The sequence below is a fragment of the Panicum virgatum genome, chromosome 1N, assembly GCF_016808335.1.
Source record: "Panicum virgatum strain AP13 chromosome 1N, P.virgatum_v5, whole genome shotgun sequence".
In the NCBI taxonomy this organism is placed as follows: domain Eukaryota; kingdom Viridiplantae; phylum Streptophyta; class Magnoliopsida; order Poales; family Poaceae; genus Panicum; species Panicum virgatum.
The window spans coordinates 46,949,974-47,004,033 of record NC_053145.1 but is presented as its reverse complement, the minus strand read 5'-3'; the positions used below and the strand labels follow the sequence as shown (position 1 = coordinate 47,004,033).

Below are 54,060 nucleotides of genomic sequence, written 5' to 3'. Positions count from 1 at the left end.
GACAGGGTTCCTGGGTGTCTTAGCCCCGTTCATGTCGATTAAGGACCGGTCGTTGTCGGCAGTGCTGATCGGGGATTGAACTGTACTAACCGCATACCGGGAATATGAGGTAGTCGAAACCGGTAAGCCGAGTACTGCTTTGCTTCGAAAGTACAGGAACCCGCACACAACTCCTGGGGTAGTCGAGTAGTCGCGGAGAATTGGGGATGCACATGTTTACTTTTGGTGGTCTCATGTTGAGCTCGGCTGACCATATGTCGTTGGGCTGGTTCCTGTAGTTCGAGGCGAGGAGGGGAAAGATTGGTGCGTGGGGTCCGACGGGGCTTTTGCGTGTCGTGTTGGTTAGGTCCACCTTGCAAGGTTAAATCGGATCGATTCGCCGTGTCTCGCGGATATGAGGGCCTTGATCTCTTTGTCGCCTCGTAGAAAAGTGAGTTAGAATATTAGTGATATATGATGGATACTACTTTGAATCATTATTGAATGCTCCAACATGGTTGCTTTAGATATGCAAACATTAGTGGATAGTCTTCCTATATAAAATATGCGGCTAAAATATTGAAAATAAGGATCCATCTATAGATGCATTTCTGCAAAATAAACCACCAGCCAGAAAAGCTTTGCATGTCTAGATATATACCCAATAGTCGGGTAAACCTTGCTGAGTATTAGTATACTCAGGGTTTGTTGCCACAATCATTTCAGGCCACCCGGATGTTGACTTCTGCTCCTGCCCCTGCTGTGTCAAGTTCATCCGCTGAGATACAGAGGGGTGGGAAGTGGTGGAACGAGACCCCTAGGCTAGGGAGTTGTCGGGTTGCACCCTTGAGTGCTGTGTGTGCAACTCCTCTGTTTTGCGAGGACCGGTCTGACCGGTCAGTGTGACCGGTCTGACCGGTGGTGTGGATCAGGCAGTGGCAACCGGACTGACCGGTTGAAGGAACCGATCTGACCGGTTGGGTGCAAGCAGGATAGGGTGGAGTAAAGTTTAGGTGTAGAAATTGTTCCTTTGAACATTGGCTACCCTTGTAATATTTTATAAAATTATTTCGTTTATATAACCTTTATGTATATTTGGAACTCGGCTTGTAAAATAAGTGTTTCATATTGTTTTCATTCCTATATTTTCAAGTATTATGTCGTGCTTGTACAATCTGTGCCCACCTTCACGTGGGACTACCGGTGTTGTTTCGATCGGGCCGTGGGTTAAGAAAGGATCGCCAAATTAAGCCATTAAACTAATGCGTCCGATGTGTTCAAATGACGGCCATTACGATTTATTAGAATTTTAATTTGGCGGTTCCGTCACACCGGCTTTCTTCCCGGTTGACAGCTTATCTGTTATCACCAGCAAATATAATGTATACATGCCACTAGGCCATTTCTGGTACCGAGCGCGTACGGTGAACCCTGACTGGACCTCCATGAGTCGGAGATCATTCTTTAATCTCTGTTTCTGGCTACCTCAACACAAGGTTTTTGTGGCCACCTGATGAGTAGAGTACTCCCACACGGCACACACCAGAAAAACGAAAACTTTTTGGGTCTGGATCGTTGCGAGATCAATTCAGTGGCCTGAGTGTTTCAACCGCTGCTGGCGCTGCTTGTTTGGATCGAGAGCTAACAGCTAGCCAGAGTAGGATATATAGATTTCTCTGTTATTAGCTACCTCCAATCATACGACTTCCATCAGTGGAGGATTTTTTATTGCTTGAAGAGCAACTTGACTTGCTAATAATAGGTCAAATCACGGTTTCATCAGCGACTTCTTTTAATCTGGAACCAAGTAAACATGGTGTAACAAGTTGCATTAGCTAGGTCGCAGGACTAAATAATAATAAACTGCGCTGCAAATAGCTAGCTACTAGCCCCACGGTTTCTATAATAGGAAACGGCACGCTTCAACTTTCAGGGAAGGCTTAGCTCAGGTCGCTCGTCTCGTCGTCTATCATCGTGCTAGCTAAGCTGCTGGCCCCTCTGAGAATTGAACCTACCTAGCTGCTGCAAAAGCAAACTGACGAACACATGCTACTGTGCAGCTACAGTACATGGAGGGCCGTCACTGGCATGCTGTCATCACCTCGAGCTGCAGCATTATGCGCTTGATTAATCGGCAAGCTAGCTACTTAATTGCACTCTCATGCAGCGCCATCGGGGACGATGGATTCTTCTTCCAGATTCAAAAGGACAAGATCGCCATAAACAATCCTTGGAGCAGCAATAAGATAGCACCTACTTGGCGAGGCAGTGACGCAAGCCGCAACCATTGGACGAGTACAAAAGTTTTCCTGAATATATAAGCTAGCTAGCTGCTGCCCAACCATCAACGGATGCAACCACTTGGCGCCCTTTTTATAACCTTGGACGCCATTTCAAGCAAGATTGTAAGAACCTGTGTCCAGGTCTCCTTCTCCTTCCGGCTCTCGCACCTCCACTGACGGCCCGGCCTTGGAGATTCCATGCGCCACTGGACCCACCTGTCAGCGAGACTACCTAAGCAGGAGCTCGGTACATGACACTTGGCTAACACAAGGCAGGTGTGTTCGCGTAGGGCATGTTACCCTGCGGGAAACCGCTGGAATCGGTGGTTTTGGTGGCCACACACTTAAAAATTGGGGATGATGGGGAGTGACGTGTTTTGGGCGATTAGCTAGGCATTATCGGTCGCTGGTATTTTTTACAATTGCAGTCCACGTAACGGAGCACCGTTGAAGAAACGAAAAAAAAAACCCGACCAGCCAGGTCCCACGTAATGAGTAATTTTAGTTGGCGATTAAAAACGCATTTCCGAGCAGCTGCAAACCTAACAGCGGACATCACGTACGCCAAGTAGCTCCTGGACTTAGCTTGTACGTACGTTGGGCAGTGCCGGCAGCCGCCGCGTACGTCAAAAACTTGCCTTTTCTCGAGTGCAAAAGGGTAGAGCGTGCTCTTTGCTGCGTTAAAGAGGTTGTTTTTAGATCTAGCTTAGTTTTGTTTTCTTGCGAGTGGCTTATCATGGTGCTTATGAGGCAGGGTGCTAGCTAGATTTCCTGCTCCTGGTCGATTATAACACACCATATATATATATATATATATATATATATATATATATATGGCACCATCATATGTTATAGTGACAGGCAATTATGGAGCTCTAGGATATTGTTCATGTGGTTGGTTTCTTCCATGCATGCTTTTTATTCGCAAGTTGAGGACGACTAATTTCTTGCTTGTGGATCATCGGATAACCTTTCATGTTTCGCAAAGAGTACCAGCAGGTGTGAAGCTGCGCGTAGTGTGTTTTACTCAAGACACATTTTCGCAATCTTATAGCGCCGCGTCGCACTATATATATATATATATATATATATATATATATATATATATATATATATATATATATATATATATAGTTTTTATTTTTAAAAACATTTGCCACAAGCGCCACGACACCGCTTCCATGGCAGTCTTTAGGTAGCCTTTCACATATGGGAAAGGGGATTTATGGCAAAGGAATGAAATTATTTTTTTTAGGGAAGCAGCTATTTAGTGGCTGCTGGAAAGCCACGTCAAGCTGCTCCAAAGTCTTTTTCACATTTGCTACTAGGGCCAACCAGCAATATGCTTCGCCACCTGACGTTGTCGTGAGTGAAGTTTGAAATTTAAGGGTTTTAATTGGAAAACCAAAAGCTATGCTTTCACCGTTTCATAAAAACTGTCATTTTGGGTTTGTGCTAAGTCAAACATTTGTACCTTCGCTCCACAATTAATTTCTAAAAAATGTGTAGCTTCTCATATATCTTTTAAGATTCATCATGAGAAATACTGTCATAGTATATAATTTTCATGTTGTTAAACTGTGCCAACTTTTAAGAATTAACTATCAAAATAAAAATATTTGACTTAGGACGAATTGGAACGAACTATTCTGAATAGGAGGGAATAGATTCCAACTCATATTTTTCTTTTGAACATAGATCTGTACTTTGCAATCTAGCTTTGAGTTTCGATTTCAGGTTTCAACAAAAGTTCTATTTTGGTTTTAATTGAAATGTTCACATTTTCCATCGCCAATTTTTTTGTTTAAACAAAAACCTTAGACCCTTCTTGTTGCATATAGTCATACGGAGTTACGCACACTAGGAGAACCGAGGAAAACATCAAAGCAACAGTAAAGACAGGTAAATCCTTCACATCCCAATATTCCAGTATAGTCGCCGGCCGGAGCAAATTAAGCAAAGAACATCTGGATCTCGATATCATCACCAGGTCAGGCATGATAGCTAGCTGCAACAGTACCTCAGGATCCGAAGTTTAATTTGGGCGCTCCTCAGCAATGCAACCTAAATAATAATCCGGCTATACCATTGCCATCTGCATCATGGACAGATCCTAATAAAGTAAGTACTCACGAACCCCCACGACGATTGGCCGGCGTTTGCAGCGAAACGTCCAAGATCACCGGCACGCCACCCTGAATAAAAACCGAGAGCAGCAGCGAATAGCATGTTAGCGCCGGGTCAAATTCAGTTTTGTATATGGGACGGGAGATTCCTGCTCCCGGGCCGTCGACTAGAATCCAGCCTCCATTAAAGTACGGAAGCAATGCAACTTGGCACTTGTTTATTTATCCCCAGCCCGCAGCGAGCGTTTTAAGGTTTGTGGCGGAGGCGTTATCTGCTGATGAGGGTGGGTTTGCAATCGCCATGGCCATGCTGCGCCTGTTTATTTCAGACGAATGATTCATGATGGTGTACTCTCCTCTATGTATGTGCAAGAGCCCTGGATGCATGGGTCTTCTAGAAGAACAGAATACCGAAGAAATAATCAAATTTCGGCTTGTCTCGGCTTATCTCCTCTCATATAATACTATTCATTCTACCAGCCGAATACTATTCAGGATCAGCCGAACAGCCCCAATGCTGGATTGCTGCCTTGTGGCTCTGGCTGTCTGGCTGTGTGTATCTTCCTTCCAAGAAACAAATAAACGACTGGCAACGCAAGGTTCGAAAATGATACACGGATACGGGGCCTCCAAGGGTCGTACGTACATCCCTTGAAATGGTGGCCCAGTATGACGCTCAGCCAAAACTATCCCCAACCGGCCCAACCCAAAAAAATCGATCCATGGATCCAACCCGTCCACCTCGACCCTCGAGCAAATGGCCCACCAATCGCGTTGCGGGCGGGCCGTCGTCAGGTTCCCGTGTACGGCCCCGTCTCTGCCAATCGAGGGGATGCATGCGACCGTATGTACATCTTGATTGTACATACGTTGCTGTTTGGTATCCAGCATCCATACCCGTCGGTACGGAAATATTTTTACTCATCTTAATTTAGGTACGGGTAGGATATACGTAGGTCATACTTATTAGTTTATACGCAGCTGCGACGGCAGCGAGTGTTCCCTATGACCTCGTCATTTGCTGTGTTCGTTTGGCTATGGCTGATGGCTGGTGCTGATTTGTTATGAGAGAACAGTACTGCTGACTGTTTAGTAGCTGGTGGCTGGTGCTGATTTAGTATGAGAGAACGATACTGCTGGCTGGTTGGCTGACAAACCAAGCGAACACAGCCATTGTCCATGCCTGCGTCACTTGAACCTGCGACCGGCGGGAGGTGGAGCGCGCTCGCGCTGCCCATCTCCGTGCACCTTTCCTCATCCAGTGGCAGCGGCGGCGGGGGAGCTCGACGAGGGTCGCCCTACTGCCGTGGTTCAGGCTCTGCTTCCATGCATTGTGATCTAGTTTCACTTCCAGGCTACCTGGTCGTTGTACTATGCCACCGTCCTCACCGAGGATGGTGCCCCTCCCCGTTCTCATCAGTAGTGGCGAACGCAGGAATGACCGGTAGGAGAGACTGTTTTTTTTTTCTTCCTCATCTCGCCCCTCCTTTTTTTTTCCTCGAAAAATTTGCCGAGAAGACTTAGAAGAGGCTCCATAAAAATTATGGTGGTAGAGGGGCTCGAGCCCCTCCCGCTCCACCGCTAGATCCGCCAAAATAAGCCTGAGGCATCCCACCGTGAGGAACCTCCGGCGTACTGTTTACGCAGCCGCCGATCTGCTGGGTCCCGACTCCCGACTAAGCACCCTGACAAATGCCGAGCTCGAGGCTTAGCTGTCAGCACAACTGCACAAGCCTCTAACAATCAAACTTTGCGCTTCGAGGGAGAGCACTGGCCAGTTGCATTATCAGTTGTGTTTAGCAGTGTGAGTGCTGAGCTGAGCAGACATACTCTAGGAGGCACCCACACGCCGCTGAGCTGGAAACGATGGGTTTTGGACGGCGGCCGCGGCCGCGGCCAGCGCTGCGCGTTCGGCTACCGCGCACGTCTTCACCGTTGACTTGAGAATGGGACGGTCGCCGTCTTTACGGATAATCAAAAGCTGGCCTGAAGCCGCCGTGCGCGCGGGTACGCGGACCCCTTGCAGCCTGTAAAACACAAACCATCCCTAGACGTACGATCGATCGATTTCTGCATCCTGTGGATGTAAAAATTACTCTCTAACTAGAATGATTAAGCTTTCAAAATCATATGGCCTTGCTTGAGCTAGTCTTCTGAAGAGGCAAAAGAAAACGAACTTGGGAAAAGGCCGAGCTTATTGGTTATTGGAGCGTGCACGTGGAATACCGAATATACCTGAATAAAGTTGCTCCTGGCTAGGCTGGAAAAGCATCTAATCCACACCTACTTTCATACAAAAATACCCCACTCACTCACGCTATCTATTCCATACACCTAATACTAGTGTAACCCCTCGTACTACCTACTCGAGCAGACGAGCACGATCAAGAATCCCTTTTCTTTCTGCTCGTTCCCCTCGCAGATCGATCGGCGAGGCCCCTCACCACCGTGTAACGAACCCTGCCTGCCTTGTGCCCTGTGCCAATTTCCGAAGTGTACATCAAAGGATTCCGTTAGAGGTTCTGGAACCGACGAAGAAGAAATTTCCCCAGCGTAGGTACGTTTGGTCCAAACGGGATGAGCACACGGGTGATGGCGACGCGCACCTCTTCTGCGGTCGTGTGCCGCCGCGCATCACATCACATCACATCGGACCGACGTGCCGTTGGACCGGAGCTCGTGGGAGAGGGATGACTCCGCGCGCGACAGACACGGCGGCGGTCGTTTTCGGCGATGTGCGTTGACTGACTTTTGGGTCTTCCACGGCCGAAGAATTTTCTACTGCCGGAGCGAGAGAATTACACACACACAAAAAAAGAAAATCTTCAGTTTTGTACAACTGTATATTACTACTACGTTCCAAAGGTGACAGCACTCTGATAGCGCTAGTAGATCGTCGCCAAAGTTCACCGGGCGATGGCCGTGACCGGAACCCGTGCACCGGCGAGTCGCCGTCGGCATCGCCGGTGGCGCCACCGCCCCGGTGCGGTCAAACGTTTTGACTGGGTCCGGCGTGCCCGGCCCCACCGCAAGCACACACGAGGAATCGAGTCGAGGACGCAACGGACCGCACGTTTTCGCACTAGGGATGGAAATGGTAAGGAAACAGAAAAATAGATATCCGAAAATATTCGAAATATCCGAATCTGTATCAGTGCGAATTCGATCCGTTTTCATCTTAAAGGATGGAAATTGGAAGTAAATACAAATATGATTATCCGAGATATCCGAATCCGTATCCGTACGGATTCGATTTGTTTCCATCCTTACCCAGCACGGCACGCACCCCTGGTTTCCTCACCCCTCGCCGCCTGCGCGGCGGCGTCCCCCTGGCTGGCGCGACGGGAGCGATAGCAGGACCGGTGGGCCCGGGCCGGCGCTGGCTTTTCTACGCCTGAACCGGGGGGTTTTGACTGCTCGCCAGCTGGCCTCCTTGTGCGGAGGCGGGCCCGCAGCGCAGTGAGTGTTCCGTGAATTTGTCGACGGATGAGTCTCCTCTGCAGTACTGCAGGGAGACTCTCCCACTGACACGTGCCCCCCTAAACCATGGGGCCCGCAGGTCAGTGGCACCGAGTCCCTCTGCAGTACTGCAGAGGAACCGGTTCCCTTGTCGACGTACCGACGCACGCGCGTGCGTTAGCCCTTTTTCACATCTCTTGGGATCCGGCCAACTTTACTAGGGCAGCGTTTAGTTCTCAATTTTTTGCACAGTACATGTCAAATTAAATTTTCAAACACATACATAGAGCATTAAATATAGTTGAAAAAAATAACTAATTACATAGTTTAACTGATTCATATGAGATAAATTTAATAATATTAATTAATTTATAATTAGATATTAATTGTCAAGTAACAACGAAACATGCTACCGTACTCAAACCCAAACTTTTTCACCAACTAAACACCCCCTAGGAAGTCTGCTGCTCCGCACTGCTGCTGCTGTAGCTGGAGCGCAAGCACTCTACTGCGGACTTCGGTTTGGGCCGCTTGCTTAAGCTAATTTCCCACTAAAACATGTTGCCGGTAACAGCTGGCTAAATTATTCTAATTATTTTGATTTGAAAAGACAATGGCTTTGTTTTTACAAATCACGGGAGGAGTCAGAGCAGAGGACCGGTTGCGAGGCAACGAGCCAGTCCGTTGCACGGACCGATCAAACAGGCCAGGACCTGGTGCCGTGGTGATCATCTTCCCAATCAGGGCTCTCCTGCGGAGCGACACCATCATGGCATCCCTCGGACGAATTCCTTATACGGCACGTGTGCGCCGCTACCGCAGCGGCGCGTGGTAGTGGCGCACGTGCCCGTCGCCGCCGAGGAGCGACCTAGGATTTGGGGGAGGGGGGAGGGGGCGGCCAGGGAGAGTGGGAGGTGGGCGGAGCGGCCGCCGGCGAGGTCGCCGACGGCTGGGGTAGCGGCGGCCTTCATGATTCGGATTGCTGGGGTGGGGGCGGCTCGTCGGCTCCCATGGCCACCGGCCATAGAGGAAGGGGCCGGGAGTGCCGGCGGCCCGGCGGTGGATGCGGGTTGTCCGGCGGAGGGCGCGGCGGCGCGGGAGCGCCGCAAGCCGGGCGGTGCCGGATAACTGGTGGGCGGTGGCCGGCAGCGGGGGCGACGGGATGGCGCGACGGCGGCGCGGTGGCGTGCTCAGTTAGTACGGCCGCGGTGGAGGGCGGCAGTGGAGGCGGCGGAGGCCGCCGGAGCTGGAGGAGGCGGTCGATGGCGGGGGCGTCGGGAGGAAGAAGAAAGGAAGAAAGAGGAAGGAGAAAAAAAAAAGAAAGAAAAACGCACCTGTTCGCTGGCGATGCACGCGCGTCGATCAGCGGGGAAAATCTATGTATCGCATATGCGATTTTCCGTCGACCTATCGCAGAACCGCCCCCGCGGTGCCCGCCCTGCCCCTGTTCATCTTCTACCTCGAGCCAGGGGAGGGGCGCGCGGCAGCTAGCGAGCTAGGGGAGGGGGGCCGGGAAGGGGTGGTAGGTGGGGGGAGCGGCCGCCGGCGAGGGTGGTGGAGGGCGGCGACGGCCTTATGATTCCGGGTTGCTGGGGGGTGGGGCGGCTCCATGGCAGCCGGCCATAGAGGAGGGGGTCGGGGGCGGCGGTGGCGGCGGTTCGGCCGGCGGAGGGCGCGGGAGCGCCGCCGGCAGGGCGGGGCTGGATAACCGGTGAGCGGTGCCGGCGGCGGGGGCGAGAAAAAGGCAGCGGCGCGCGGCGACGAGCTCGGTTAGGGAAGACGGCGGCGCCGGAGCCCGGAAGGCGGGGAGCAAGCGCGGGGCGGAGCACGGCCGTCCTTCTGCGATGGGATGGATTCCCATCGGAGAATGCGAGACATCTCCCGACCCGCGTCCCCCTCGCTCGGACGACTGGGCGAGACCGGGCGTACCGAGGACCGTGTCCACGAGACCCCCGGCGCCCGCGCGCCGCCATGTCAGCAGATGCGCCCGTGCCACGGCGGGGCCGCGCCTCCCTGCTCCTCCTTGCCCTCTTCCCTTCCCTCTCCCACTAGCTGCTCCTCCATCAAGTCACCCACCCCACTCCCCCAAAAGCACGCCGGGCCGCCCGCGTCCCCCTCCCCAGCTCGCGGAATCCACATCGCTCACTTCCACGCGGGCCCGGAAACAGCCCGGCCCCGCGCGTCAGGGACTTCCCGCCGGCGTCACCTTGGTGGAGTTCCCCCGCGTTCCGCGAGCATAGGTGATGGTCCCGTCGCGGAGTAGTAGAAGAACAATTTAGGTCGCGACATACACACATACACACGCGCACGGCCGCACTCCATCTCCAGCGGCTAGAGAGAGAGAGAGAGAGTTCGCCCGCGAAAAAAAAAGAAAAAGAATATCGCCTCCATTTGACAGAGGGAGGAGGGAGGGAGATAGGGGAGACGGGGAGGAGGAGGAGCAGGTCGTGAGCCCAGGAGGGAGCGGGGGGACGCCGGCGGCCGCGCGGCAGATCGGGCCTCGAGCTCGAGGCGCACCGTTTTAGGGGGGGGGCCGCCCGCCCCATGCGCCGGTGAGGTGGTGGGGCCCGCTCTGCGCGCGAGTCGGAATGGCGGCGGCGGTGAGGTGGTGGGCGGTGGTGCTCGCGGCGGCGGTGGTGCTCGGGCCGGGGCGGGTCGTCGCTAACACCGAGGGTGAGTCTCCCGCCTGATCTGATACGCGTGGGCAGGAGCGCCCCCGTGCTGCTCTGTTCGGTTTGGGTCCAAGTTTGGAATCTGTGCTGCGGGGACGGAGCATCTGAGCTTGATTTCCTCTACTTAATTCGATGCTTAGCTTGATTCCATGGGTGGTGGTATTTTTTGCCTCTCGCCTGTTTATATGCACAGGTTTAGTTATACCTCTGCTTCGATGGAGCAACGCTTTGCTTTGGAGAAACCGTAGATTTTCTTTGCTTGTTCCGTGTAGTCGTTTCGTTAGGTCGTGTGGGAGCACTTTCCGCGTTTGCCGTCCAATCCACCGTGGAGTTCGCTTCCAATAGTGCTGCAGCAAGAGGCCACCAAGTTCGGCCTAGTTTGCTTGTTTAAAAAGAGGAATTCCGATAATATCGCCTTCCGAAATTAAGGAGTTCATTTGGCTTGCTAATATTGACTTTGAGGCCAGATTTTGACCCGTTCTTTGAGCTAGTAACAAAACAATTGTTGCTAGTTCTGCGTTGATCCTAGCCATACTATTGAGTATTGACCAGTCTCTCCCCACGCCCCCCCCTCTCAGTTTTTCTTTCTGAGAGCGATTGTTATTGAACATCTAGTTCTATAGGATGTGTCCCCAGGGTCTACCATGAATAGAAGAACATCAGACACTGTGTAGTACTAACAATGGATGGGCATATTGTGTGAGTAATCTTTCTATGTTCTGGGAACTTTCAGAGTACACGAGTTTTACCTTACCTGTTTAGGAAATCTCGATCACATTATTTCTTCCTAGGAGACCTATTTTCCTATATTTTGCATAGAAGCTTGTTGTTAATGAATTTTCTTATATGTTTGTTCATCTTAACTTGCAATATGCTTGCTGATGATAATGCTACCTTGTGTCCACAGGTGATGCTCTGTACAGCCTGCGTCAGAGCTTGAGAGATGCTAACAATGTCTTGCAGAGTTGGGATCCCACTCTTGTTAATCCCTGTACATGGTTCCATGTTACGTGTAACAACGATAACAGTGTTATCAGAGTGTAAGTTGCTGAAAAAGCTCTCATTTGTGCATTTCAAAGTGTTAATGACGTGCACCATTTTATTCTAAATGTTCTCCCTTTCTCAGTGACCTTGGAAATGCACAATTATCAGGTGTACTAGTCCCCCAGCTTGGTCAGCTGAAAAATCTTCAATATTTGTAAGTTCTGCATGTCCTGGTTTTGCTAATTGTTTCAAGATGTGAATTAGCTCTCTTGTATGCACCCTCAGTGTAATTGTTTTCAGATGTGCATGATATGTTATTTGAAGCTAAAAATGATCCATGTAGAAGTTGGTCGAACTTAAAAAAAAAAATCCTTTCGTTTACAATTTGTGCCTGGCCTACCCCAACTTGCTTGGGGAAAAAAAGGCTGTGTTGTTGATTGTTGTTGCTGGTGATTACAGTTTGTGCCTGATTCTGTTAGCTGTAGCATACATTCCCTCATTTTGTAATTGCCTTCCTTTAAATCTGATAACTGATTTATGTTACCATTTTTTTTCTGTAATAGGGAGCTTTACAGCAACAACATAAGTGGGACAATACCCCCTGAACTGGGCAACCTAACTAACCTGGTCAGTTTGGATCTGTATATGAACAACTTCTCTGGCAGTATCCCGGACAGCCTTGGGTACCTATTGAAGCTACGTTTCCTGTAAGAGCACTCATTTCGTTTACTAGCAACTGCTTATGTTGTTTCAGTTACTACTGTTGTTCAAATTCTTTTCAATTTTTATTCTGGCTCGTGTTTCATACTTTTGATCTCTTTGTCGAGAACAATCTATATATTTCTCACCGAAAAAAATAATAGTAACATGAGAGATTACATTTTTCAATTTGTGTGACATTGGTATCTAGATAACCTTGTTGTTTTCTTTTCTTATACATGGACTCTGGTGTTTGTTTCTCCTTTTCACTTACTCTATTTTTCTTGGTAGTTATATTGCTGAAATATATATTTTATTGGCAACACCAATGCTGTCCTTTTGGAAACAATAGAGTTGTCATTTTTTTAGTACTGTGTCTTCTATTCTCTTATATTCAGATATAGTCACAAATATTTATTTGTTTCTGTGCCTATTTTGTAAGGATAGCCGTCTTAACAACAACAGCTTGGTTGGTCAAATTCCTGAATCCTTGACCAATATCTCCACTCTCCAAGTACTGTAAGTAGCATGCGCACTACTACTGTACTCTTGATGATTTTGTTATTTGTTGCATGGATATATAAGTATCATGACAATGCAGGGATCTTTCGAACAACAACCTCTCAGGACAAGTCCCATCGACTGGTTCCTTTTCACTCTTCACTCCTATAAGGTCTTTTACCTGGGCAACTAAATGATGCTTAGCCTAACTTTATCTTCGGTGTGGATGATGAATGTTACCTGCTTGTTGCAGTTTTGCCAACAATCCATTGCTCTGTGGTCCTGGTACTTCAAAGCCCTGCCCTGGGGCTCCTCCTTTTTCCCCGCCGCCTCCATATAACCCTCCATCTCCACCAACCCCATCAACAGGTATTTTTTACGGATCTACTTTAAGTCGGTCTCTCATTAGTATATTACAGAAGGTTTAGCATTCTGGATGACATGTGCTATTTATATCTCCTCTTCTATTAGGTGCCTCTAGCACTGGAGCAATTGCTGGAGGTGTTGCTGCTGGTGCTGCATTGGTATTTGCTGTTCCTGCAATTGCATTTGCAATGTGGCGCCGTCGTAAACCTGAAGAGCATTTCTTTGATGTGCCTGGTCTGTATCATATGGTGGACTTTATTTTCTGTTAATCCATATTGCCTGTTTGTTCATCCGCTGGTTCTTTTTTTCTTCAGCTGAGGAGGATCCAGAAGTTCATCTTGGTCAGCTCAAAAAGTTTTCATTGCGGGAGCTTCAAGTTGCAACTGATAATTTCAGCAATAAGAACATTTTAGGAAGAGGTGGTTTTGGAAAAGTGTACAAGGGAAGGCTCGCTGATGGTTCATTGGTAGCAGTCAAAAGATTAAAGGAGGAGCGTACACCTGGTGGTGAGCTTCAGTTCCAAACAGAGGTTGAGATGATTAGCATGGCAGTGCACAGGAACCTTCTTCGGCTTCGTGGTTTCTGCATGACACCTACTGAGCGATTGCTAGTCTACCCATACATGGCTAATGGGAGTGTGGCATCACGTTTACGAGGTATTTTGTTCTTTTCTATCATTCAATTATTCTAAATATGGCTGCCACTTACAGCCATATTATGCTTCGTGTTCTCATTAATGGTACTGAATTACTGGTTTCATAGAGCGCCAACCATCTGAACCACCTCTTGACTGGGAGACAAGGAGACGGATTGCGCTGGGATCTGCAAGAGGACTCTCTTACCTGCACGACCACTGTGATCCAAAAATTATCCATCGTGATGTCAAAGCTGCGAATATTCTTTTGGATGAGGACTTCGAGGCAGTTGTGGGTGATTTTGGGCTTGCCAAGCTTATGGACTACAAGGACACCCATGTAACTACTGCTGTTCGTGGAACAATTGGACATATTGCTCCTGAGTATCTTTCCACTGGGAAGTCCTCTGAGAAGACTGATGTTTTTGGCTACGGGATCATGCTTCTGGAGCTTATTACTGGACAGAGGGCGTTCGATCTTGCTCGTCTTGCAAATGATGATGATGTTATGCTGCTTGACTGGGTAAATTACTTTTTTTTCCCTCATTAGTGATCATACAGTATTACCGCACTACAGCTCATGTCTTTTTCCATACTGCTTCACAATCCATTGACTATACTTTAATAGTCTGTTTTCTTAACGATTGGTATCAAAGCTTAGTAGCTTGCCTCGTAATCATGAATTGCCTCTTAACCCATTCCCTTGTTAATTAGAGAGCGTGCATTGGCAAGTGACAAGCTGGCTAGTTCAACCTACAGGGAGCATCAATCATTCCTAGAATATGCTAATGCACAATTAGTTGCCCTACCATATGCCCGATGCATTATAAAAACATGTTCAACTACCAGAACTCTGGAATGAATGGACTGCTCATGGCAAGAACAAGCTGGCAATAATGAATAATTCCAATTGGCATCTTGCAGGTGAAAGGACTGCTCAAGGAGAAGAAGGTCGAGATGTTGGTGGACCCAGACCTGCAGAACGCCTACCAGGAGACCGAGGTGGAGAACCTGATCCAGGTGGCCCTCCTCTGCACACAGGGCTCCCCGTTGGACCGACCCAAGATGTCAGAGGTGGTGAGGATGCTGGAAGGCGATGGCCTGGCGGAGCGATGGGATGAGTGGCAGAAGGTGGAGGTGGTGAGGCAGGAGGCTGAGTCAGCGCCGCTCCGCAATGACTGGATCGTCGATTCAACATATAACCTGCGCGCTGTGGAGCTGTCCGGCCCAAGGTGACATCCTTACGGGGCACCAAGTCAATCCGCGACTCCGAAAGAAGAATTCGAAACTTAATTGGCAGATTCAGTCTAATTGCTGCTTGTGTATATGAAAGGTAGCTTTTGGAATTATTAGTGACAGCTTGAAGGGATGATATTATTTTTGGATTCCTCACTAGCCTCAGAAGTTGGGGGTAGGCTGTTGTTGTGTCGTTAAGATGAAATTCGTATATTCGAGGGTGAATTTATGAAGCATTGTTGCTGTAGCGGTCCGGTGGATGTGGTAGCGGGCGTCCAATTGTACTACATGATAAGCAGAACGGCGTTACGTTTTTGTCATAGTACCTTAGTAAAGTGGGTAGTACCATTTGCAATTTTTTGTTCCTTTGGCGGTTTTTACACTAGCGCAGGCGCAGTGACGTGGGTCCTGCGAGGTTGGTTACACGCGGCAAAGCTCCCACCGGAATGGCTTTATAAGCTGAAATCTAGTCTACTAAGGCAAGATCACACGCTAACCCTTTTGCCTTCTATGAAGTTTTATTTATTGCAATTTCTATCTCAAATTATGGATCATTTTATCTTTTCTAGATAAGCACTGGTTCACATGACTGGGCCCGAAGCCAGGAAGCTTGACAATTTATTACGCTGCATAATTTACTGCTAACCACCATTGTCTTCATGAATGTTAACAAGCAATGCCATTTAGCGTGGCCACATCTACCATTGACCTACATCCTCATGAGAAAGCGAGAGAGAAAAAGACCATCAAGCGTACAAAATCTTACAGAGGATGAGGACATCAAACTGAAACCAGCAAACCTGTCATCCACCCTGAATCATTATATGGAACAAAATCTTTGTGTCTGGTGCACCATAGAAGCGAACGGTACATGTAAAAAGGTCTATTATACACTACGTACATGTTTCTGTTATACACCGCATCTACATACAAATATTATACACCGGTGTCCGTGGCTATGCTACATTGCGTGGGAGTAAAATTGTGCAGAAGAGAAACAAAAAATCGGATGGTGAAGACACCGGGCAAGACTGAAAATGACGGGTCAGTTCTCACAGATGGACTCAGATCTCAGGCAGTGCCAGTTATCAGTCTCTCCTGCCGATCCAACTTCTTCACCTTGATAAGGCCAACAAGAACTTGTAGCCCGAAAAACACGCAAAGAGAGTACGCAATTGTTGCTGGTCCCTGCAATGGTTGATTGAAGGTGTGGTAAAACAAATGCATTCTAGAAATTTGGTGAAAGGTATGCTCCAGTTCATTGCAAAACTCACCCGGATCGAATTGAAGTACAACATGGTTGCAAGGTTCGCCAAACTACCTGCAGCAATTCCCTGGACGACAAAGAACAGTACTTCAGGACATGTTATGACGATATGGAACTTCAGAAAAAAAAAAGTCAATAAAGAAACTAATTTCATGATGCAACGTCCGTTCCACTTGATCAAATTTCTTTCTTCGAATTTGCAGGCACCCTATTCCCTATGTCAACTTTGTTTTAACATTTACAAGTGGAGTACGTTCAATGCAGGAGCTAACTGAATTGCATGAACTCAGCTATATCCATCAGAAGTTTGTCCTTGTTTTCATGGTTCAGCATGATGTAACAAAACAAAGATGTTAAAGGATACGTCATACGTTAATAGTTTTTTAACTCACATATCCAATAGTCTTCTGAACAGCGGCAACTCTTTGAAATGCTCTTTCTGATTCCAGTGTTCTGACACGAAGCTTGAGATCACCTTGCTCCTGTAAAATAGCAATCCATTGAGTTCAATGACACACTCTCCTCGAAAGGCCATGTGCAAACAACACAAATACAACACGAAATAGTGTTTATACTTACCAAACGCTCAATGATTTGTGCAAGCTTTTCAACTCTATCAGGTTGGCGGAACAAATTATAAAATGCACGGGATTGCCTTTCCCATCTCTTCTTTGCATCCTGACGTATGATGAAAATCAAGAGCACTTAAAACTCTCAGTATCAATAATCCAAAGAAAGGCCACCATATAGATAGGTTATCAACAGCATTGACCAAATGTTGAAACTTGCCTTTACAACTACTTCAACACCAGCTTCATTAAATCTTAGCAATTCCCGGGCATATCTAGCAAATTTAACAGATGTATCAAGTCAGCACCAGAAAAAAGGTCAAGCTAAAAAAATTTAGCCTGTTAAGAGTACAAAATAAGTGAAGATGTGCAAGCTTCACGTGTTTCTTTGTTAAAAAATAAAAGTATGAAATGCTAGTAATAAATTAAGTACTCACGGCTTAGCAATCTCTGTAATATCAAATCTAGGATCAAGGCCTTTCCCAATGCCATCTAGAACTGCAAAGAATGGGGATATCATGAGGAACAATGACAGTATAATAATCATTTTCTCAGAAAACATGTAGGCTATTAGACATTCAAACCTGAGAATGCTCTGACCACAAATGTAAATGTGGCAGGGAACCGAAATGGTTGATCAGCAGCAATTGCCAAAAGATCCTCTCCTGCAAAATTTAGTTTGAGTCAAAATAACGAAATTAACAGAATACAACTTGACATGTTTCCATCTATCAAGTCCATTGGTACGTTACAAAGCATTACCGATTGCAGCAAGTCTCTGCTTCTTCTTTTCGAACTTCTCCTCCTTAGTTAATTGCTTTTTAAATCCTAATTCTGCAGTTGTCATCTCTCTCTCCTTCCTTTGTGCTGCAAGGCGCTCTTGAAAGCTATAAATAATAAACACAACAAAGTAATGTCAAACTTCACGGTCATACAGTTCAAAAGATTCTATTTGCAAATAACTACAAGGTAACATCTTCTCAGGGACGGCATCATATTTGGTTACTCTTTCTTCTTAATGAAATGAAACGCAACTCTCATGCCTATTAAGGGAGAAAAAAATCTTCTCAGTGAAATATAACTACCTATTAAGGAAAAATTGAGCTGTTCTTCTGACCGCAGTCATATCTCCGGTAGGAACAAGGACACCCATTTGAACCATTGCTTGAAGCACCTGCAGGTATACAGGATTCAACATTACCAGAACTTCTCAGGGTCTAAATTATCCTCGGGATGCTATTATGCCCAGAGACTTACTTTGTCAGGATCCTTTTCATAAACTCCATAGAATACTTCTAGTAGTCCTTCCCGGATATTTGGACTGATACTGCAAGTAAGAAGAGTGAAGATTAGATTATCCATACCGCAACTAGATCAAGGGATGTGGCACAAAATTTCTCGAGAAATGAAGCTTATGCAAAAGGATAAAGAAAATCGTATGCTACCTTCCCATCATTCCAAAGTCATAGAAGATAAGCCTCCCACCATTGAAATCATCAACAGCAATATTTCCTGGATGCTGTAAAGAAATCACCATTAGCTTTTAAGCAGCCAGAGCATAAAAGCTGCTCTATTTGAGATACTAAAAAGGAGCAAGAGGACAGTAGGGATGATTCAGTCTCACGAAATTTGCAATATATAATAGCATGTTGGATTTTGTCTATGGCTGAAGCACATATGCACAGAAAGGTGAGCAATAAATCTGCCAAGGCTAACGTGCACCATGACAAAGGTGTCGGTGTTTTACCGTCAACCTACTGAGGGGTATGCCTGAGGTAGTCGATTTGTAGGCAGGGTGTCGCCGAGATCAGTAACTCAATGGTGCACACAACAAAAGTTTAGACAGGTTCAAGCCGCTGAATAGCATAATACCCTACGTCCTGTTTGGTGGTTTGTATTGGGTAAGATTGATGCTATGCTATTCTAGGGTTGAGGTGGTTCTGCCGACCCATGTACCCCTTCCCTCCTTTATATACTCCAGGGGGTGGGAATTACTGGTAAGTTACAAGGAAGAAGTCCTAGTAGGATATGAGTTCCGGTAGGATTACAAAGGAATCCTAGCAGGAGTCCGTCTTCTTCCTTCCTTGCGGGTACCGAGGGATCTATCCCCGACAAAAGGGACCTCATAAACTCAATGATACAACTTTTAACAGGTCAATGCATGAATAGAAATGAAGTGAAGGATGATGTGAAGGTGAGAAGTAACAATAATGACCACAGCAGTGTATGTGGAGGATGTACAGAACGACTAACCGGGTCAGCATGGAAAAATCCATGGGACAAGATTTGCTCAAGGTAGGACTCAACAGCATAACGGCCTAATCTGGAAGTGATTCACGTTAGCCAGAAGCAGCCAATGTCAGTTGGGACAGAAAATTGAGGCCATGGCTGCCTGGTATACAATACATACCTTTTCCGATTAACTCCTAATTTGTCTAACTGATTTATTCTGTTAATTTTAATTCCTGGGACATACTCCATTGTTAAAACCTGCAATCAATATAAAATAAACTTAACTGTTAATTCCAAGTTGCTAGCTGGATCTGTTTTAGAAGTTTCTGTATAGAAGAAACCTGAGGTGTAGTATACTTCCAGTAAATTTCAGGAACCTTCACATAATCAAATTTTTTGAAGTTCTCAGCAAACCTTTCAGCGTTAAATGCTTCCTTCGTATAGTCAATTTCCTGATAAAAACCATGAGCTGATTACATGATCAGCAATAACATAGTCGAATACAGCACAACAACACGTCATAAAACTAAGTTACCTGATATAAAACAGATGCACATTCATCATAAATAGCAACCCAGTCTCTCTTGGCACCATCTGACTTTGGATCCACTTTCTGAAGGTATTCAGCTATTACCTAGAACCAACCAGTAATTTTTTAGCAAATGGTAAAAAATGAACTCAGATTAGGTAACAAACATAATGTCTTTTTTTATATTATAATAAAAGACGATAGAACATATAAAACCATGTATGATGCAGGATGTTTTATTCCCATTATCTCAAAAATAAAGGCACAGTATCTCCTAGGAGTACTAACACTAAAAATAACTTACCCTTAAATTCTTCAGATCAATATCAAACAGCTCCTTCAGACCAGGTCTTTGCACTTTGATGACAACCTCTTGGCCATTCAGACGTGCCCGATGAACCTGGCCTGCCAAAAGGGGATAGATGATTATTGTGTCAACGTGTTTATTAACATCACAAGTTTATTACCGAGGCTAGCAGCAGCTATTGGTTCAAAATCAAATCTATCAAATAGCTCATTGACAGATGCCCCCAGCTCTTCTTCGACGATTTTTACAGCTGTCTCTGAAGGAAATGGAGGAACTTGATCCTGCATGAGAGACAATAATTCCATGATTTCATCATAATACGGGTATTGATATAGGGATGTGCATTAGCTAAAAACTAGAAAAGAGAACAACACAATTTATAATAGCATATCTGACAGCTATTTTCTTCCTTCACATTAGCACTGAGCTACTGAATACTGATAAATGCAAATATGCTACAGGATTGCACAGAGCACAGTGGACAGTCTGAGGCTAGCAAGTTTGGTTATCACTAGGTTGATCTAGAAAACCTATCTAATTTTAGTGCATACAGGGTGTTCAAATTACTTTCTAGCAATTCCTCTACCAAGCACTAGGCATGTCCACAATCAAAATAAGTTCCAACACACAGACCTGTAACTCAGATAACTGATCCACATATTCCTGTGGAAGAATATCCACTCTGGTGGAGAATTGCTGCCCTATTTTGATGAATGTGGGGCCTAATCTCAAAATGCTCTCTTTTAGCCACTTGGCAAGAACTTTCCTCCTCATTATCTTTTTCTCTTCCGTAATCCCCCCTGCAGAAGTTGTTTTAGACCTTTAATCAAGGTATACAATTTTCAAGCAAACATCTAGTTAACTCTTCATATCACAGAACGTATTATGCACAAAAACACCTAGAAAATTGCAAAACATTTGTGAACATTGTGTAAGTGATATGCATCCAATGTGTTGACTAGCACGCCATACACACTGCTGTATAGGATGAAGGATCAATTGTATTCACAAATGTTTGTAATAAAGATGTGATAAAATAAATCATAAAATAGATGGGAAGAGCTTATTACTTCTTTTGACAGGTACAAAAGTAAACATGTACGGGTGAGTTCCTTCGGGAAAAAAAATTCTAAAGGGAATTACTAACCTCTGTAGGTGAACTTCTGGTTGTTGAGCCAAGCCTTGAATATAAATGTAAAAACGAAGCCCCATATTTCCAATGTTCTTTGAATTGTTGAATAAGTTTTAAACCGATTCCAGCGACCACCAGGAGCAACAGACACCTGCAATATTTAGTTATTCAATTTAAAAAGGAAAGGGAGAAGGAGCATGGTGAATGACAAAGAAATGGCAACTATGTTCTTCAGATATTAGCAACTGAACAGCATTACATTTCATGGTTACCAAAATGGTATTGTGGGAATCATGCTGGGAAGTGGGAACCTCAAATAACCTCAGAAGCCATGGATAAAGACGTAAAGTTGGGACCATGTATAATCTACCCAACCTGACACAGTGAACCAACCAGCCTGTTGCATTTTGAACCAGGCCCGGTCGATTTTGCTCAAGAGAGCCTTGGATGATGCTACTAGCTTACTATTAGTTTGTGAAGATATGTGATGTTGGTACTATACTCGTACCTAAATTTGAACTCCATTCCAACTAGAGTACCACGAGTGCACTTGTCCCCACATTGCATTGAAATTATGTCACCCAAGTCAAGCTGCGCCACTGACTTCAGTCAAAGCAACACTTAGGGGTGTTTGGATCCAAGTGCTAATGCCCCAAAGTGCTAAAGTTTAGCATTGTCCTATCCAAATGACCAAATGGGAGTGCTAATAGGGTGGGCTAAACTTTAGCCAGGACTCAAAAACTCAAGCAAAAAGTACAAATGCTAATAGGTGCCAAAGCTTAGCACTCAAGTTTAGCTCTTCCAAACTGGCCCTTGGCCTATTCCATTATTCCATATGATCAAACGACTTGGAACTGGCGGTGGACAGCAACATGCAGCGATACGGACGACAAGCAAACAGAACGTACCTGAGGCAAGCTCTCCCCGCCGCTCTGCTTGAACCAGGCATCCTCCCTCCCGATCTCCTCCACCCTCTCCTTCCTCCGCTTCTCATCCTCCACCGGCGGGACAACGGGGACCACGGCCGCGCTACTCGCGGTCGGCGCCGCGGTCTCCTTCTCCTTCACCGCGGCGCCGTTCCCGCTCGCGCCGGCGCTCCCGTTGCCGTTCCCGTTGCTCCCGAGGTAGGCCTGGACGGCGGCATCGTCGTACCCGACGCCGCTCCCGTTCCCGTCGAGCCCGCCGCGCTTGGCGGCGTCCTCCTCGGCCTGCGGAGGCGCGCGGTCCTCGAGGACGGCGCGCGCGGGGCAGGCCCGCGATCGCCGGCGGAAGCACGGGAGCCGGGGACGGGGAGGCGGGGGCCGCGGGGGGAGGCGGAAGCGGCGGAGGCGGAGGTGGGCGGGGACGGAGAGCGAGGTGGAGGCGACGAGGGAGGCCGCCGCCGCGGGCGCGACGGACATGGCGCGCCGGGAGGGGGCTAGGGTTCGGGGGTTCGGGGTTTTGGCGGGACGCGCCGAGTGCGGGTGCTCGGAGAAATGGAGGCCGAGGAGGGGAGGAGTGGTGGTGGTGGTGGTGGGAGGAAAGAGCCGAAGCGGGAAGAGGGGAGGAGGGACAGGGTGGTGGTGGCTGAGCCACGTGGGAGGGCACGGAGGATGAGGCCATCTGACCTGGGCTCCAGTGATTGGGCGGAGGTGAGGCGGTGGGCCCCGCGTGGCTGGGAGGGAGTGCGAGGAAAGCTTTGAGGCCTCTAGTTTTTTTCTTTTTTTTTGAAGGGAAAAGGCCTCTAGTTCCAGTTCCATTCTTTTGGACGTCCTCTCTCTGTGCCTGCTAGTGGCGTGCTTTTGATGTTTTGTTTCGTTGGTTTGTGTGAGCTTTTGGCTTTGACTCCGTGATCCCCCCCCCCCCCATCGTTGCGATGGGCCGATGGGGATTCTGTCTGTATCCGCCAAGTGGGCAACAAACAAATCCTCCTGCGACCAATCGTTTTCTAATAGTTTGCTAAAGCACTGTCTTCACCTCCGGATCCGTGGCGCAATGGTAGCGCGTCTGACTCCAGATCAGAAGGTTGCGTGTTCGATTCACGTCGGGTTCAATACCCCGGTCCAATTCGGATCCCTTTTTAGTTTTCTTTGTTTTTTTTCTTCTTTTTCTTATTCTTATTACTGGCGACCTCTCGCTTGTCGAGTGTGTTTGAAGAATGCCGCGCGTCCGCAAGCCCAGGCCCAGCAGAAAGACAGGCCTGTTGGGCGAGGCTGCCGAGGCAGAGCATCAGCCGCCACGGCGAGGGCGTGGGCTGCATCGGCCTTTTACGCCAACGCCCACAGCGTGCTCGCTGCTCATAGACCATGGGCGCGCGGCCGCGGAGCACCGGCGCGGCGACGGGCGACGGCCGGCGGCCAAGCCGCCACCCACCAGGTTGCTTTTTTTTTTGGGTCTTGTGTATAGTGCTCCGCAAGTGACGCGCCGATCTTTGCTGATCCCCCAAAAGGCCCGAACGTCAGTTGATGTTGGTGCTGCGTGCGGCGGTACCGTCAGATCGTCCGAACGATTGATGCTTAAGTCCAATTCACCCCTTGTTTAGTTCCCTTTAAAATTCCAAAACTTTATAAGATTTTTCGTCACATCGAATCTTTGAACGCATGCATGAAATATTAAATATAGCTAAACAAAATAACTAATTATACAGTTTATCTATAATTTACGAGACGAATCTTTTGAGGCTAGTTAACACACGATGGGACAATAATTATCAAATACAAACGAAAGTGTTACAGTGCTACAGCTTCACTTTTACGCATCTAAACAAGGGCTCAGTTCCCGTGTTCGTAATTTGGACATTTTCCTTTACTATTATGTTACAAACAACGCCCTGATAGTGATGGATTTACATACTTAGTCAAAATGGAGCGTGTTTATTTGTCCCTTTTATTATTTCTTTGCCCCCTTATAGAAATACGCGTTTAATTCTATCATATACTTCATTTGAGACATGTGTTGTAATCATTGACGCTGCTACATAAACGGAATCTAACTAACTGCAGACGGACATATGTATAAACCATACAAATGATGTATAAAAAATGCAGTAGAAACAAAACTTGCGGAAATAATAAGAGACACTTTATATAAACGCTAGCTACGAAACATGCATGTCTTGTTGCTGACAGGGGCGGATCTAGAGTTTCACCCCCTGATTATTTTATATTTGATTTACTAGTACACAAAATAGCTACTAATTAACTATCTTATATGTAGCAATTGATAAATTGAATTGAAAAAGGTAAAAGTGAGAAATTACATCTTTATAAAATTAGATTATAGTTGGCCAAATGGATCAGGTTAGACGAGCGGCCTGAAGCAGGGCCCAAAAAAGCCTGACACGAACCCGACCCAGTACGATTGGAATAGTGCCTAGGCCGGCCCGACCCGATGTAGCAGCCCGTGCTTGGGCCGCCACACCGGCCCGTAGTGCCAACCCGAGCATGGCCAGACTAAGGGACTGGCCCGATGGTGGCCCATTAACAGCCCACAACTCATGTCTTCTCATATATAATCTCCCACCAACCCTAATTTTCACATCTCAATCCCCTAGTCAGCCGCCACTCTCCTTCTCTCTCACTTTCTTCTTTCTCACGAAGTCACGAACGCCTGAAAACTTATGGCCAGGCCGCCAGGGCCTCCATGCTCCCTCGCCGGCGGCCTCCACGATCCCCTCGCCTGCGGCCTCCACGCTCCCCTCACCGGTGGCCTCTGGTCTGCTCCCTGTGCCACTCGTAGTCGCCGGTGGGCGGTGGCGTCACGCGCCTCCCTATCGCCGCCGGCCTCTCTACGCGCCCCGCCATCGCCATCGACCTCCCCACACCACCGCTCCAACTGGATCTAGCCTATGCTGGCAGCGGCATCAAGCTCGGCCTGGCAAGGCACGCACCAGCCGACGTGCCAATCATGCTAGCCCGGCACGACCGCACGCCCTTCGGCGGTTTTTTTATTTTTTTATTTTTTATTTCCATTTTTTACAAAAATATATTTTCGATTTGGAAAATTACATAAATATACCCCGGCCGCCCCGCTGCTTGGCGGCCGGGACCTGGCCGCCCGGCAGCCGGGCGGCAGGGGCTTATCCGCAAAAAAAGACGACAAAAATTGCAGACAGATCCTTGGGGACCGGCCGCCCGGCTCACCCTGGGCACGAAAAACCGAAAACCGAGAACCGAACCGAAAAAACCGAGAACCGGAGCCGAACCGAACCGAAACCGAGAAGTTCGGTTCCATTTCGGTTCCTGGTTCTTAGGAACCGAAGTCGTCGGTTCGGTTTCGGTTTTTATTCCGGTTACCCGAGGAACCGATATTCAGCCCACATGGAAGAATCTGGCCCAAGGCCCACTCAAACAAAACCCTAAATCCCCCACCCACCCAGCCACCCAGGCGTCACTCACCCACCCGCGACCCCGACCCGCCCCCCTGACCTCACCGTCACCGACGCCTCCATCCTCTTCCTTTCGAGAGTGCATCCCGACGCCTCCATCCCCTTCTTCCGAAGCGCATCTCCCTGCGCCCCCGCATCCGTGTCTCCCCTAGGCCCTAGGCCGGGCGCCACTGCAGCCAGTTCGTGGCTCCCCAGGGCGCGGCGTTGCCGTCGTTGTCTCGCGGCTCCCCTGGGGCGGGCGCCGCCGCAGCCGATTCACGGCTCCCCAGGGACGGGCGCCGCCGCCACTGGCTCGTCCCTCCCCTGGGGGGCGCCGCCGCTGCCGCCGTTGGTTCGCGCCTTCGCGGCTCCCTGGGTCGGGCGTTGCTTCATCTCCAACATGGCGCCATCTTCGCTTCCGCTTCCCCCTGACAGACACCCCCAAGCGATTGTGCCCAGTCCTTGAGGTAAGCTCTAAGCCCTCATCCCTCAACCCCTTCCCTAGATCCTCTTGGTTTGAAGCACGAGATCCAGAAGTACCTGCTAGGGTTTGTGCCTATTTCTTTCCTTTGATCTGTAATGTAAATATGTAATATGCTTGCTTGTGTGAACAATCAGACCAAAGATCTTGGATCTATATAATCCTTTAGGTGATGATAGTAATTTTCTAATCTAACAGTATATGTCGATTTTCCCTTGTTATTGATGAAATCTAAAGTAAATAATTTTGGGGATGCTATGTGAACCACACTTAAATTGGTTTGCCATTGCCTTCTGTACAGGTTTTTGTTGCAGTGAACCAGCTAATTAACCATTCAAGACTATCAGGAGGAAGATGTTTGAATTTTACTTCTGAACTCTATAGAAGGAGGAGGTTTGAATTAGCCTTCTTGTTTCAAGGTAAAGCTCTCTTTTATATACTTATTATGAATGTGCTCTGTTATGCTGTTTGTTCATCTTTTCCTTCGTGGTCAGGAAGAACATTGCAGTAGCTTGTGAATTCTAGCTTGTGCTCTAAAAATCAGAAATAATTGACTAGGACTAGCTTGAACTGTACATGTTATGAACTCTAGCATGTGCTCAGTAATTTATGAGCAGAGTAAACAGCGAATCGATTATTCTCAGTAACAACTGATGCTCACATTAGACTAGAAATGCAATCGGCCAATATTTACTGGATAGCTTTGAATGTTCCTTGGTAGATGATTGCTGTATCCAGTCTTAGGATGAACTTCTTCTTGTTATCGAGCATTTTTTCAGATGTCTCAGGAGGATTTGGATCAAGAGATGAGTAATTGGATATCAGAGTACACCGGCCCTAATGGGGAAATGCTCGAAGGCGACAAGGTTGAAGGTACTGATGGAGAGAAGGAGAAGGAGGAGGAAAAGAAAAAGGAGAAGGAGAAGGAGGGCATTGATCTAGAAGGTGAAGAGGGCAAGAAGAGAAATCCGATAGTATCCAGATCTGGGATGTGGGAACACTTCAGCAAAGTTTTCCATGAAGGTCAGTTGATCAAGGCAAACTGCAACTATTGCAAGAAAGATATTGCAGCACATCCAGTGTTCAATGGTACATCTGCTATGCATAAGCATTTTAATTGTTGCAAGAGTAATCCTCATATAGAGTCTAAACAAGGGGTTTTGTCAATTAGTCAAGGTACTGGTGTAGGTACTTGGAAGTTTGATCCTGAATTGCTTAGGTCTGCTTTTGTTGAAATGGTCATAGAAGATGAGGAGCCATTTGCAAAAGGTGAAAAGTCTGGTTTTAGAAAGTTCATGTCTGTTGCTTGCCCTAGGTTCACTTTGCCATCTAGAAGAACATGCACTAGGGATGCTGTGCAATTGTACTTTGAGCAAAAAGCAAAACTGAAATTTTTTTTCAAGAACATTGCAATAGAGTTTGTCTCACAACCGATGGTTGGACATCACAGCAGCAAGAGAGTTACATGACTGTGACAGCCCACTTTATAGATAATGATTGGTGCTTGCATAAAAAGATAATTAGTTTTTTCAAGGTCAAAGGCAAAAGGGGGGATGATATTGGGAAACATCTGCATAAAGTCTTGCTTAAATGGGGGTTGGAGAAAGTAATGACAGTAACGGTAGATAATGCTAGTGCAAATGATAGTGGTGTTAGTTACTTGAGAAGACAAATGAATAGTTTGAAAACTAGCATAGCAGATGGCAAGTACCTTCACATGAGATGTGCTGCACATATAGTTAACTTGATTGTCCAAGATGGGCTGAAAGAAGTAGACCAATCTATCAAGCGTGTACGGGGCTGCAGTTAAATTTGTTAGGGGTGGCACATCAAGAATAGCCAAATTTAAAGAGATTGCTGAATGGGAAAAAGTGGACAGCAAGGCATTCTTGAACCTTGATGTGTGCACTAGGTGGAACTCAACCTATGACATACTAAAAGCTGCTTGCGCATATGAAAGGGTCTTTGCAAGGTATCCGGATGAAGATCCATACTATACAATTGAATTGCTTAGTGACATTAAACCAGGTGTTCCTGGTCCAGGAGTTCCTGATGAGCTTGATTGGGAGAATGCAAGAAAACTAGCTGACTTTCTAGGCCACTTTGCTGAAATAACAAAACGTGTTTCAGCCTCGTTAAGTGCCACTGCTCACACTTACTTTCATGAGATTGGAGAGGTCAATGAGCTAATAAATGAATGGATGAGTAGTTCTGATTTTTTACAGCAAGAAATGGGAAGAAGAATGAAAGACAAGTATGACAAGTATTGGGGGCAATGGCATGAAAATTTGGAATTGCAAAATGAGACGGCAAAGGGAAAGGAGAAGGTCAAGGAAAATATTAACTTGCTGATTTTTGTTGCTGTTGTACTTGATCCTAGATACAAGCTCTCACAATATACATAAATTGCAATCGATGAGATTTATGGAGATGGTGTTGGGCAGAAAGTTTGGGCTGCAATTACCAAATGTTTGCAAGAACTTTTTGAAGAATATAGGAACAATCGTTCTTCTCCAAGTGAAGTGTCCTCTCAGCCAAGTGATTCACCCCCATCTAAGCAAGGTGGAGAGAGAGCTAGAAAGTTGAAGACTAGAATTGTAAAGAAGATGAAGCTGAATAGTGGAACAGCAAGCAGTTGCAGCAGGGGCAGCAGGACTGAATTGGATAGATACTTGGCCGAAGAGTGTGAAGAAGATTGCAAAAAGTTTGATATTCTTACTTGGTGGAAGGGGCAGTCAACTAGATTTCCAATATTGTCCAGCTTGGCTCGTGATGTGCTCGCCATCCCAATCTCCACCGTTGCTAGTGAATCTGCCTTTAGCACAGGTGGCCGCATTCTAGATGATTTTAGGAGTTCACTCACTCCATTTATGGTTGAAGCTCTTGTTTGCACTCAAGATTGGCTTAGAAGAGGAACTCCTATCAATGTTGTAGAGAATACAGAAGAGTTGACCAAACTAGAAGAAGGTAACTATTTATTGTACTATTTATTTGTTGTTTTCAACAATGAAAAATTATTTAACATATCCATTGTTTGCTGTTTCTGTTTTCAGATATTATTCAGGAATTTAAGGACAAAGCAATTGCTGATGCACATGCTGCCAAGTCACAAATCCAAGGCAGCAAAAAGAAGATGGTTACATCCACCAACATTAGCTCCCAGCCAAGCAAGTCCTCCAAGGAAAGCAAAAACAAGAACTCATCTAAAGAAAAATGACCATGTGAGCTAATATTCATTTCTTCTAGTCATATACTGCTGCCCTGCTTGCTGCAATACTGCTGCCTGCTCTGCCTTGCTTGCTGAGTTAAACACTTGAATTTAAAAATGTTTAGTCAACATACATTCTATTCTTTCTTACTTGTTTCAGTTTGTAAACCATTTTCAGGCTTGTTGATGTTAAGTCGTTGACGAAGGTCGAAGGGTGTTGTTGTGGCCTACTGCTTGGCTGCTTGCATGTTGAGGAAATGAGTGGTGGCTTCGTGCCTTGCTGTTTTTAATTATTCCAAGTTTGAAACTGCTTGCTGGCTGCTGCTTTTATTTTAAAACTGTGAATTGTAGTACTGCTTGTGAGTTCTGAGCGTGAATCACTGGATTGTTAGTGATTGTTGCTTGTTCTTTGAATTTGAGAGAACCATAATATTTATGTCTTGTGCTGTTGTTTTATATTGAATTATCCCTGTTGATTGCATGAAAAATTAGGTGAAATGCTGTCAAAATTTGCTATTGAATGGGCTATTTTTTGTACATCCTGGAAGTTCGGTTCTTTCGGTTATAACCGGAACCGAACCGAAAGAACCGAACCCGAAGTTTCTCGGTTCTTAGCTTTGAAAAGAACCGAACGGTTCCTGTTTTCCAGGAACCGAAGTTCTTCAAGAACCGAAGAACCAAACCGATCGGTTCGGTTAGAACCGAACGCCCAGGGTGACGCCCGGCAGCGGGGAGGCCGGCCCCCCCGGCCGCCCGGCTGCCGGGCGGCCGGCCTTATTTTTTGTAATTTAGCCCTTTTCGTGAAATAATTTCACATTTTTTCCCTTTTTGTGACTTTTTGCAGAAATAGACCCTGGGGTCGGCGCTGTAATATGTGGCGCCGAGATAACACGTCTTGGCGCCACAGATCACGGCGCCGAGGTGCCACGCACGCACAAGCAATATAGTGAATCTTCGAACTTGACTTTAATATTTTCGGATATTTTCAGGAGACTAGAATACTGTGAACCACACATCAAATATAACGGTAAGAATTAAGAACTAAAAACTGCATACACAATGTAAACCATAGGAATTACATCATAATACAACGTTAATGAAACACACATCAGACATGCAGTGGCATGGCAGAACCCGTTGCAACTACGGTAAACAGATTCTGAACTAAGCTAACATGCCTTAGGTAATTTAGAAAAACACAACAAACACAATGATGCAGCATGTGACTAGCACTAGGTAGTCTTAGTAGTCGTACCCCCACGTAGCAAACTGCGTTGAGCCTTCTCCGCAGTATCCACCCATTGCAGGTGGTGCAGGCGGTGGTGCCGGAGGGGTAGGGCCCTTCTTCTTGTGACAAGGGCAATTGCAGTAAGGAATAGTGCATGGTTCATCCTGTGAAGCGGCAGCATTGCTGGTATCATCATCTTCGTCGTCTTTGTTACTCTCGCTCAATTCCTCGTAATGGTTTACCTTGCATTCCAGATCAAAGATCTTTATCTGGAGGTACTCGATTAACTCCTGAACTGAATCAATTGGTGCAGGATCGACCCACCTAGTAAAACCACAGTTTTCTGAAGCATCTGAAGACTGCAAAATAAATTTCATGTAAGGTATCTCAATGAAGATAACGAAATAAAACAATAGTGTATTACCCATGCGTGTGGGCATTTGAAGAAACGCCGACCGCCATCCATCCCGTCGGTGCACATCTGCACTAAGCAGTCCTCACCATGTCTGCATTTTGGTCACGGTTCTCTACGGTTATCGTATTGTCGTAGAGGAGTTTCATTGGTAAATTCACTCTTGTGCTGTGGCGGAAACTCAAACACTGGTTTCGGAAAGGAGTCAGGTCCAAGAGGCCCCTCCCATATTATGGGGTCTCCCTTTCTTCCCCCTTTTCCTTTCCCAAAACCGTAGTAATTCTTCCTGCTAGACCCACCTCCAGACATTGGGTATACAATGAGCTTTGGTATTTGAGTGCTGCTGGGAGTTCACAAACTTCGGAGTATTTATAGGCGCACAAAGGTCTGATACCCGGAGTGTGGAGTGTAAATGGACCTGAAAAGCCTACATGACAACACAGTGAAGAGGCTAGCTGACCGAACACTGAAAAGGCTAGATTCAATTCTCGAACTGACTACTCGATGCATCTCTGTGCATGCAGAGCATCTAAGTGCATGCAGACTCACAGTACTGCATCGCTGCCGCTCGGTCGATCATGCCTAGATGCCGCCTTCCCCACTACACGCCACAGACCTTCGCTGTATAATGACAGTTCCGTCGTCCTCGCCCGAGAGACTGCTTTGAAAGTGAGCTGATGTGGTTACTGTGTTGTCACATCTTTTTGAAATGGTGAAAGGGCAATGCTATTGGGCTGTCGTCTTTTGTCACGTTTGTCTGGGCAAACAATGCGACATATGCGAAACCCGTGATCGTCGTGCTGAGCAGTGGCAACCTGTGATCTCGTACTCGCAGCTAGATACACTATGATCCCTATTTTGATCTATACGTGCTGAGCAGTGGCAACCTGTTGAACATGATGTACCCAAATAACCACAGCAGGTATGCCTCGAGTGATCTAGTCACGCTGTAGTCATCAGCATGGGCTGCCAACAGATCCGGCTGCAATGAAGTACGAACATTGAGAATAAGAAACACATGAGTTATTTCAAAGCCATAAAATACATCAACACATCGTTTTGTACGAAATTGTACCTGAAACTGTATGAGCCATGACTTGGAAGGGCCTTTCGACTGTGGGTGCTCATTGAAATCTTCAGGATCAATCGTGGTGGCAACACCTGCAAAACGTTCCTCAAGATCCTCCAGCCACGTAGAAGGTATCACGCGGGGCACGACAGCGTCTCCGGTGATAGGAAGACCAAGCAGCATCGCAACGTCCTGCAGGGTCGGTGCCATCTCCCCACAAGGGAGGTGAAACGTGTGTGTCTCAGGTCTCCGTCTGTCAACGAGAACTGAAAGTAGAGACTTGTCTAGCTTCACCAAAGCACTCTCAGCAAGACGAGCCACAGTGAGAAGACCTGCCTCGCTCAGCCTGCATCATACAATGCTCAAATGTTAATACATTATATAACGAAATGTATAACGCATAAAAACAGAAAATAGACGACATATCACCTGGGCACCCATCGTGGGTCTACAGCAACCAACGCTGCAGGTGGACGTGGACGCAGCACGTTTAGTTCTTGGTGCTGAACCTTCGCAAGGAAGGACCGGTGACCCGAGTCTATTGTTGGGTCCAGCAACGCAGGAGTAACCCCGGCCATACCTACCACGTAAGATCAAAACAATACAATACAATCACACACATCTAAATATTTCTAATATTTCCCAAATAATTTCTAAGATTTTCTAACCATTAATGATAATTTCTAATATTTTCTAACATTTTATAAATTTTCTAATATTATCTTACAATTTTTAAGATTAATTAATTAGATTGCTAATGTACTATATCAACGCTAATCACTACAAGTAACTACACCTAAATGTACCACTAATTAGTCCTAATAATAATTAAATAGATTGCTAATCTACTATTTCAACAAAATAGTTTCTATAATTTTCTACAATTTTCTAACATTTTCTACAATTTTCTAACATTCTCTACAATTTTCTATAATTCTCTACAATTTTCTAACATTTTCTACAATTTTCTAATATTATCTTGCATTTTTTATTTTCTAATACTTCTCTAATAATTTTCTAGTATTTTCTAATACTAATTCTAACACTGAATGTACTATATCAACGCTAATCACTATAAGTAACTGCACCTAAATGTACCACTAATCACTCCTAACAATAATTGAACAGATTGCTAATCTACTGTTTCAAAAAAAATAACAACATAATCTATTTATAAAATGTAGAAAATTTTAGTTAACTAAAGTCGCCGGCTTGAAAATTCGACAGGGCTTCGCCGTTTTGCCTATCCCTCACCCCTCCTCTCCCTCTCTCCCTCTCTTTTCTTTTTTCTGGATTTTTAGTAAGGCAAATGAGGGGGTGAGGGGCAGCCAACACCTTATATAGGGGTGGGGGGCCGGCCGCCCCGCTGCCGGGCGGCCGGTCCCCATGGACCTGTCTGCAATTTTTTGTCGTCTTTTTTTTGCAGATAAACCCCTGCCGCCCGGCTGCCGGGCGACCGGGATATATTTCTGTAATTTTCCAAATCAAAAATATATTTTTGTAAAAAATGAAAATAAAAAATAAAAAAATAAAAAACCCGCCGCCCTTCGTGTCGTGCCTGGGCCGCGGCGGGGGCACGGCGGGCGCCCTGGCACGACCCAACTAAGTCATCGTGCTAGATAGGGCCGGGCCGTGTCGTGTCTAGGCCACACCCGGATCGTGCCGGACGGCCCGTTTGGCCAACTATAGATTAGATTGAGTCGTTGAGCACATGCATGCATTCTTTGGTCAAGACATCAACCGGTCCTGAGGCCTGAGCGTGCGTGCAGATAGGCCACTGCACGGAGCTGAGTGCACCCAAAAGGGTTACTGCACCAGTAGTTGCCGGGACGGATCGGAAGGGCCGCGCCGCCACGCGAGGATCAGTACTTCGCCCTGCAGTTAGGACACGAACCCACACCACGCGTCAGTGACAGAGAAGGAATCCCTAACCTGACTACAGTACGTTGTTATTGATCGGTTGATGCATGCATGATTGATCCCGGCCGGCGGTTGAGTGTTGATGTAATGACGCCAGGCCACCAGCAGCTATAAGTAGTACGTACGGCAAGAGGTTCTTCCTACTTGGTAGCTATCCATCCCATCGTGGCCCGTTCACGGTCGTTGCTCAACCAGAAACGCAGGCGCTTCATCATCATGTAACAAAAGTGTGTCGCTTAATTAGGTTAGGTCCGCCTCCGGCCCGCGCCCAGGGAAAGGCCGCCGCGCGCGCGATATCCGCGCGGCGCGGCCGGGCATGGGCAGGTGTAGCGGCCACGGCGCCCCCGCCCAGCCACGTACGAAACATCCCACCCAGCGGCGCGGCCCGTGTGTTCTGTTTTTCACATGGTTTCGTTCCATTAATTAGTGTATCTAATTTGTTCCCGCGCGCCGCGATTCACGTGGATGGGAATAATGGTGAGTCAAATTCATGCTACCAGACCGGCACGCGGGGATGGAACGTTTTTAGCGTGGAACACCGTCTCATTTTCACTGGCCTTGCTCTCTCCCACTAAAAAAAGTTTAGGCAATCAAACTTTAATTTCTCTGAGTATATATTGAAAAGACTTGCTACCGTATTAGGTCATATTCTTATAGCAATAGTCATCTGTATACATTCCCTCTACAGCATATCATCCTCACATAAAACTGTTTATGCAAATGTAATTATTACATTCGTGCGATTTACTTCTGATAGAGTTGAGCGCTCCTTGTTTATGCACATTGTTCGTGCGAACCTTGTGCTTTCCCTTTTTCTTCGATCCTATTTGTGATAATTTTTTATAGAATCCAATGCTTAGAATCCAATGCTAAAAATCCAATACTACTTATATGACTTATGACTAAAAGATGGCGTCTTTCTGCCGGAAACTATGTCATCCAATTAACGACCTGTTCGGATCGTTGGAGAAGGAGCCTGCTACGTTGATTTGGCTGGATGCTCCAGCCCAGCCGTTCGGTTGAATTGGTGTTGTTGGATCATTTTTCTTAAACTGGACAATGTAGATCAGACATTTTGAAATGGTTGGCGGTGGCTGCGGCTGGTTTGGCTGTGGCTGGCGGTGGCAGCACCTGCCACCTGGTTTGGCTGGCTGCTCCAGCCAAGCCTCCAGCCCAGCCATTTAAAGCCAGCCAAACAGGGCTGTAATTTGCCGGTAAATATCCCATCTCGATGTACAACCGATTTTGTTATTCAGATGGAGATGTAATTTGTCCATTGTCAAAATATTTATCGAATTGCAAACTGAGTACCTCAACTGATAACGAAAGGAATATATCCACTCAGATTTAACTCCTCGCTTGTATTTTTATAAGCATACCTACGTGTATATGAGGGTCTGTGTGTATACTGTGTTTCGAAGAAAACTTGATAAAGGAAAACCATGCGGTTTATTGTGAAGAAAAGCTAATTCAGCGCCGTCCCCGATTGAAATTCGGCTGGGTAAAAGTACCAGTACGACTACCTGGACTCGTACACGAATTTGAACTTTGGCGATGCCGATGGATCGGAGTCATGGAGGTTGGAGGACTTTGGCGAACTTCAGCCGGCCGGATAGAAGAGAGTAACTGCCAACCGTGGTCCGTGGGGTGGTGGGTAGTTTCGCGCTCCATTAAATACTCCTCTGCCCTTCTCGCCGCTGCCCCAAACCGCCCGCCGGCCTCCAAACCCCCGCCACCATGGTCGCGGCGGAGGACCCGGAATCCTTCTTCGCCACCGCGCCGCCGCTGGGGGACACCGGCGCCGTCGTCGCCAGGATTCAGGAATTCGTCGCCCGCAACTCTTCCCACCCGTCATCAGGTACGCTGGGACTGCGGAGCGCACGCGACGTGCGCGGGTCTTTTCGTCGAACACCCGAGGCGCGCCGGCGTGCGGTAGCTGACCCGTGCGAGCCTGTTTCGCAATGCGCGCGCAGAGGGCGGCGGGCGGCGGCGGATCGTGTGCGTCACGTCGGGCGGGACGACGGTGCCGCTGGAGCAGCGGTGCGTGCGCTACATCGACAACTTCAGCTCCGGCCACCGCGGCGCCGCGTCCACCGAGTAAGTTTTCTTGCCAGCTTCAGTTGCTCGTCGTGCTTTTATGCGCGATGATGGTGAGTGGCTTTCCAATAGTGCACTCTGTTCCAAATCACACAGACGCTCCGGTCAACCGTGATCATAAGTTTTCCTCGCCACGAAAGATTGTAAAGTGTGCTACAATGATATGATACGCGTAGTAACTGGCTCCTGATTATGAGCTGGTCCCGAAAGCATGTACACTGCAATATGGCCCACTTGAGAACGTGTTTCAAAACTATTGCAATTTCAAGTAGGGATTGGAATTTCGTTTTTTGAATTTTTTAGTCCACAGCGAAAACACCGAATTTTGGACTAAAAAGTGCACCTTCCGATTAGCACCCCAAAATTTCGGGAAAACAGTAATTTCGGTCATGACAAAAAAAGATACGAAAACTGATTTCAGGCCCCATTTGGGATGATGGATTTGTCTTTTATTTTCTATAGCCACTGGCAGTCTTTACTGCACCTTTCCAGTGCAAATTATCCCTAAATTTCCAGTGGCAGTCTTTCCTGCACCTTTTTATATACATCTAAAATAGGGAATGTTTACAGTTGTTAATGTCATGTGTTTTCAGTGAACAAATCTTTGTGTCTCCTTTAAAACCTAAGAGATCATGCTTTTCATGCCTCATAGTTTCTGATGTGCTTGTACAGAATGTTATATTGGCTTGAACATATGGTTTGCCATGTGATCCCTTGTTAGTTGTGATAGCTGTCTCATAAATGCACTGAAAGTATGAATAGTCTCTTTCCAGTACAACTTTTGATGAATAGTAAGTACTCCCGAGTACTGATTTCCTTTTCCCCCCCCGGTGATATAGGTATTTCTTAAAGGCTGGTTATGCTGTCATCTTCGTGCATCGACGGTAATCCACAAGGCTATAGCTAGTCCACAATTTTTATCTTTCAGTTTTGTCAACTGTTAAGTACCTACGTACTGCAAAGAAGACTGTTCTCGATATAACTTGACGGTAATTTCTGAAACACTTTATGCTGTTCTGCGTGAGGGCAGTGGGAGCTGCCAACCTTTCTGTAGGTTCCTGCCTGATGATTCATTTCTCAATTTCTTTGATGTAACTACAGAATCGAAGGTTCAAGGTTAGTAATTTACGGCTTCTAGTGCACATTAAAAAAATATATGAAGACCAATTCCTAACTGTGCTAGAATCTGTTATGTTTGTTTGATCAGTGGTTGAGTCCCACACGACAGTGGTAAAGAAGGCAATTGGGGAGTATAGCAAGGTATAACATGTGCTCGTTATCAGCTCTTGATAGTGGCTCACAGATGTGCAGACATTGGCTAATAGGTGAATTTCTCGCAGGCTATTGAAGGAGGATCTCTGTTAAAACTCCCATTCACCACGATATTTGAATATCTTCAGGTACTGCAATTTTGATTTATTTCTTTGAGTCACATGGGAGTAAGGTAATCTGAACAGCATCGCACAACACTTTATTACAGTTACTGAAGATGGTGGCTACATGTATGAGCTCTGTGGGTCCCCACGGGATGTTCTATCTCGCTGCCGCTGTGTCTGACTTTTATGTTCCGTGGGATAGCATGGTATGATTTACAGTAGGGGATGTGTTGCCTGATTGGGTTAAACGTCTCATCCAGAATTCTTTTATCATGCTTTACTGCAAAGTAGTACCTCGCATGATTCATAGGGAATTCAATTATTGTGCAGGCCAAACATAAGATTCAGTCAGCCGGAGGCCCACTGGATATGAAGCTAAGTCAGGTCCCCAAAATGCTTTCGGTTCTTCGAAACCAATGGGCCCCCACGGCCTTTTGCATATCTTTCAAGGTCAGTTTTGCCTGTAGAATGGTGATACCATGGGAGAGAAAATTTCTCACGCCAAACGGCTATTAGGTAGGTTTATGCAATCTTACACCCCTGTTTAAATGAATGGCATGCAGCTGGAGACAGATTCAGATATTCTCATTCAGAAAGCAGAAATGGCTCTGAGTAAGTACAAGATGAACGTGGTTGTGGCCAATCTGCTTGCAACCTACAAAGAGGAGGTCGTCATCGTCTCGAATGGCGAAAGGAACACTATCCGGAGGTGCAGTGAGGATGAGGATCTGGAGGAGCATATTATCAAGCTCCTGGAGAAGAGCCACTCAAAGTACATATATAGCAGCACAGATGGGTGTGCCAAGAATGACTTCGAAACTCTTATACCGTTGGGCATGAAAAGTCTGGCTTAAGGTAAACATGGAGTCAGGACAAGAAGAAAGCCCCATCAACTCTGAAACTATCCCATCTATAAAATGTAATGTGTATGTACGTAAACAGCACTAATATATTTGTTCCTTTTCTGCCCCGCGAAAATACAAGGGAAAGAAAGAAAGATAAAAGTTGGATGTACCGTTTTCCTCAACCTATTAATCAATTCGGGGTTGCTAGGGGAGCTTCATCCCACCAGGGCCGGCGGAGGCGGAGGCGGAGGCGGAGGCGGAGGCCACCGGAGCGTGTGGTGGGCGACGGGGGTGAGGAATGAGAGAAGTTAGCGTGCGAGCGGTGATGGGCGGCGGCTGAGGCGGCCGCAGCCGGCGGCGGCAGGGGCGTGTCGCCGGCGGCGGTGAAGGGCGCTGCGGTGGATCGCGCGTTAACCCGCTCCTTAATCAATACCTTTTGAATGAGAAATGCTTCTTACATGAACTGTATATTTACTTGTTTGATGGAGTTTAGCGGCGGGCTTCATCATAGCCAGAAATCTATCTAGTAGTACTAGCAATTCAGTGACAAACAATAATGGCCACGTGCACGTTTGACGCTTGTACCACAGTACCAGACGCGCCTTCCCTAACGGACCGGTCCCGGCCCGGCCGGCTGCAGCTCCAGAAGGCGGTCGCCGAGCGTCGTCTTTTTGACTTTTTGAGAATACGACGAGCGTCATCTTTTTCCACCGTGCCCGTGGACCAGAGCTGAACGGCAGGTCGCCGATGGAGCAACTTCCACCGCGCTTCAGTTTTCACCTCCTATGTCCTATCCGAACCGACCATCGACCACCGCCCGCGGCCGGCAGAACAATTCCGGAATTTCCCCCGGAAACTCGCGAGTAAACCGTCAACCCAACCCGAGCCCCCGCCGCGATCGCCAGAGATCATACCCGCCATCCCGGCCCTGCCGTCGTGGTCTCGCCCCGCGGGCGGAGGAAGGACGGAGCGCGACGGCGACGGCGTAGGCGCGGGGGAGACTTTTCTGTGCCGGGTGCCGGCCGGTGCGTCACGCGTGACATCGCCGGGAATTCCGTTGGTGGAGGCTCGCAGCGCGGCTCGTTTTCGGCGTGCCGAGGGCGAGCTTCTTCGCCCCCCAAGCAACCTAGATTCTTCGACGCCCCTGGCAGTTTCCTCGCCTCAGCTTGCGTGCTGGGCGTTGCCCCTGCTCTGCTCTGCTCTCCTCGAGCCTATAAAATTACGGGCACGCGCCCCAGCTCTGCTCGACGAGCTCACGGAGCGAGAGCAAGCAGCTGACATCAGCTTACTTGAGCAGAGAGGATCAGAAGCGAAGAGCTTGGGAGTGCGACCCAGCAGAGGATCCGAGATGGCGTCGATGATGGGAGGCGACCTCGTGGAGGCGTACGTGCTCAAGAACGCGTACACGGAGAAGCTCCGGCGCATGGAGGAGCAGGAGACGGCCAGGCGGCGGGGCGCCACGTCCGCCGAGAAGAAGAAGGCCTCGCCGTCGGGCGGCGGCAGGGGAGGAGGGCTGTTCGGGCTCGTCAAGAAGAAGGTGCACCCCAAGGCGGCCGCGTCGAGCGAGGCCGGCGGAGCTGCAGCTTCTTCTTCCTGATCCAGCCGCGCGCGCGTCTGCTGCGCCACCATTGCCCGGTCGCTTGTGCAGACACACAAAGTGCTACGGTAGTTTGTAGTTTCGCTGGAAGTCTGGTTGCCGCCGAATGGTAGTACGGCTGCCATGATTTGTACTAGCATTTCTTTCTTTGTTTGTTTGTTTCTTGACTATGGAGCGTTTGTTGCTCGCTTCATGTGGATCATCATGTTGTTTCGTTTGTTACTTGATGCAAGTTACGTGAGATGGCAAAAAAAGAAAAACCTTTTTAAATTCCATCCAAAATTCAGGCTTACATGCCGTGTGATTTCGTCCGATCCACTCTTTTTCTTCTTCTTTCTTCTCCTCTCTTCAGCGAGTTAACTTCAGCTAAGACACTGTTTCCTCCTGCCGACATGCAAAGATTAAACGCTTTTGTGTGTCAGCACTACTACTAGCATACACCACGGCTGCGTTCGTCACGCGTGACCTTAATTCGGGTGCTGAGGGCTCCGTTGACCTTTGCAGCTGATGTGATCGCACACATTAGACGTTGGCATAAGCGACAATGTTTAGGCAGGCAGTCGCAGCGCTAGGGGAAGTCAGACGAGGACTCCCTGATATGTAGTCTAACTGTCTCAGGCACGGATAAGATGGATCATTGATAGAACTCAGCGACGTACTCTCCTAGACCAGTCCCAACTCTCCATAGATAGTGTCTATAACGCCACATAAACAAAACAATATGTTTAGAAACTACATCTCTCAATGCATAGTTTCTTCATATGGGTCAATAATTAATACTTAATTATTCTCTTTTCTATCAACCAATCATACTTGTTGTTTACTCATCATAAGGACACTACTATCTTCCAATACAAAATTTGGTAGTGTCTAGTGCATATGTTCTTGTGTAGAAACTGGGTCTTGTATGAGACCCAGTTTCTTCATCTCTCTCTCATTTAATATAGTGCCATATAAGCTAAACATCCTATGTGGCAGTATAATCAATGCTATAGAAACCATCCTAGGTGGAGGGTTGGGGATGGCTTCCAAAAAAAATAACTCTCTCTTTCTAGAGAGTCAAACAATTTTAATTCTAACCAAATTTATATAAAATAGCATTAATATTTATATAAAAGATATTATTGGATTAATCATATATATTTTTATACTAAATTTATTTGGAGATGATTATTTTTTATACAAATTTGATCATCGTAGAACGAGAGTTACATCCACCGAGCAGTATTGCACTTGCCCGGTCGTTCATTAATTTCCACCGTGCCCTAGGGGCCATTAACCTGAAATGCGTGCGGAGCGGGACGAGTTTCTGTGCGGTCGCTACTTCGACTGCAACTTAAGCAGTCGCTTAAGCGACTTAAGCGACTGCATTTGATCTGCGTCGGCGGAGAGCACGGGGGACTCCTGCGCTGTCCGGCTCCGGCCGGGTGCCAGTGCGTCACGCGTGACATGCCCACCTCCCTCACCGCGGATATTCGTTTCATCGTTTGGCTCACAATCGCAGCGATGGCGGCGTCTTTCTGATTGTGCGGAGAGCTTCCTCCGCGCGCCCCAGGCAACCGATCAAGATCACGTTCTCCCTCCGCCCCCATGGCAGTTTCGTTCCTGGCTCCGGCTCGCGCGCCAAGCCTACGCCCCTGCTGCTCCGCTCGAGAGAGTGGGGCACGCGCCTCAAAGCCGAGCTTTAAGAGTAAATTTCTATTGGTAGTAGGTTCTTAGGACAGTCTCGTTACACAGTCTAGATAACTGTGTTTAACAATTTTAGGCCAGTCTCGATCAGAGTTTCATAGTGAGTTTCATGACAATAAATATCATCAATTTTGCTGACATGATAAAGAAAGAGAAGGTTGAAGTTTTATGGAATGTGAGGAGAGTTTCATCACCATAAAACTTATTTGGCACAGTTACCTAGTTCACAGTCTAGGTAATTGTGGCCATGAAACTCTAACTGAGACCGGCCTTATGGCGATGAAACTCTCCTCACATTCCATGAAACTCCATCTATCGTTTAGATAATTGTGCCAGATGAATTCTATGGTGATAAAACTCTCCACACATGCTATAAAACTCCATCATTCTCTCTCATTGTCATCAGTAAAATTAATAATATTTAATACTATAAAATCTTCCATGAAATCTATTGATACTAGCCTTAGATTTTGGTTAAGCCAACCAATCAAGTTCAATGTTCCCGGCATGTGAATATGTGATGACCAAACATCTTGGCGTGACGTGGAGCAAAGCAGAGCCAATAGATGCAGTGTTAGCTTATCCATTCCTACCAACAAACACCTCACGTAACACTACTAATTCCACGAAACCCGTAACGATGTCAGCTACGTGCAAGTTCTTCTCCATTATTTTTTTAAAAAGAAAAAAAACTAGGTAGGAGCACCGCCGATGCATTTAAGAAGAGAAACAAGCGAGTTCAAGATTTACAAATGTGAAATTACATAACAAACAGAAACTCCTCTAAACATTTAAATAGATTAAAGCACCACGGGACGGATCGGAGGAGCATTAGAAACAGAAACTACTACTGCTAACTGAATCTCAGCAATCATCGGTTCAAAAACATCTTTGCCAAACTTCAGCCCTGTTTGGTTACCATAAATTACCTCCTGACTAATGTTACTGACTTATTTTAAATTATTTTTCTTAAGTCATCTCCTGTTTAGTTGTACTGACTAAAATGAGTGACTTAAAGCTACCTTTGGTGGATAGAGACCAAATAATTCCCTTTAAACTACCCTTGAGTGACTTATAGATTTAAATCCCTCCTATTTATTTTAATTTCTATAGATTAGATCCGTTTGGATCTCAACTGACTTAGACGGACTTAAAGGAAGATGATTTAAAATAAGTCTGGGTAACTAAACAGGGCCATGTTCTATATCTAGGGATGGAAATGGGAAGAAAATAAAAAAATAGATATTCGAGATATCCAAATCCGTTTCCATATATATATATATATATATATATATATATATATGATCTGTTTCCATCCTAGGAAGTGAAAATTGAAAAAAAAACAAAAAAAAAATCCAAAATATTCAGATGTTTCCATACATATCCGATGTGTTTTCATCCTTACCTATATCAGCCAAGGCTACCCTCACCCATGTTTAGGCCGGCTAGGACAGGGTGGTCCCAGGACGCTCATAGATAGATTGACCTCTGCAAAGATTCAACCATTTTTGTGCGTGCCGGCCAACGGGCCAACCCAAGCCTGACACTGATCTTTCCTTTTCGTTTCAGCGAAAACGGCATACACCTTGAAGCCATTGCTCCGTCACGCGTGGCGTGAACTCCACCGGCGCCGAGCCTGCGCGAGTTAAGCGGAACTTCACAAGAGAGAGCAAAGATTACTATACGAAGATTTAGTCGGTGAATATTAAAAATCAATCTTCAGCAGAGGCCGTGTTTGGTTTGGCCCGAAAAAAATTTCGCAAATTTTTTTTGCATCTTTGACCAAAAAATTAGAATAGTAAATGAAGTCTAATTACAAAACCAACTCCACAACCCCCGTGCAAATCGCGAGACGAATCTAATGAGATCTTTGACCACGTGATTAGATGATGATCACTGTAGCATCATTGTAGCAAATCATCAATTAATTACCGTCATTAGATTCGTCTCGAAAAGTTACACCCATCCCTAAAATTTTTTTGCAAATAGACTTCATTTATTAATCCATGTATGTGAGATTCTCTTCTCGGAAAACGTGCGTGAAAAATTTAGCGTACAAATCAAACACTGCCAGAGAGAACGAATAGGTTACCATTTCAGTAGGATTTTCAAATTTCTTCTCCCACCTCCTAATTTGATGGCCTTCTATTTAGCCTGCCAACTATGGGGCCACCAATTTGTTTTTTCCATTTCCTTGGTGCCCGATCTCTGGTGCCCGATCCCAATCAGGGTTCACCTTACCGACGGTAAAGCGATTTTCGCCAACTAGCGGTATCGGTAAACCGGCGGTAAATCGCCGAAAACCGCTAGAAACCGCTCGAAATGACAATTCAAATTCAAAAACAGGTAACCGTTGTTTACCGACCGGTAATCGATGTTTACCGACCGGTAACCGTCGTTTTTAACCGGTAAACACCGTATGACTTTGGAAAATTAAAAATTTTGGCAGCATTTCACTGTAATTTTGTAAATATCATTACTGATGGTATATATCAAACAATTATATAACATTTACACATACATAAAATAGAAGTTCATATCCATAAAAATAGAAATTCACATCCATAGTCTATATAGATCATCACAACAATAGTCCATGCAAATCATCACAACCATAGTCCTCACAAACCATCATCGTCAATATATAATACATAGTAGTGGTTTCCGGTCCAAATGAATAAATGAACAAATGAAAATATATGTACATATTTGAAATATGAACACACATATATACATATAGCTAAAATGAACAAATTAACATCCAACTACCATGAACAAATGGATCTATATAGCTAATATGAACACATGTTTTTGAATATAGCTACATAACAAACATCTAAAAATCAGTGTAAAATCAAGAAATACTCACAATGCAGTGGTTTCCGGTCCAAACGCGCCGATTTCCGCTCGGAAAACGCCGAATACCGCTCGGGATTAGAGGATACTGCTCGGGATTACCTGTCCGAAAGTTTTTTTTTATTTTTTTGAGTGCCCAAACAGTCAAATATTTGAACATGTTCTATATTAGAATGATGTATGTCATCTCTACTTTCTTACCATATTTTTTCCTTTTTTATTTCAAATATTTTTGAAAATTTTAAATTCGGGCGAAATTTTTCGAAATTTACCGCCGGTATGGATTACCGCCTAGTAGCGGTATCGGTAAAAATCGGCGGTAACCGGCGGTTACCGATCGGTTTGGAAAACACTGATCCCAATCTCGATCGAGCGGCCGGCGACCGGCGAGCTTCGGCTCCTCCGACGCCACGCCGCTGTCCGCGCTCCGCCTCCTCGCCACCCCCGCTCCGGCCGGCTCGTCCTCCCCGGCTCCGGCCTACCTCCTCGCATACCGCCCCCGCCCCGGCCCCCGCCCTAGCCGCCGCGCGGCCCTGCCGGCCAAGGCGTCACCGCCTCCCAGTCCCCGGCTCGGCTCCGGCCTGCCCGACATCCTGCGCCCCCGCCCTAGCCGGCCGAGGCGCCACCGCCACCCAAGCCGTCCGGTCGCTGCCATGGCAGGAGGCCGTTCGGTATCTGTTTCTTGGATATTATCGGATGAACGAAACTGACGCAGCTTGGTTTGTTTTGGTGTGCAGTGGAAGGCAGAGAATCGTCGGCTGGAGAAGGAAGGGAATCATCGGCTGCATTGCGGTGTAGGTTTGTTGGGATTGTCGCCCTGATGTGCTTCGCTGTAGATGCAGGATTGTCTAGTTTAATTTTTTAGCTCATCAAGACTCTCTCATGTTCTAAGGCCGGGTTTTATGTAATGTGAGGATAATCATATGGTGGTGTTCAGTGCATATATTATCTGAATTTTGGATGCTGCTGAACTTGGAGCATTGGCTGTCTGTCAGAAACTCAGGCCCTGTTTAGTTCCGGCGCAAAATCTCAGGCCCTGTTTAGTTCCAGCGCAAAAAATTTTGCGTTGGAATCTTACTAATTTGAAGTACTAAATGAAGTCTATTTATAAAATTTTTTGCACAGATGGGTTGTAAATCGTGAGACGAATCTAATGATGCTAATTAATCCATGATTAATCAATAATTAGCGGATGGTACTGTAGCATCACTGTTGCAAATCATGGATTAAGTAGGCTCATTAGATTTATCTCGCGATTTACAGCCCATCTATGCAAAAAGTTTTGTAAATAGACTTCATTTAGTGCTCCATGCATATGTCGAAACATTCGATGTGACGGTTTTTTTACGTTTACGTTGTTTATGGGGTGGGAACTAAATAGGGCCTCACTTGTGTGAGATATGGCAACTATGAACAGTGTTAATTTATGAAGGATACTGATTGATTTGTTTTTGTGTTAACAGTGTTTATTTTTGTGTGAGCTCATTGAGTCTGCAACTTTTGGCATTATGAAGCTTTGTAACCTGTTTACTGCAAACATAATGCTGAATGTTTGAATCTGTCTCCAACTGGTCAGTGCACAGAAGTAGGATATCTGGCGTCGAGGACTTCATCTGAATCAACTCAGCCTCTGAACATTCATGTAGGACTTCAGTGATAGAACATGAAACTATTGCTGCTACAATCCTGGATGTGAGGATGATGTCATTGAGCTACATTGGAGCATGTAGGCATTCCACTGATGACATGTAGGGAGTTTTTCATTTTTGATAATAAATCCATATATACTATACAGATCAAGAACAGTGTACAGTGATGAGGTCAAAAAGACCTCAGGTTACATTCTCAAAAGCTGAGAGTACAACACAAGAAGATTGGTGGTGCCTATTGTCACCCAGATGAGGTAAAAAAGACCCCAGGTTACATACACTGAATTCTGGGAACACCCAGGTTATCTATTCCTATCTATTTTAACCACCTGGAACCACGATCTTTCTTGGTTGCAATGACAGCATTCTTGATCTGCAAAATTTCTGCTCATGATCATGCAGAATGACAGAAAACCAAACCAAAATTTCTTGATTTCATCCCCGCTGAGGCCTGGCAAGGTGATATTCCAGCTTCTTTCTGCAATGGAGAACTCTTAAGTTATGCAGAACGACATTTAAAATGTTACCCGAAAGGACATCACATATAGTCTAGAAGATAAAACAAAATGGGATCACCTGCATGAGGGAGTACATAAAACAAAATGGGATCACCTGCATGAGAGAGTACATCTTTGGCTTCTAGGGTGTTTGACTTCCTATGCTTTGCTAACGAACAAGCAAATGTAGTGACCTGCTTACAACAGTTAGCAATATTCAGGATTACTCGTACATCTTTGGCTTCTAGATGTTTGACTTCCCTGAAACTTTTACAGTATATGATTTAAAGATCAGCTATATTCAGATTGCAAGTAGGATAATATAACAACCTGTTAGCATCACTCAGAGTCCCTTGTACCCTTGAGTCCAGCCACCAACCTGTTCAAACAAAATCTCAAAATATTCAGGAGATTAAGTGATTTTGTTATAATATAACACAAATTAGAGCTGTTAGCTTCGGTTAAGTAAAAAAGGTGATTTTGTTATAACTAAGTTTTGCCGGCAAAGATGGAGAAGCATACCTGATTTTGTTACACAAGGTTCATCATAGGAAGAAATTAAGAGTTTTTTTCTACACAACTGTATCTGATTCTTAGATGTCACTTTGCAAGAAAACATGATGTCATCTCACAAACATATTATCATTTCTCATTAATGGTACTAGACTTTTAACAGGTGCTCCATCTCACTAGAACAGAGATGCAAAGACAATTGAGACACGAACACGATGCAAATACAACTTTTTTTTCCACCTCAGGATTTGATGAGTTCAATATTCTCCTAAGGTGGTTTTGCCCTATATAAGGAATCAGATGAAAAATGCTTTGTTAGAGCAATGCTAGTACATATATATGTTAAGGTGGTATGGACAGCTGAGCTTACAAATAGGCTATACACAATATGGCAAGTGGGAAGGCAAGATCACAAGGAATGGACCTGTCCCTTTTAAACTACTTTTAGTTCTTTTAAGTAATCAGTCATATTGATCTAAGGTTAACACTAATGATCCTCAGTTTCTTTCTGAATTAAGTAGGTGTGGCAAAGCCATATGCAGAGACTTCAGCCACTATTCGAGCACTACTGAACCGAAGGTTATGAGCATAATTGCCAAGGTATAAACATGAAGTTAAACTGTTGGTACGAACAAAGTTCGCTTCTCCAGGTAAAGATGAACAAAGCTAACTGGGGGCAGCTTAGTTGATAAATGCTACCAACATCAGGTGGATCTCTGCCATAGATTGCTCAGCTTTGGTCAATTCAGGAGCCATCAAGAACCAGCATCCGCCAAGAGACACAAGATGGATGGCACGTAAACTGTGTTTCCCTGACCGAATTCACAATCTACAAGAAGTGGGGAGCAAAGGAGATGGCAGCGGCTCACCGGATGGACCCAGGACAGCTTCGGCGGGGAGGACGGACAGAGGGCGCAGCCTCCTACGCGAACGCTACGGTACCACTGCTTAAGAACGGACCTTGCGGAGGACGCCCGGCGGGGAGGCGTCCGTGGGGCGGGTCGGCGCCGGCGGCTGGAAACGGCGGAGGAGGTAGGTGGTGGCGGCCGGGGAAGGTAGGGAGGTGGCGCCGGGCAGGAGAGGTGGCGCCAGCAGGGGAGGCGGGCCGTGCGGGGTCGAGGCGGCGGGTGGACGCCGAGCGGGCGGCGGCGCCGGACGGTGGCGGTGGCGTGCGCTTCGGCGGCGCGGGGGCAGGGCACGCGCGCTCGGCTCGGATGGGCAGGAGAGGGGAAGAGAATGACAGGTGGGGCCAGTTGTCAGGTTAAAAAATATAAGCCTGTTTACTCAGCCCTGCTGGAGTAGAGGCTTTTGGGTGAACAACTCAGTTCTGCTGGAGTGGAGACACATGTTTGGGTGAGCAAATTTAACAGGTCTACTGCAATTGCTCTAACAAAACTAAGTCCTGCTGGAGTGGAGACTCATGTTTGGGTGAGCAAATTTAACAGGTCTACTGTAATTGCTCTAACAAAACTACAAAAGGTTGTGGACGCCATTGAGACGTGTGTTCATCGGCCGCAAGCGATCGCAATTTCTTTCCCTGTGTCGGCTGACCGACACTGCTGCGTCCATCGCACCAACCAACGAGAATCGACACGGCTGACGCTGCTTGCAAATCCGGAGCTGCACACCATGCTCGCCTACTTACTTTTCCAGTTGACCTAAAGAGTCGGCATCAGCGAGGCTTGGTAGTTGAAACTTGTAAGCTGGAACCGGATGTCAGAGCAAGAGGATGCCGCATGGCTAGGGGAGGAACAGCCGCCTCCCCCGTTCAGGATCAGAAAAACATGCCCAAAAGAAGCCTATAATTGATCACTGTACCTATTTGGAAAAAAAATTGATCACTGTACGTAACCATGTCGATTGTATGCCTATATACACATCTTTCCAGCAGTTGAGTCAACTTATACATGTCAAATTAAAGGCCTTCTCCAATCTCCACACACCACACATACACACAAGGAAAAAAAACTATATCTTTGTTGGCTAAAACGATAGCCCATAGCATGAAACCTAGTCCAAACGTATGCTCTACAGGTGTGAAAGGCGACCTCGTTTTAAACATCAAGAACCTGGCAGCTCACAAGCTCAGCCGTCCCAAAGTTCCTGGAAGCCACTGTGTTCCATAACACGTTTTCTTCTGATGCCCCGCTGCCTGTGTTATTCTGCACCACAGCATGCATAACCTGGAGAGTATTGTTCGCCGCCTTTGTTATAACGTGCAGCCTTCCATGGAGGCCAGCAAGTAAATATGGAGCCTCTGCATCAGTGAAATCGTTAACCGGAACCTGTGGGGCGATAGTTACCCATGTGTCTTCTTCAGAGTTGTATCTTTTTATGTGGCCACTATCCAAAGAGGTAGAAGGCTCCAAGGTATAAAGTTTGTCATCGATCACGACACCGAGCTTTGTGCCTGCCTGCCTTGCTGGCCATCCATCGCCGAGACCATCTGGCATCGCTGACCAAGAATTCAGTTCCGGGTCATAGATCTCACCTCCAATGTCAAAAAAGAATGGCCATGAGTACAAGCTCTGAGGAACGTACAGTTTACCCTTGTATGGTGCCATTCCTGTGGCGATAGGCTTCAGCACATCAGCCAAGAAAGCTGTGGGGAGTACCTGTGCTTTCGCAAAAGGCATTTCTGGTAGCTCACTCCACAGTCCAGTTTTTGGATCAAACACCTCAGCTGAACGCAGAGGAAGCAAGCCATTCCGACCCTTACTGACTCCACCAACTACATACAACTTGCCATTCAAAAATGTTGCCTTGCAGAAAGCCCGCCCAGCCATCATTGGGCTTACTTCCTCCCACAAGTTGAGAAAAGGGTCATATCTCCATACACAGTTCAGGGCAACAGCTTTGGAAAAGCCCCCAACAACATACAAGTAACCATCAGCAACACCCACTGAGCAACCACAAAAGGGCATCTGGTCCAAACCATTCCTGCGCCAGAACCAGCCCCTCACGAAATCAGCAATCCTAATGCTTGAGCCCACAACATTCCACATCCGGAACCCAGAAGATCCAGTCCTAGTGGATTCCTCATTGACGAAAGAAGGCATCGGTGGCAACCTCTGCCATTTCTGAAACAATGGATCAAGGCCATACCAATCGAGCTTATTTGCCTCGACTTTGGTCAGTACATACAACCATTCTTCATTTACACGAAGCTCTCTCCTCAGCTGGGAAAGTTCATGGCTGGTGATTGCTGCCTTCCAAGCTCTGCAAACCATCTTCAAGTTGAGGTAATGAATCCGTGGTAATCTTGCCAGAATTTGGAATGAGAGCTCATCGGGAAGTGTTGGAAGGATCCTCGGGTTCGTCCCATACTCATAAGTAGATACCTTCACCCTCTTATTAGGATCTGTCCCAGATGACTCATGTCGATCCATAGACTTAGCACTACTCACACTTAGAATGGAGCCCATCTGAACTTCTTCAAATTGATTACTTGATGAAGTTTTTCATCTCTCATCCATCAACAGGCGCTGAATCTGGGTTTGAAAAACAGTAGTTCTATGAGCCTCACCATAAATCTGAGATCCATAGTAGCAGAGCACAAATTTAGAAAAGCGATTCACACGCCATAAAAATTTACACCACTATAAACAGGAATTCCAACGGAGTGGGTAATTTTTTTTTCAGAGGGAAGGCTGCAGAAGAGCCTCCTGGTGGCAGGCCCAGGGATCGAACCCAGGCTGCCGGCGTGAGAGGGGGATCGAAGGAGCCACTCGAGCTCAGCCCCCTCTCTGACGAAGTGAGTAAATACATGAACACATTCTACAAAACAAAATTCCTGAGAAAGACACAACACTCATTGTACCGCTGACTATAGATCATTACTGAGACAATGAGAGGCAAACCCCTACACAGCAATGAAGAAGAATGAGTATGTGACCATATTGAATGTTCGCTTTGGCATCACTGAAATAACAAAAAGGGATCACTAACATAAGTAGCTCATTTTATGGTCTAATTCTACTCCTACGTTTCGACTCTAATCCCAAAAACCTCATACAGGACCATGAATTCAACCCCCAAAATTTAAAAAAGAAAAATCCGGGGTTCCGAAATTGGTACGATCGTACAAACAGTAAGGGTTCCAGATTGACAGAGCACGGCACGAGTAACGTGTTCTTCCGATACCAATTCAGCCCTCAAGGCCTCAACTCTTAACAAAAATCCAAACCGACGAAACCTATGCACCGGGGCTAATTCATCAATCAATCCCGGAAGAAATTACGACCTAATGGATGATGAGCTGGGCGGGGCCAGAATGGGTCCCCACGAATCAGGCGGGAGTTCGGGGTTACCAGGGAACGGCAGCGCGGATCTCCGATGGGGCTGGAGGAGCAGACGACCCAGGTAGCCCCCGCGGCCTTGAGCGAGCGCTCGCCGCGTCGCCGTGCCGGCGGGCCGCTGCTGTAGAGGCAGGCAGGCAGGCCGCCAGGGAAGGGGGTAAGTGCCGAGGACGGCGACACGCACGCAGCCAAGAGCCCAAGAGGGGCGCGGGTTGGTGGAATCCAGAGGAGAAGAGCCGAAGAGGTGGTGGCCCGGAGGGGAACGAAACGAATACGCCCCCGTGCCCGTCCGCCTTTGCGTGCGAACGGCGCCTTGCCCTCTACACGGCGTCTCGGATTCCATCCATCCGCGGTGCGCGGCGCCGTCGGTAGCTCCCGGGCCCCCGGCTCGGCCCAGTTTCGGGTGCCACACAATTCGCAACGGCCTCTGCCTGCCTGGGCCGGAAAGAATCTCCAGGGCCGGAGACCGGCGGCGTGCCCGCGCCACCAGCCACGACGACCCTCTCGTCTCTTATCTGAAATCGACCACGCTGCGGCCGGCATTTTTCTTCCTCGCCGCGCCGCCCCTCAGCATCCGCCAGGCCTCGGCGGCGGCTCCCCACCGCCCGCCCGAGGCGTGCAGGTGCGACAGCAGCACGTACGGCGAGGTCGTCGCCGGCCCAAGCGCCAGCAGCCTCCCCGCGGCCCGCTCGCCGACGTCCGCGTCCCCGTGGGCCCTGCTGGCGGCGAGCAGGCTGCCCAGGACGACGGGGTCGTCGCGGGACGCGGATGCCAGGACACGGTCCTCCGCCTCCTTCAGCCTCCCAGCTCTGCCCAGGAGATCGATGGCGCAAGAGACGTGCTCGGCTCCGGGCGAGACGCCGTACCTCCCGCTCATGGAGTTGAGGTACTCCATGCCTTCGTCCACCAGTCCGGCGTGGTTGCAGCCGGCCAGAAGGCCGGTGAACGTGATCGAGTCCGGAGCGATCCCGGTTCCCTTCATCCGCTCGAAGGTCGCGATGGCTTCCCGGGCGTGGCCCTGCTTGCCGAACCCAGAAATCAGCGTGTTCCAGGAGCACAGGTTCCGGTATGGCAACCGATCAAAAGCGCGAACTGCGAGCACCATGTGGCCGCACCTCGCGTACATGCTGATGACCGCGTTGCCCACGGCGACGTCGGTGTCTTCTCTGCATCTGATGAGGTGGCAGTGGACTTGGCCGCCATGGCGGATCAGAGAGAGCTCCGCGCACGCCGTGAGGGCGCTGGCGTACGTGAAGTCGTCCGGGCAGACGTCCGTGTCCAACATGTTCTTGAATAGCATAAGAGCTTCCGTATGGCCGCCATGCCGCGAGTGCGCGGCGATGTAGGTGTTCCAGGTGACTGCGTCCTTCTCTTCCACGGACAAGAACACCTGCTCTGCTTCTGTGATGGTGCCATGTTTCGAGTACATGTCCAGGATGACATTGCCCACGAAAGGAGTGACGTCCAGGCCGATCTTGACAGTGTCACAATGCAGTGCTGCTCCAATGTTAGGATTCTCCAAACCGCTGCAGATTCCAAGAGCAGCACCATATGAGAACCTGTCCGGACGCAGCCCCCGCAGCTTCATGAGCCCGAACACCTCCAAGCCCTTCTCCGGCCGCGAGCTCGCCGCCAGACCGGAGATCGCGGCGTTGTACGACACGACGGTCGGCTCCGCGAGCGCCCTGAAGACGCCGTACCCTTCGTCGAAGCACCCGCACTTCATGTACATCGTCACGATGGAGTTGGCCACGAAGGACGCGCCGAGGAGCCCGCTCTTGGCGGCGTGGGCGTGCACCTGCGCGCCCGAGGCGAGCGCGCGCAGGGCGGCGCAGGAGCGCGCCACGCTGGCGTAGACGTGCTCGCTCGGCCGCGCGCCTCCCATCCGCGCGAAGAGCTCCAGCGCGAGCTCCGGCCTCCCCGCGCGGGCGCAGCACGAGATGAGCGCCGACCACGAGACGAGGTTCCGGCGCGGCATTTCGTCGAACACCCTCCGCGCGGCGTCGAGGAGGCCGCACCCGGCGTAGGAGACGATGAGGTGGTTGCAGAGGAAGACGTCTGCCGCGTGGCCGGCTCTGACGGCGGCCGCGTGCGCCGCCACGGTGGCTCGAGCGCGCGGCCAGGAGCCATCGAGGACGAGAGACACCAGCCTCCGCAGGATCATGTGTGTGCTAAAAGCCTAAACGCACAGGCTGCTGGTTTCTCGCTTTTGTCCGGGGTACTGATAGTTCAACAACATGGATTGGGGAACTGCGTGTCTGGGAGCTTTGTATGAATTTCACCTCTAATTACGGTACACCTGTACTTTGTTGTGCACATGAAAAGGAAAACCCTGGGAAAATTGGTGTTTGGGTAAGGGGAAAACGACATGTAAAATGGACCTTGCGAAAATTTATGGTTTCTTTATTGAGGCGATTTTATTTTGACCGGTGGACAGACACCGACCGAGTGTAATATTATTAGGATTACAATCCAGTGAATCCACCTTAGCAGATAAAAAAAAAGGGATAGGAAAGAATAGAGGAAGATAAATGGAGAACAACCCCGAAGGTCCTTTCCGGCGACGGCACCTTACTAGGGCTTGTTCAGTTTGGAGAGGATTAAAGGGGATCGAAGAGGGTTGGGAGGGTTAAATCCCCAACCGGTTAAAATCCCCCTCAAGGCCCATTCGGTTCCTAGAAAAATGTTGCATGGAATGGTTCCACAGACTGCTTGCCTTATGTAACCTTTTGATTAAGTGGAATGATTCCTGGGTGGATTCCTAAGGAACCGAACAAATCCTTGGTGCTCTCCAATCCCCTTGTGGAGCGAATTTACCGAACAAGCCTTTAATTGGACCAAAATCCAGCTGCACAATTTTTGAATCAAGATCCAGGTAGACACTTGGCAATGGAGGTTCAGTGATGTCGGGTACCGCGATTAGGGACACCCTAATCGGGGTACTGAGACTACTCTAAAAAAACGCAAACACATGTTAACGCAACTGGGCCCACGAGGGCCCACGAC

General features: G+C 47.3%; 7 protein-coding genes, 1 long non-coding RNA gene and 1 other non-coding gene across 9 annotated transcripts; 5 read left to right on the top strand and 4 right to left on the bottom strand.

Moving 5' to 3' along the window:
• Positions 1 to 10,146: 10,146 nt before the first annotated feature.
• On the top strand, positions 10,147 to 15,293 carry LOC120656185 (LRR receptor kinase SERK2-like). Its single transcript, XM_039934217.1, has 11 exons — positions 10,147 to 10,519; positions 11,426 to 11,558; positions 11,645 to 11,716; positions 12,066 to 12,209; positions 12,649 to 12,720; positions 12,803 to 12,874; positions 12,956 to 13,071; positions 13,174 to 13,302; positions 13,383 to 13,724; positions 13,831 to 14,225; positions 14,627 to 15,293. Exons 1-11 carry the CDS (start codon positions 10,435 to 10,437, stop codon positions 14,936 to 14,938), a joined length of 1,872 nt encoding a protein of 623 aa, XP_039790151.1. The 5' UTR covers positions 10,147 to 10,434; the 3' UTR covers positions 14,939 to 15,293.
• Positions 15,294 to 15,724: 431 nt separating this feature from the next.
• Positions 15,725 to 22,505, bottom strand: LOC120656184 (protein ACTIVITY OF BC1 COMPLEX KINASE 8, chloroplastic-like). The gene is made up of 20 exons (XM_039934216.1): positions 21,883 to 22,505; positions 20,990 to 21,125; positions 20,476 to 20,642; positions 20,003 to 20,123; positions 19,840 to 19,940; positions 19,542 to 19,640; positions 19,348 to 19,458; positions 19,185 to 19,264; positions 19,028 to 19,097; positions 18,220 to 18,293; positions 18,032 to 18,101; positions 17,860 to 17,948; positions 17,537 to 17,661; positions 17,359 to 17,439; positions 17,212 to 17,272; positions 16,995 to 17,049; positions 16,785 to 16,883; positions 16,598 to 16,687; positions 16,213 to 16,272; positions 15,725 to 16,126 (listed from the first exon to the last, which is right to left on the bottom strand). The coding sequence occupies exons 1-20, from the start codon at positions 22,372 to 22,374 to the stop codon at positions 16,010 to 16,012; spliced, it is 2,298 nt and encodes a 765-aa protein (XP_039790150.1). The 5' UTR covers positions 22,375 to 22,505; the 3' UTR covers positions 15,725 to 16,009.
• Positions 22,506 to 22,934: 429 nt separating this feature from the next.
• On the top strand, positions 22,935 to 23,006 carry TRNAW-CCA. The gene has a single exon. It is a non-coding gene; the product is annotated as a tRNA-Trp (tRNA).
• A 5,204-nt stretch (positions 23,007 to 28,210) lies between these two features.
• On the top strand, positions 28,211 to 29,017 carry LOC120653593 (zinc finger BED domain-containing protein RICESLEEPER 3-like). The gene is made up of 2 exons (XM_039931304.1): positions 28,211 to 28,767; positions 28,854 to 29,017. Exons 1-2 carry the CDS (start codon positions 28,407 to 28,409, stop codon positions 29,015 to 29,017), a joined length of 525 nt encoding a protein of 174 aa, XP_039787238.1. The 5' UTR covers positions 28,211 to 28,406.
• Positions 29,018 to 35,342: 6,325 nt separating this feature from the next.
• Positions 35,343 to 38,137, top strand: LOC120656183 (phosphopantothenate--cysteine ligase 1-like). Its single transcript, XM_039934215.1, has 9 exons — positions 35,343 to 35,495; positions 35,611 to 35,734; positions 36,574 to 36,618; positions 36,765 to 36,850; positions 36,942 to 36,994; positions 37,075 to 37,134; positions 37,215 to 37,316; positions 37,441 to 37,560; positions 37,674 to 38,137. The coding sequence occupies exons 1-9, from the start codon at positions 35,375 to 35,377 to the stop codon at positions 37,962 to 37,964; spliced, it is 1,002 nt and encodes a 333-aa protein (XP_039790149.1). The 5' UTR covers positions 35,343 to 35,374; the 3' UTR covers positions 37,965 to 38,137.
• Positions 38,138 to 39,096: 959 nt separating this feature from the next.
• Positions 39,097 to 39,844, top strand: LOC120656181. The gene has a single exon (XM_039934214.1). It carries the CDS (start codon positions 39,304 to 39,306, stop codon positions 39,550 to 39,552), a length of 249 nt encoding a protein of 82 aa, XP_039790148.1. The 5' UTR covers positions 39,097 to 39,303; the 3' UTR covers positions 39,553 to 39,844.
• Positions 39,845 to 45,830: 5,986 nt separating this feature from the next.
• On the bottom strand, positions 45,831 to 48,098 carry LOC120656180. Its single transcript, XR_005667829.1, has 2 exons — positions 47,626 to 48,098; positions 45,831 to 46,622 (listed from the first exon to the last, which is right to left on the bottom strand). It is a non-coding gene; the product is annotated as an uncharacterized LOC120656180 (long non-coding RNA).
• A 463-nt stretch (positions 48,099 to 48,561) lies between these two features.
• LOC120656179 (pentatricopeptide repeat-containing protein At5g16860-like) lies at positions 48,562 to 53,439 on the bottom strand. Its single transcript, XM_039934213.1, has 2 exons — positions 51,067 to 53,439; positions 48,562 to 50,247 (listed from the first exon to the last, which is right to left on the bottom strand). Exon 1 carries the CDS (start codon positions 53,216 to 53,218, stop codon positions 51,566 to 51,568), a length of 1,653 nt encoding a protein of 550 aa, XP_039790147.1. The 5' UTR covers positions 53,219 to 53,439; the 3' UTR covers positions 48,562 to 50,247; positions 51,067 to 51,565.
• On the bottom strand, positions 48,811 to 50,181 carry LOC120653592 (F-box/kelch-repeat protein At1g22040-like). Its single transcript, XM_039931303.1, has one exon. It carries the CDS (start codon positions 50,179 to 50,181, stop codon positions 48,811 to 48,813), a length of 1,371 nt encoding a protein of 456 aa, XP_039787237.1.
• Positions 53,440 to 54,060: the final 621 nt, after the last annotated feature.

Excerpts from the sequence above, each read along its gene's own strand:
- LOC120656185 (XM_039934217.1), top strand. The coding sequence starts at position 10,435 with ATGGCGGCGGCGGTGAGGTGGTGGGCGGTGGTGCTCGCGGCGGCGGTG. Across the intron at positions 12,875-12,955 it reads TCACTCTTCACTCCTATAAG|TTTTGCCAACAATCCATTGC; the intron begins GTCTTTTACCTG and ends TGCTTGTTGCAG. Across the intron at positions 13,072-13,173 it reads TCCACCAACCCCATCAACAG|GTGCCTCTAGCACTGGAGCA; the intron begins GTATTTTTTACG and ends CTCTTCTATTAG.
- LOC120656184 (XM_039934216.1), bottom strand. The coding sequence starts at position 22,374 with ATGTCCGTCGCGCCCGCGGCGGCGGCCTCCCTCGTCGCCTCCACCTCG. Across the intron at positions 20,643-20,989 it reads CCAGAAGTTCACCTACAGAG|GGGGGATTACGGAAGAGAAA; the intron begins GTTAGTAATTCC and ends CAACTTCTGCAG. Across the intron at positions 19,941-20,002 it reads AATAGCTGCTGCTAGCCTCG|GCCAGGTTCATCGGGCACGT; the intron begins GTAATAAACTTG and ends CCCTTTTGGCAG.
- LOC120653593 (XM_039931304.1), top strand. The coding sequence starts at position 28,407 with ATGAAGCTGAATAGTGGAACAGCAAGCAGTTGCAGCAGGGGCAGCAGG. Across the intron at positions 28,768-28,853 it reads GTTGACCAAACTAGAAGAAG|ATATTATTCAGGAATTTAAG; the intron begins GTAACTATTTAT and ends TTCTGTTTTCAG.
- LOC120656183 (XM_039934215.1), top strand. The coding sequence starts at position 35,375 with ATGGTCGCGGCGGAGGACCCGGAATCCTTCTTCGCCACCGCGCCGCCG. Across the intron at positions 37,135-37,214 it reads CGATATTTGAATATCTTCAG|TTACTGAAGATGGTGGCTAC; the intron begins GTACTGCAATTT and ends ACTTTATTACAG. Across the intron at positions 37,561-37,673 it reads CCTTTTGCATATCTTTCAAG|CTGGAGACAGATTCAGATAT; the intron begins GTCAGTTTTGCC and ends AATGGCATGCAG.
- LOC120656181 (XM_039934214.1), top strand. The coding sequence starts at position 39,304 with ATGGCGTCGATGATGGGAGGCGACCTCGTGGAGGCGTACGTGCTCAAG.
- LOC120653592 (XM_039931303.1), bottom strand. The coding sequence starts at position 50,181 with ATGGGCTCCATTCTAAGTGTGAGTAGTGCTAAGTCTATGGATCGACAT.
- LOC120656179 (XM_039934213.1), bottom strand. The coding sequence starts at position 53,218 with ATGATCCTGCGGAGGCTGGTGTCTCTCGTCCTCGATGGCTCCTGGCCG.